Here is a 61038-nt window from a genome sequence, read left to right on the forward strand (position 1 = left end):
TTGCGGCAAACGATATTGCTCGGTGGTCAGCTGCACGTCAAATCGAGGTATTTTATCTTTCTTCAACTTCGCACTGAAATTGAACTAACTGCAGCGGTTTAATCTTTCTTCAGTAGAAAAAGACTGCTCAACTCCTTGCTCGACATGACCTCACACGCGCCATGCCAACATGGTGGTCACCGGTGGAGGAAGGGATAAACAGCGTATGATTTCTAGGGCTTGGTTTGCAGCGAAATATTCTTTAATGTTCTTCTACAACCCACGTTTCTGTCTAAACAAGCACATTAGACCACCTTCTTCTATAATTTCCGCTGAAAACCACAAGCTGTGACTGTCTGTGTCACAGACAGCCCCTTTAAATATTTATTCTCCGCGGGGAAACTCATACCCACTACTTGCCAAATATTTGGGCAGCGTTAATCTCTTCCGTCTTCCTCGGAGAAAGGTATATAACAGCTACATCTTGCCGGTACATGGCTACGGAGCAGTGACCTGGAGACTTACAAAGAGGGTTCAGCTTAAATTGAGGACGACACAGCGAGCAATGGAAAAAAAATGGTAGGTGTAACCTTACGAGACAAGAAGAGGACAGAGTGGATGAGGAAGCAAACTGGGGTTAAGGATATCACAGTTAAAATGAAGAAGAGGAAACGGACATTGCCCGGGCATGTAGCGCGCAGACAGGATAACAGCTGGTCATCAAGGGTAACTAACTGGATTCCCAGGGAAGGCAAGTGGGTTAGGGGGAGTCAGAAAGTTAGATGGCCAGATGAGATTAAGAAGTTTGTTGGTATAAAATTGCAGCAGCAAGCACAGGACCAAGTTGCCTGGCGGAACATGAGAGAGGCCTTTGTCCTGCAGTGGCCGTAGTGAGGCTGCTGCTGTTGCTGCTGCTGCTGCTGCTGCTGCTGCTGCTGCTGATGATGATGATAAGTCTTTTCCGTCAAGATCTCTTCATAGAAGCAGTTAGTGTAGGTAGCTCCAAAGATTTAGCAGGATAAGTTGAGTATAGCCCTAGCTAGCAGTCATTACATAGTACCTGCGATTTTGATTGGCATTATGCTCGGTAGTTGATACGCGTCTTTTGTAAAGAAGGACAGCTTGCGCTCATACGACAGTTTACCTTGGTTCTTGCAATGCAAAAGCTTGGTTTAGCAAGTATCATTTTTTTCTAGTGAACGTTGTGGAGTGGGTCAGTGCTTGCTTAAAAAGCTATCTCATCGGGCATGGTAACCTATATATGTCTGCAAAAGTTTCGGAAAATTATTTATACTTATGTAATTAATAATTATTCATGCGTAACTCTACATATTAACTTGAAGGTGCGTAGGATTCCCATTATGCCAAATGAGTATTAGGTGCGGCGTTCAACGTACACGGCACTGCCAGAATCTTAGTATAAGTACGAAGCCGAGCTATGCACACTTAGCGAGAAGCATAGAGTAAACTGGCCATTGTTGCGATCAAAACTAGAAACTGTATTTATGAATAATTCATTTTACACGAGTGTACTTACATGTCTAGAACAAAGTGGGGTGGCTAGTTGGAGCTGCTAATATATGCAGCGGAGACGTGGCGAAACCACCGAGCATACAAAATGAGATGGGGTCAAGCACACTATCTCCCCTCCCCTTCCCGCCTTTGTAACTGACGCCTGAGCTAATATTTTGCGGCATGAATACCATGAGTCAAACTTCTTAACTATAGTAGACTAAAAAATAATGATTCTCTTACAGATAATTTGAACTCGTAGTAACTCTTTCGTCAGCCAAACGTTACTGCATATCGGCCTCATGGATGCCCGGTAAATGTAGCATCTTTTAGAACCTCAACACTTGACGGTTTTAGTCTTTGACAATGGGGACCCACACCAGAGTGTGAAAGACAATGCCGCTCCGTTCATCGGTGGCCACCATGCTCCGAGTAATGCACAAGTGGAACAACCGTCTTCCGCAAGAACTCCGGACAAGAATGGAGAACCATCCTCGGGCTGCTTGTTTTCGAGAAGGCCGACCGAGCTTCGCCGAGCAACTGAAACCACAGTGCACGGCCGGCGCTGCCAGCAGCCTTGCTTATCGTTCAGGTCCGCAGCGGTAAGGCAACTTCTCGAGCGGTCGCTCGCGTTGGCGATGATTATCCCCTGACCAAGACTGCTGGCCTCTGCTGCTCCCTCGAGCATCGTTCTCTCTTTTTTTCCGCACGCCCAAGTCGGAGCAATGTTTTTTTCTCACCTACCTCCTTCCCCCTCACACCTGGACCCAGCGTTTTCTGCAAGGAACAGCGACGCGCGATGCTTACCCAGCGCTAGCTGGGCACTCCCGGGGTGCACCCAATATAAGAGGACCAGGGACGGCTTCCAGGACAGGCCAGTCGGGCTCCAGTCTTCACCAGGTCCACGTACGCACCGACCTCAGGGGAGTTTGTGCGCCGACGGACTCACCACCATGAGGGTTCTCGCAGCCCTCGGTCTGCTCGTCGCAGCTGTCGGTGAGTGTTGGCAGGGAGTCAGGACTACGAGCTCCGCGGCGCAGGGGATATTCAAGGACTTACCGACGGAACCGCGGGATTGCGTTTGCCTCTCGGCCGAGTGCGGATAGTAGCATAGTCATTGGGCTGATGATGGAAGCTTTCGCAACGGCATTAAGCCAGCTCTGTCCATTTTGTGCGAGGTCTAGAGAGAAGCGGATACACCGAAGGCTATGGCAGGGGGACTTAGCAGATATGTAAATTAAGGCAGATGCATCACTGCACTAAAGTTTTTTAAGATAATGGTTCCAAGAGCAGCAGCACCCGCCTAGTTAAGGTGCACATTAGGAATGATCCCGCTCCGTAACTGGTGATTTATATACGTACATGGTAACTCCTAAAGATTTCAGTGATTCTAACCACTGCGTAAGAAAAAAGATGATTAACAGAGCCCGCTATATCCAGTAACGTCGTCAAACGGCCCCTTCTCAGGCAGCTGTAAGAACTTTTCTAGACATACAACGAAAGCGCTTTTTGAAATTCGAACGAAACAAGAGTGTCTGAATGTAACGCGGCTTTTGAATAGGCTTCGTTCTAGAAGTTACGGGCAGAAAAATTTGCTTGTTTTTGTGAGAGCTGATGCTTCTTTATTAGCTCATGTTATAAAGTGAACACATGTAATTACGACGTTCATAACTGTCTGATTGAGGGACTTGGAACAGAGCATCGGATATTTTATAGCACTTGATTAGTCAACACGTCATCATTAATTTTGATTGGCAATGCGAGCTAATACTCTTTCCACAGTACAATTAACCAAGAGTTGGTAAGTGGGAGGGGGGCGGACACGTTCGAGCAGCGTAGAGTAGCAAGAAACTTGAAGACGCTGAATCAGCGAGGATAGGCGTCCACTCAGACAAGATAAAGAGCTCAGAAAGTCAGCAACTTCGAGTTTCTGTGCGAGCTTGACCACGTGAGCTGCGCATCATATTTCGCTGACAAATACACGTTGTACGAAGTGTATGACTCGTTTATTTCGCTCATCTCAGATCCCGAAGAAAGAATAGTCTATCACATCCAACAGGACTATTACTGACCTAATTAATCAGGAAGCCGTAGCGCCACACTATAACGGATGTTCTCATACGTTCTCAGACACCATGCGGCTGTCAGACTTCTGAATTACTCAAAAGCATTGATACAAAGTGCCTGCCATAACTAAAGTTAAAAATTAAGGTATCCTTACGCACAGTGAATGAAGTGGGGATTACTATATAACACTTCATAGGCAAAAAATAGTCTACTTACTAGGCTCCCGAAGCACGGAGTGGCTGATTTAACAGATAGATTTATGTTTGTAGGTGATGTAATGTGAGAAAAAGGCGCACAGAAGCATGATAAATTAATGCAATAAGGGACGAAAGAGAAAAAATAAAGTAATTTGCAACGGAAGACTCAGCAAAACGGATAGATTACGAGGTTTACATCTACGAACAAAATTGGCTCTACTGACTAGAAACCAAAGTAACTGGAGATCACTGAGAGCTAGACTACTTCGTCTCTTGCAACTTGAACTTATAACGGTGACAATAGTCGAATGCACTTGAGCGGTCTGCTGACGTACCTGGAAGTTATGGGATCCAACCAAACGGAAGAGATGTGGCAAAAATTCCCAAGTTTTTCAGACCAGTGTAAAGAGACATTCACTGTGAGACTGTTTAGATGAGACTCCATACTGTGACGTTTCTTTACTTACATGACGCTGCGATTTGGCAGTGCTAACTATTTTATATAGGATATGAGCCAGGGAAAACACACTCCATTAACGCAGGTCGTGCACAATGACTGGTTCGCGCGCTGCCGATTATGCAGACACGATAGATAAAGTTGGGGTGGACAAAAAATGATACAATAAAAAACAAAGGTATGTGTTATATGAAAACAGCAACATTGCAATCTGACGCTGTTCATATGTATATGCTTTCGATGCACAAAAACATCACTGGCACTAACGCCGTGTTTTCACATTGGTTTTCTTTGTTTGCAGCTGCTTTGGACGTGCCCTACTCCGTGCCCAAGCTCGGTAAGTATGTGTTACATCACGATCGGTATAAGGTATAACTGGGGCGATGCATTTCCACGACGTACGAAAGGTATCCTCTGCAATAGCATACACATATAGGCAGAACTGAAACGTTCAAGACGTTTGTGTAAAGCAGGAGAGAGGGTAGGCAAGCTAAGTGGTGTAGATTCGTTGTAAATGAGTTGATTGGTTCTACACTGTACGTTTTAATCTTTGTTTGTGCTTTCAAACAGTTTTAATGAAGCTTGAATGAAGCGTTAAGCAAGACGAGTTGCACATGGACGCTAAGCGACGATCAAGGTTAATAAGATAGTGACTGAGATACAGATCATCTAAAGAAACGAGTGGCGTCAAGTGGCGCTTATCTAGAGTGGTGTCGTCAAGTTGCGTAATATGTATTCAGCTTTAGACTGCTTGACGCGTGATACGAGCCTGAACATACTAATTGCATGGCTTGTTTACTAGTGTCCCTAATACACACGCACATCGAATACACTGCAAATATTTATTATGGCGTGCTACTGAAAAAAAATACCTTTTAAGGCACAAATGACAGACTTAAACACATGAACAATGAACAATGCTTTGTTTTCATTGTACATAATTGGCTAACATCACCGTGATATTTGAGCATACAAAAGCAACCAGAGGGCCCTTGCGGCTTGTATAATCGATAATCTGGCAAAGTAGTCATTGTCATTCTTTAAGGAGAATTAAACTTTGCTCTACATCAACATGAAAATCAAAGGCTGCACCTGGTTCCTCGTGCCACGCAGTGATAATAAGCAAACCGTTTTCCCATTAAGCCAGTCTATGTCAGCTTGATTTGAAGTAACAATACAAGTATGACTGAGCGTGTTTGAATGGCAAAAGTGGTTATTCAGGAGTACTGCGCGAATTTCTCGGCAGTGTTCGAGCCGAGGCAGGAGTACCTGTACAAGTACCGCACTACTGTTGCCCTGAGCGTCCCGCAAAAGGCGACGCACGCTACGGGTGAGGAAGTCTATGGATACCTGAAGGTTGTTGTCACCGCCGCTGACCCCGTCGCCAAGACGGCCAGGCTGTTCGTGCAGGTGAGTAGATGAGAAGCACAACTCTACGAAACTAAGAGCAAGTCTATATTTCTCTAGAATTAGTGAATTACCCTTTCGCAAGACCACCAGAAACGTGACCCCCATCACGAGATGACAGTTAATTAGTTCATGTCATGACTCAGACGTGCCAAGTGCCATGATATGATCTCGAGGAATGCCATAGTGGGACACTTCAGGTCAAGTTCAACCACATGGGTTTCATTAACGTGTGCGATTATTGTAAACGGCTGTTAATGCTTTGTGCCAGATCGAAACGCGACCGCTGTGACCGTAGGTCGATCCCGAATTCTCGAAATTTTCAGTGCCACACCTAGGAGACTACGCTGTCATGGCGGTAGGGTAACATGCCAAATTAGACGTAATAAAAGGACGGGCAAGCCGTTGAACCATCTAATAAAGTCGTATAAGTAAAAAAAAATCTACTTTTATTAAAAGTAAACACGCCACTTCATTGAAAATGACATAAAGGTTATGGGGACAACAAGAAAGCCAAGATGGCAGGTAAAACTGTAGAAACAGCAAAATAAGGTTATAAGAAGTGCACTGATGCTATAGAAAAAATGCACAGAACCAGTTATTGAACAGATTAAGACTTGTTTACAACAAGAACAAACAAACTTAACTCATATGTCTGTCATGCATATATTTCTTTCACGTAAAAGAACGTGAGCAGGAGGTTAACTCAAGGAAGCTCCGCTGGCGTTGTATTTAACAATTAGTGGGACAATTGTAGAATATTAGATTGCACATTTCAACTCGTCCACGGGGCCAACAAGTGAAGGCTAGCTAAACCACAGCATTCAGCTGCTCAGTCAGTGAAACTGACCGTTCACAGTTTCAACACGCTTGAAAAGTGAGCCGGCAAAAGCTACTACTACGCGAGAGGGCATGGCGTTCTCACAAACGGCGCGTATTCGAATTTGTGCGCTGGCCTACAATACCCTTCTGACCACCCCGCTTTCCCTGATGGCAGCTCCTGAACGTCACCACTTCGGTGTTCGACAAGGAAGTGCACGACCACCTGGCTCCAGTGCCGGGTCTGTACCACACTCCCCTGGAGCAGTACCTGCAGCACTTCGAGAAGCACGTTGTCTTCACGGTGGAACAGCTCAAGGTCAGGCGAAACCTCCCACTCATGTCATAATCAGCCTATTAGACAAATATTAACAGACAAGCAATAGTAGTAATTAGTTTAAAATTGATATATTGTACAGAGTGTAGGAGCCACCATCGTAGTTATTAGTAAACTACTGACAATTACGCGTAAGGAGGAATTAGACAAACATATATTAAAAAATCAGCCTGCAATCAAATTAATTGAGCTGCTGCAAACCTGCCAATACCTTCGAAAATGTAGCTTTTCTAGGTGTTCTATTAGTGACATTGACACAAGCACAATGTGCTTCCATAGGAAGCTTTATAGAAAATATCAGTTCGAGCTCAATATTAGATCTAAAGTGGCAGTGCTATTGCAGATGTTGGGGTGGTCGAAAATTCTAAGGCCACTATCCCATTTATATGGGAGCATGGCCTTGGAACTTTTGACCCCCCCCCCCCCCCCCTGTACCAATGTAGGCATTTAGATGTGCCTTTGTAGCAGCATATACTGCTTGTTATAATAACAATACAATATTCAAGAAAAGATTACCAAGTTTCACCGTGATAACAGTACGGATTGTGCAAAATGAAGCCAAATACGGGAAGTTCAAAACACCAACTGCCCCTGCAGGTTGTCACCATCGAGGCTCCAGTGGAGCTGCCCGAGCCCGTGGTGAACCTGTACCGTGGACTCGCGTCCGTGCTGACCTTCAGCGAGCCGCTCACCCACGCTGTTCCCTTCAGCAAGGTGACGCCCGTCAGCCCCGACGACGAAGTGGTCGTGTACAAGGTGTTCGAGGTGAGTCACGTGGGCCCCATCAATTGAGACATTCTGTGGGCTAGCGTAGATGGTGAGTTTACGTGAAGAAAGCTGGCCCCAGTCATAACGAACACTGTTTTTTTTTTCCAAAATGATGCATTCGACGTCACATCTGGTCTATTAATAAGCGAGTGAACAAAATAACTGCTCTTAATTTACGCACCTAAACTACGCCTGATTGAGTTGTACGCCATAGCGCGAGACTACGGGTTAATGTCAAACTGCGGGTCATTTAACATGCGCCTAATTAAGGCCTAAATCTAAGCACACTGGTGCTGTCGCATTTAGTCCTGATTGAAATGAAACTACCGTGGCTGGGACTCGAACAAGTGCCCTCCAACTCATCAGTGCGACAGCTTGCTTGCTTGGGTACCACAGTGGGCTCAAGGCTAAGATCAAATTTTGTTGAGGAAAATGTGACTTCATTTAGGTAATCGTCCAAATTTTGTTAGAGGTGACTTTTTTAGGTAGTGGTTCGAGCAAATACCTATTTGTGCCATAAAATCAGAAGCCTAAGTCTCAAAGGCTTCACTCGTTTATGACTTCAATTAATTAGTTATTATCATATATGGCCACGAGAAAGAAAACCTTTCCTTGAACAACAGTGATCAGTTATGTAATAGTTTATCGAAGTGTAAGTACTGATAGTTTCTTTCAGTAATTTGCACGAATTCTATTACTTCACTTTTAATCGATGACTCACTTAGTGTGTACTCAATCATATACATAACTTGGCTTAACCTGCTCCATCCCCTTCATACACATTTTTGTTTTTATTGTAGTTTTCGGACAATTCACCCTGGTGCATGATATATATTTTTCGTAGGACGAAAATAAAAATAAATAAATAAAAGTACCCCAGCCTGAACCACAAGTATAACGAGAGGGTGGTCTTGAACATAAAGTGTTGCTCAGTATACTACTGCTACTAGCAAAGTGGGGCTCCAGATAATGAGGCAGTCAGGGGTGGTGCCAGAAAGTTTTCTGCCGGGTGGAGCCCACGACAAGTGAGTTCTTTCAGAGGGCCAAAGAGACTGGGAACATGTGCGCTGTGTTTTGAATGTGATTGCTCTTAGGGGGGGGGGTAGCAAAAGAGGGCCGCCGAAATTTCTGGGGAGAGGGGGGGGGGTGGAGTTCCGCCGGCGCTGCCCCTGAAAGCAGTGTACAACAAGAATGCCGTCTGAGTGTCCTATACTTTTTCCCATTCGCAGGAAGACCTTGTGGGCAACTGCGAGACGACCTACCACGTCCTCTCCGACGTGCACGATCTGACCGTGCTGAACCTCACCAAGACCAAGAACTACCACAAGTGCCTGGGTCTCACGTCCGTGTTCCACTACGCTGACTACGAGTACCAGGGATGCCCGCAGACGTGCCAGGTCCACAAGCCCGTCACCGTGTTCGAGGGTCTCGAGCCCGAGTTCACCAAGTACAACGACCACTACGGAGCCGGATGCGTGAAGGAGTACTCCCAGGTGAGTTTCATTGTGGACGTACGACGCGAACGCTATATAGCGGGGTGCTCCAATATTCGCCGTAGGCAGCTAAATAAACATCTAAGTGGACGGCGGCCATCTTAAGTCCTATTCTACTTTTCACGAAGCACGCAAAATACACAGCTTCGAGATGATGGCACAGGTGAGTAAAACGATGCAGGCTACATTGCCGTCCAATCAAGATGGCGGCTCAGCGAAATCCTGCGATAGTTCGAATCACCCCGGTATTGTAAGTTGGCCGCTTATTGTGGGTCACATTCAACTATTCGTGGATTTGAACGCGACAGAATTAAAAAAATAACAGCAACTTCTGCTTTTGTTAGCATTCTTTTCTCGACGTGAGGTGGCGTCACGTTGTCTAGACGTCATCCAGAAACCTTAAATTTCTCGGACAACATGGGCTTGGTGCTGTCTTCTAAGCTGTCAACACAGATTGTCTACTATGCTATTCAGAATCGGAACACAGGCTAGGTTGAACCGAGATGGTACTGCTGTTTCTATATAGGTACGCTATATAGGTTGCGATGCCATGAGAAACGCAATGGAGTAGTCGCGCCTTTTCCTCCGCCATGTTTTCGATAAACATTGCGGAGGTCATAACAAACCGTACATGCTCTACCTACGAGATGAACAATTGCGCGTGACACGGTCTCTCACTCTTGTGCTCTGCAGAAGAACGACGTTGGAGACAGCTTCTTGACCGTCAGGTACAACGTCAGCGTTCAGGGAGAGTACGGCCTCCTGGAGACCGCCAAGGCCGTCGACAAGAAGGTGCTCGTCAGCGGAAAGCAGCAGCTTGTTGCCACCTCCGTGTGAGTGCAGTGAAAAAATTACAAGCATGGTTATTTATAGTGTGTGCAGTTGACGAGTGCAAATAGTCTCGATTTCCGCAAAATAAATTGCCTAAACTAACAGCTGCTTAGGCATATGCTTCATTGTCCACACTCTCCTAAATGCGCTGGACGTTGCAAAGTTACTGCTTGAATAAAATGGACACCGCACCATAGTGGTGCAACCTCTCGTCAAACAATTGTTGAAGCCAACAATCAGGCCGGATTGAAGTGAAAACGCCACCTCAGTGTTTCAGTTTCATCCATGTCTCTCCATTGTCTTGTTCAATAGCTTTAGCGAGTTCAACCGACGAGCCCCTTCTTGGGGTCTCCTTCATATAAATGCACGAAGACATTGTTGGAGTAGAATCACAACAACAAAGAGAAACACTGGCGTCAAAGAAATCTAAAGGAAAGAAAATGTCGGCCTGAGCACAATGCACGCAGAAAATAACAGATCAATGCAGCCCAGCCCCTGACACAGTAACAACCAGTCATCAAACAACTTATACTCAACTCAACATCCCATCGAACATAGAAAGGACTTAAATCCTTGTATGCTAGACAGCCGGTTATGCTATGTATTCGGCTGAACACTGCTTAAGAGCCCTTGTGAACGCACTGCAGGGTAGGTCCTCGACACTTGAACGTTTACAAAATGCGGTGTACCTGCTTACCAGGCTGCGTAGGCAGACTGTGTTTAACAGACAGTGTTGATCCGCGCTCCTTCTAACCTTCTTTAAAACGAACAAGGAACTGAAAGAAATAATCTCTTCAATGAGTGAGCCTTTTTATTGGTATATCATGATGTCTATTTTTCACATGCTATTTGGGGTATCTGTGCTTCTCTAATATTCTTTCATAGAAGTAGTAGCGACGTAATGAAGATATTGGTTAAGACCAGCGCTACGTCGATCTCCCTTTTCCCGTGTTCCGCTTTTTCGTTAAATACGTTAGTGACAGCTCTCACCAAAGCTCATCGCAGTGCAGTTTAACGAAACCCGTGAAAACATAGTGAGACGTCACATATATAAAACTGAAAACAGGGGAATAGATTCAGCGACTGTCCTGCGTCACTTGTCTGTGCTCAGTTTTTTTGCGCTCGACTCACTATGCATTTTTGGAAGACTGCCCACCTCAAATGCTCCGCACTGGAGTTTCAACGGATTTCGGTGGGACGGGCGTGAGTCGGGGCTTCATCATGCGGTGTCTCAGACTAGATGCATGTAGCGGGGTCAAAATTTGACCCCCAAACTCTTTATTCTGCAATTAATGCTTACCTATTTATATATAATAGCTTATACCAGCGCACCCAGTCGACCACGTTTGTTGTTTTTGTTCACTTGTGAAAACACGCTGGACGTTTCTTTTTTTCGCTTCTATCGCGCATGAACAGCCTGGCCTTGGAGCTTCTGTACAAGAAGTCGGCCCTCAGAGTCGACGTGCAGACCACCGTGCCCGTGAAGAGCTACAGCAACCTGACCTACGCCTACCCCGACCAGGAGTACGTGGTCCACGGACCCGCCCTGGAACTCGAGCATCTCAGTCTGTGGGGTCCCATTGACCGCAAGGAGGCGATGGTGGCCGCCCGCTCTCTGGTCTCCAGGTTGGCCGAGCTCGTCGCTCTCGACGACCTCGAGGTCAAGGACGACTACGCCGACCTTATCGTGCAGCTGCTGACCGTGGTCAACGCCCTGCCCCAGGAAGACCTCGAGCTCCTCCTGAAAACCGTGACGCCCCTCGAGAAGGTCCACGTCGTCAGTGAGAAGGAATACATCGAGAGGTGAGCTCGTGTGCTGTTGTTGCTGGTGTCGACCCTCATGAAACGAAAGTCTCCGAATGTGGGGGCGCGATATGCACGCGGAAAATGAGAACTGCTTTTTCGATGATAAAGAAACTAATAAGAAAGGAAAAATTCTTGATCATGCCACGTTGCTGGAGTCAACGCTTCGAAAATGTCTTGTCTTCTTGAAGGTACCGTGAAAACAGTGCGTAGAAGACAGGACCGCTTGTCGAAGCATCGGCTACAGCGAAAACTCGTTTTAAAGAATTTTTAACCCCTTCAATTCACCACGTTTTTTCAGACATTAAGTTAACTACGTGTAATTCATTCTAAATGTGCTGACATATTATATTCCTCTGATGGAGTAACAACACATTGTTCACGAGTTTAAATGACTTTGCCCTTTATTCTACTCTACTATAGCGAAAATAGAATGTCACACCGGGAACGGCATTATTATTGCACCTCACGACACGTAAACGGGTGGCTCCACATTGGATAAATATGATGAGTCCGCACTACATTGGGGAAGTTCCAGCGTGTAAATAAAGTAATGATTAAGAAGTCTCCTAAATATTAGCCACTGACAAAAACAACACATAACGGGAATGTTCGTCTTTTCGAAAAAGCAAAAACAAACGTAACAAAGCGATAGTTACTACAAAGGCGTGAATAAACAGAACGTGCGAAACTGTGGCACTCATCCTGTCGCTACTGCTATGCGTCATTTGTTAGTTTGGCAAGCTCACTCGTAATAAAGCTATTATGAGTGTTTAGTTAATGTCTGCTAAAATGAAACATCATCTATGCTCTTAGTAAACGCGAATTTAATATGACTTTTATTTAGCTAGACATTGTGACATTTTTCTTCAATTCTGCAATTCGAGAGAGTCAATATCTGACAGATGCAAGATGAAATAAAAAGCGGCCATTGAAACCAATGGCTAGTTTACTGCTAGTTCACGAATACTTAACGTATGAAATGAAGACACAAGCAGTTGATAACAGTACCTCCGTTGCTTGAAACAAGCCTTGATCAGTGGTCATGTGCTGGTGACATCATTCTTCTTTTTAACTCGTTCTTCGGTCTCCAGGAAGCTCCTCCTCGATGCCCTGAGCCTTGGAGGCACCGATGCCACTGCCAAGACCGTCCTGAAGCTGGTCAAGGAGGAGAAGCTTACCCTCGTGGAAGCCGTGCACGTTCTCAGCGCTCTCCAGACCTCCCTGGTCAAGCCATCCACTGAAGTCTTGGACGAGCTGCTGGTGAGTAGTCTTTGCTTACATGAGCTAACTTTGCAGCGTTTCTCATTTCTATGAAAACGTGCTGCATCACTGTCCAAACGCTTACAGACGATGCTAATTAGGTTCAAGAAGCGTTAAATTGTTCAGCCAAAGGATTCTTGCTCGCGAATTGTGAAAGCGGGACTGTTTAAAAGATCGGTGACATCCACTTGGCGCATTAATTACAAAAAGAGTTATTTTCAGACCTCGGGCATCCGTGAAGAACGTCATAAAAAGCTTTTGCTTCGTGGCAAGGATGCGTTCTGCGTTTTGTTGGGGAATTACATACTAGGGGTACTTTATCCGCTAGTTAGTTTGCTACTTCCACGCAAGTGTATCAATACAACAGCAAGCAAAAAATAAGAATTACAATATTTGGGTTAATTGTAGGATAAGCTTCACCATCCGCTACAGAAATAAAAATAATACATTTAATGATATAACAAATCAATGGTGGAATTTGAGAAACCACTGCATAGCACATGAGTTATGAACCGATAGTGGGCTATGATAGGCCCTGCGCTGGCGCTGCCTTATAAAATATCATAATTGTTGCAGATATTTGCGTAAGTGGAAAGGGTGAGGAATGTATGTGCACGTCCACAACCGTACGGGAGCGTACCTGCACTCACCTGTTACATACATGAGCACACAAACATTATTTGAACGGTAACGTGATAGCCCTGCTTTCCTCAGCTCTTTCGGATGTAGAAAGCAAACATGGTAAAAAGTGTGGGACAGGCTACAAACCCCTTCATTCTTGACCATTTCGGAGTTTCTAAAATTACGATAGGTGCTTCTCTCCGTCACACAAATAACAACAAACCAACAATACGCTAAATGACAGGCCGTTTCCTGAACACGAGGTACGGGAAGAATGCTGCGCTTCTGCGTCCGCATTTAGGAGTTAGGCGTTCTTTCGAAACTCACACGGTCACCTTCGCGCCTTTTCTCTCTGCAGGACATCTGTGTCGGTGGCAAGTTCGTTGAGAAGCGCCTGCTGTTCTCCAGCTCCTGCCTGGCTCTTGCGAAGGCCGTCAGGAAGCACTGCACCCACCACGACCTCTCGCTGCCGACCACCGTGCAGCTCGGCAAGAAGGCCATGATGAGGAACGTCATGAAGATCCGTTCCAAGCACACCTACTCCAGCGAGGAGCTCGACGATGACGTCACTACCGAGCCCAAGGAGCTGCCCCAGTACGAGACCACTGTGTCCTGCTCTCTGCAAGACTACGCGAAGTACGTTAAGGTAAGGATGTCACTTCGTCACTTTGATGTTAAGGGCGGTGATCTGGGGTTTTCTGAGTAGCGACTGGACTTAGAATTTGGGCACGCTTTGATCGGCTATACCTTAAGAGCCAGCGGACCGGCACCGATTGAGACTCTTGATCAGCTCCGATCAAGGATGTAGGCAGAAATTTTTTTCTGGTGGTCGGAGGGTGGAGAGGGCACGTTTTGATTACGGGGAAGGTAACCTCCTTAAAATGACCATTTTTCGCTCTACGGCCATCGTTAACTCTGTATGTCAAGGGGGAAAATTATTGTGGGGGTCGGGGGCCAGGAGCCCGGCGTGCTACGACCTGGCTCGACATTACCTCCGATTACTACGCAGAAGACGCTGGAATGAACAGTTAATTCACCCTACCTTTACGAAACACCGCAACAGGTCAGAGTGATGTGATCAATCTGGCAAATATTCATTGTTATGCGCCTGGGTAAAATACCGAGATGAGGGGAGAGTATCTGAGAAAACATAGCTGGCGGATGGATTGAGCCTGCGGCGTCGCCTTTACGGCGTGACGACATTTTAAAGCGGTAGTTTCGTTGACCTTGATGGCTAATTGGTTCCTTAGTTTTATGAAGACTTACGTAAATTCTTCGTTGCTTCGGCCACACATCAATACAGTTGTAACAGCTATAAAGTTTTTAACCACTATGACCAATTACAGTGCGGCGGCTGAGTGGCTCATTTCTATTTCCTACTCCACTCACTCCTAGTAATAATATTTCTTCGGATGTCAAGTTTTAAAAGTTCGACAAAGTATCAGAGACACCGCAATGGAGGGGTTAAGAAATGTCTAACAATATTTTTTTCAACTTGGAACAAAATTTGGGTACACGGGCCCCTACCATTTAGTCTTCACTGAAATGCGACTGCCACGTCCACAATAACCGCCATGGCCATAATTGACCCTAACCACTATGGTTCTTTATTTTAACTATTCATGTCTAACGAGAAAAGAATAGTATGAAAAACTTTGCCAAAAACGCAGCGACAATTTCGCATTGAGAGGTTGGCAGGATCATCGACAAGCATTTTACCACTGCTGTTGCGCTGGGGGCCACCGCTTCACACATTACCGCTTCGCGACATCCGCAGGCCATCGCCGACAAGCTGGAGCAGTCCAAGGAGTTTCACGAGGTGACCGTCCTGCTGCACACCCTGGGCAAGCTGGAGCACCCGCTCGCCCTCAAGGCTCTCGTTCCCTTCGTGCTCGGCAAGCACCCGCTCTGCAAGTTGACTCTGGGCTCCGAGGACGAGTCCGAGGCCTGCCAGTACCTGCGTCTCGTCACCCTCCATTCCCTCAAGCACGCCGCCGTCACCCAGGCCGTTCTTGTAAGTCGTTCGGCTGCCTCCCGATCCTATTGCGCGTACATTGCGAAGAATGTGACGTGAGCATATATAGAATACCATTCGCCAGTTTCCCTAACCAGATTGCCCAATTTTAAGCCTTATTAGTCAGATTTTCTCGGAACGTCCTCAAAGGTATGTTCTCGTACAAAGTAAACTAACTTTATTCTGTTGTCAAGAGCTCACTCTTACGTTTACATAAAATATGGTGGGTTTTTTTATTATCATAATCGTCTATATGACTCCTCCGTCTGCAAGGCAACGACCTTTCGCCTTTGTCTATAATTAGATCGAAATGTACAGAGACCGTCGGGAATCCCCAGGCCACGCTGCCACAGGAACTCATGAGAGAGCAGCCTGGGCACGTTTCATGGCCCTGTACTCGCTGAGGCTAAATTACCCCGGCAAACTTCGTAACCTCGTCTGTGCAGCTAACTTTCGGCCTTTCCTTGGTGCATTTGCCTTTGCTTGTCATTCACTCTATCACTCTAAATGACCAGCGGTCATAGTTGATGTTCTTCCCATTAACATTTCTCCTTTATTTCGACAGATACTTCATTAGTGAGGCTTTTTTAGCTGAACTACGCTAGTTTATTGTTGTCCGTCAACTTTGCACCTATCACTTTTCTTTCCATGGCTCGCTGAGTCGTCTTCAATTTAAGTTCAATTTCAGCAGCACCACTCCTCGATAAACTATTCGCACTGCAAATTATGAGGTCACGAAAACACTAGGAAGTTTCCGAATTTCGTCAAAGAAATAGAATCAAGGGCACTGAGCATGCGCATAACCCAAACCGTGTTTGGGTTTTGGGTTGGGTACGCTATCTTTCAAATTTGGCGGGAGCCCCAAAGCCCGGCCCAAAAGCTTTGCGTCAGACAAACGCGATGACATCCACTCGAAGTGACATGACCAAGAACTGGGAGAGTGTCCAAAGCGCCGCAGGCCCTATTCAAAAACTCTTCGCTCCTGCTCGACCCAAAGCGTGCATACGCAAAATGCTTTGGGGCCCCCAAATCTTGGGGTCCCTATTCAAAAACTCCTTACTGTTTCTTCATACGGTGCGTGCATAAGTCCGGAGTCTCTGGTAATGGGCAAACGTTCTCGGTGGTTCTAGAACGTGCCGTAACCATTGGCTGACCCGGCCCCTATTTCTACACAGGTGCAGCCCGTGCTCCAGGCCGTGTACTTCGACAAGGACGAGGACTACGAGCTCCGTTCCGTCGCCCTGTCACTGCTGCTGCTGACTCAGCCCACCGAGCCCGTGCTGGCCCGCGTCGTGCTTGAACTGCCACGCGAGAAGAGCCTTCACGTCGCCTCCTACACCTACCACACCCTGCTGGCCTTCTCCAACCACACCCTGCCGTGCTACAAGGCCACGTAAGTACAGCATCACAGCACTAAGGGACCAATAGTTTAATTTGTGGAGTACGATAGCTTAGGCGCTTTTAGTTGTGCAAAGGAAGATCGCCTATGAGAATCGCCGGCAGGTTGGCAAGATTTTAAATACTCAGGCCTGATAGACTGGCAACTGTAGTGGCCAGCCTCTTAAGCGAGAAACGACGATGCGTGTCGAGTCAGCCATTCTTTAAAGTAGACGACCCTGTATTGCACCTTCGCCCTTGTCTATCTTATAATCAGCGTGTTAGCCTGCTCACGAAACCTGGTGACAAACCCCGCTTTGGGAAACGGGAGACTTATAACTGCCGAAATTTTATTTACAAAAACAGGTTAGGTTGGCTTACTTCGGGAATGTCATTAGAATACAAGCCATAGTGGGGCAATCGGGCTTATTTTGATATCCTTGTGTTCCTTAGTGTACAGCCCAATCTGAGCACACGGTTCATACATTTCACACCAATCAAAATGTGGCCGCCGTGACCGGGAGTCGATTCCACACCCTCAAGCTTAGCAGCGCGGTACCTCAAGAATAGGAGAATGAGAATGAGAATTAACAAGACAAGAAAAAAGAGGAACAGTATACAGCAACACTTTTGTTGCTTTTGATTTTGTGCTTGCATTGCGAGCTTCTAACAGAAAAGAAATATCCCGTATGCCCCATACGCCGTGGACACATAATCTTGCGTGGATATATCTAAGTAAATTCGAAAACGTCGCGTTTACAGGGAAATCAATCATCTGTGTAAAATTATGGCACGGGGCTTATGCGACTACTCAGCAAAAGTAAAAGCAGCTGTCGGTACGCAGAAGGAAGCTAAGCGGAGCTACTAAGCTTAGCAAACTCGTTTTAAATTGTGATATACAGATTATCATAGTAGCCACACGTCGTTCCTCGTGTTTATAATAAACCATATGCGAATATAATAAATCATATATTTTGTTTTGTCAGTATTTCAATATTTTGAAAACTTGTCATAAGTGCAATGCTAAGTAACCTCGGCAACAAGCTTATTTGTGTGTAGTTTGGAAGGTTGTTTTACTTCCTGACAGGCAGTAGAATCGGGAACAGCTACTCCAAACCCTTGAAACAACTACCACGTTGTAATGCAGACACACACTATCATTTTGGGTTCAGCATACCACGACAAAACTTTGTGCGCTAATGTCGCTTGATAGCGAGAGACACAAGCTTGCCTTTTAGTGTGGACTTAAAAGTCTTCAAAACGGTGCGAATGGACGCTCTCACTGAGTACTCCTTTTGCTTAGACTTCATGATCTGAAACGCCTGGTTCTTGCCCGAGCAACCGTACCGGTGGCCTTGAGGTTAATGTCGTTAATACGAATTCGGGAGGTTTGAAATAACAGCGCAGTATCAAAGAATGTGACAGAATAAAAAGAAAATTTAGGGTTTTTCGACGCTTAATCAAGAGCATTGATTTTAGGAACGTCTTCACTAAAACAGCAAAGCATTACTCCCGGTGTCGACACTGGGGGCCCGAAGAAATGAAAAAAAAGCATTTACTTTCGGCATATACAATATTTGCAAACGATGATGCGGAAACAAATTTAGGCTAGTAAACGCAACCGGGCAATGTCGGCGCCAGTACGCAAAAGGAATATGACATGATTTCGAACGAGACCTCACGTTTCATTTAAGCATTAAATGTCTGTAGGTATGACAGCAGTTGTCGTACATTGTAAATATGCTTTCATGCGTCTAATCCACCACACACTGTGCTTCTTTGCCTGCAGCGCTTACCGTCTCAAGAAGCTGCTTCCCGCACTGACCCACCACAAGTATGGCTTCCAGTACTCTTCCTTCCACTACGTCACCGACTACAGTGGTACGTTCTTTTTTCTTTCCTTCTCTAACGCTATAACGCCCATTAAGCTAATCGTTATGCGGCAGTAGTGCTTGTTAAAAAATTCGAAACCTAACCCAGTCTGCAAACTACATAATTCGTGTAGTTATTTTTGTGTTTACAGTATCGCGGTATAGTTTGGAAGTATTAACGCTCTATTCGGCACTGCTGGTTGGTTTGAACTCGGAACAAGTGTGCATTTCGAACACGAGTGCATAGACGTAACTGTAATATAAGGATGCTTTTTTGTTTGTGTGTAGCCTGCTATACTTGCAGTTGGCACTCGCATATCGAGCTCAACTTTACGTGAAAACGGCTATGAACAATTTCGCACGATTTCGCAAGACGGATGTCTACGGATGAATAACTAAAGCGTAGAATTGTTATTACCAAGTTTTCTAGTCCTCTTACATGAGTCGCTTATTTCGGGAGTATAGTGGTACAATGACACTACCCTTCACTTGGTTCGGGATCTCGTACAGTGAGTGAAATGTTTGATTATCGTGCGCAGTGGAGACGTTTTTATGCTTCATCGCCATAAGACAGAATGAAGTTTCGAAAAAAAATGTTTTGGGGGCATTCGGTGTGCGGGCACGTGCTCAACGTCGCATTTTCTGGAACCTAATTGAGTCAAACAGTGAAGATAGTGAGAAAAGATTTCAGCTCACGGACAATAGTTAAAAGTTTGGGTGACAGTATACTTCAACTGTGTAGTGTATTTATTCGTGTTTGCGTATTAAAAATGATAGTAAAACTCTCTCGCGAGCTTTCTCGCAGCACATTGTTGTGCAAAGAACGTATACGTGTTACAAACGGAGGCACGGGGAAGTGGAAACATATTAAAGAAGAATACATGCCAAACGGCGACCGTTGATTGACATTCAACTGCCACAGTCTGTTTCGCCTATGTGAAGTACTCGCGCCACCTTCCTTGCCTCTTCGACGTTCTCTTCATGCTAACCGTTTATCGACATCGAAATGACAGGTAGCGAGTAGCAGCATTATTATTGACCCTAGCATGCAGATTGTGAACGATCAACCTTTTTTTTTTTTGTTTTTGCAGTTGAGTCCGGCGTTGGCCTTCAGGGATACTTCGGTGTCGTCAAGGGCAACAACACCGTCCTGCCCCGTAGCCTCTTCTACGGCCTCGAGTTCACCAAGGGCCCCTACACTTCTCCTCTCCTGGACGTACGTATGCACAATAATGGGTCAACGCGGGAAGTTACAGTAGAACCTTACAGAACAGCAGGTGTTTGACGGGACACACCGGCACTACAGCGACTACGCGACTTCGTTTTGCCGGCATCGAAATGTCGATTGAAGAAGACAAATACAAGCAGCTACCAATCTTGTTCCACTGTCGACGAATGGCGAGCTAGATCGCAGTTACTCAAAGAAAAACAAAAAAGCTAAGCACACTGTAACAAGAAAAGTGGTGCAGGCAGGTTAATGAAGGATGTGCGTTGTCATCGTATCTTGAGGTGGACGTTTTTATACCAACCCACGTCGTTTATTAGTGCGTCATATTAATTTTGCTTTGCTTGATAGCGCAGAAACACAAGCGTGGTTACGGCTAATCACACTCGCAGAAAAATTGAGAGAGAATGCGAGAAATGCAGAGAGGCTCTTCAAAAGTTGTAGCATCCGGATTGCTACACTAGGGCGAGGGTTAAGAGGAAGCAAAAAGAAGAGTGACGATTGCGCTCTTTAGAAACAGTAGTTTACTTGTGCTGATGTGCTGCCATATAGCGTGCGAACGACAGTGAAGACGTCGACAACCGACGGTGTAGCACTGTAAATGTGGGCGTACAATATCGACGTAAGCGTACTGCGCGTATCTAACTGTTTGCGTGTTAGTGAGAACCAATTTAGTTAAGGTGAAGGACGTCGCATCACGCTGCGATCCCATCTGCTCTTCCGTGCCTCGTTCCACAGGTCATGGTTGTGAGCAAGGGTCTCCAGAACGTGCACACGTGGCTGGTGAGTGAGCAGGGACCCGCGTCCCTGCTGGCCAAGGCCTTCGAGAGGGTTCGCCGTGGCCTCCGCGCAAGCCTCGACGACACCTACCAGCCCCTGAACGTGCTGCTGGACATGCTTGACCAGCACGTAAGTCACGTTCAATTACGTACTCCTCGCGAAGTGACGAGGTCACGAGGAAACGACGCGGACGCATGGGGGAGACTTTTTGTTTTTCGGAACTTTCAGTGATGGGCAGGGTGGCTCCTGGTAGCTATACATTGTGCCGAATTGGCTATTTTTCGACCCGTTTAGCCATGGATATTTTATTGACCGCTTTTAACTCATTACAGCACGTTGGTCACCCCTGTTTACTACTTTTTTTTCTTTTTTTCCTCTTGAAACACGTGAGTCCCGCGTGTCGAATATTAAGTGGTGTATATTTTAAAGCTTTCGGCAATCTGACAAAGATGACGCCACTTCATTTGGGCTTCAATGTGATGTGTTACGTTTGCTTTCTTCCGGTTGCCATTGTCCTCAAGGCGCGCTATATGGCGGACCTGAAATATTTTTATAGATATCAAAACATGTGCTGTTGTTATGTTGATAATGCAGATGAGTAGCTATATAACGCAAATAATTTAAAAAGGAAGAGCTATACTTTACAGAAAGTGACCAGTAGATTCTTACTGTGTGGTGGTCTCCTCAGGCAACCACATGATGTCTTTAGAACTAATCTTGCCATTTTTTTGTTTCTTGCGAGAAAAGTTTCTGCAGAAGATTTGGCTATTGTCTCGGTTCCACCAAGAATGAGCTTCTGTGCATGAAAGAGTCAAATTGCCGGTTTTACGTATTCAAAATGGTTTTGTTTATTCATCAATACTAAATACGCGGTTCACAATAGCCCTCCTGTTCTATACCCCTCCTCCTGTTCACAATTCTCCTCCTGGAAAGATACATACCATAGCTACTTTGGCTAAATTTGGCTTGAGTCTTGGCACCTTTTCAATTCCACCCAATGACAACACTGATGGCTGTAGAAACAACCTCGTGTAGATAAATCTAAGCGTCTTGTGCTGAACTTCACAACACCAGAGATTAGCGGAACATATCATGCGTTCCTGAGGGCAGACCAAGAATATCTTCGCAATAAGAACAGAGTGTAAAAAATTATTGATTTTAATAAAGCATATTGAAAACAGGACGAAAAAGAAATCAAGACTACGCTTGTTTAGAGGGCAGAAAAATGAATGTGAAATGAATTCCTTTGTACAAAAAAAAATAAATGGCAGCTTTGTGTTGCGCTGTAGCAATCAAGAATGCTGATGAGGAAGTGGGAACGGGACTCTCTGAGGTAGAAATTAGGAATGTTTAGCGACAGTCAATTCCAAATGAACTAAATGACATTCCGATTAACCTCTGCATGAACTTCAATTCACTGGAAAGTGGGGCAAGTCAGTTGCCAAGCATTAGTCGCCTGTATGTTCAAGTATTAGCTTTGCCAGCAAAACATTACTTGCATCGCCGTTCAAAATTTTAAACTATGACGCGAATGTTTGTAGAGTTGCAGGTAAACGCAATTAATTCACTTTAGGGGAGACAGTGGTCCGGAAAAAATGATGGATTACAGCAAGCTCAACCCGAGTTTGTAGATACGTACCACTATACTTAGACATAGCGACAGTATGACGGCGTGGCGATCAACGAAGTCATATAAATGTCGAAACGAAGCACATTATTGAGGGATATACTTCAACTGTGTGCAGACTTGCTTTTGTGCGCGTTGTCCCGGGATTTACTCTTCTCACCGCCTACCTCATCTCGCAGTTCGACTTCGACACCAAGAGCGTCGTTGAGGAGCCCAAGCTTGTGCTTGACACCAAGTTCCTCGGAACCGACCTGTTCTTGCCCCTCGACAAGTACTTCGTCAAGGAGCTGCTGACCAAGGGTAAGTAAGAGTCCCGCAGGAGAGCTCGCTTCTCGACATACTGTAATAATACCTTCTGTAAGCTCCGTTTTTATCTTGCCATAATCGAGAACTAATGCGGTGTCCCGATTTCATGACCTTCTCAGGGACGTGGAAGATACACTTTCTAACGTACATGCACTGAAAAGATGCTAATGTATTGCTCTGGCGTATGTCATACGAAGCCAATGCTTCCAGTGTGATATTTGTTAAGGCTAATGGTGCTCTACCGTGAGTAGTGGTTGGAAATAAATTAACAATAAAAAACAAACAAATTGAAGCCATACCACTACTCGAAACATGGAATCTAGTGAAGCTAGCTGCCGCAGCTGCATGGACTGCGACAGCCACTTTACGTTGCCGGGCCCATGCGTGCATTTTGTGTACGTTTGGCACTACTTCCATTCCGCCACGTCTTCGTAGGATTCAATGACAGGCGTCCATTTCGCAGCGAGTCCAACGGGAAACTGCTGCTGAGGGTACTAGAGTAATTTCTACGTCACAAGACAAAGGGACACGACAACTGGTGGGAAGTGTCACCACCGGATATCGCGACAATCATGAAAAAGACATCGGCGTTGGCGAAGGGGCGGCGAGCAAAGGGCGACGGAGGGCCAAAAATATTTGTACTACGCGTATTTCGGGTATGGACGCGATTCGCAAAAACCTAGCCATAAGCTGATTCACTTGAATACAGTGGAAAACACGCGTTGGTTGTTTCACTCTGTGCGACTGAAGTATTCAAGCGGACCTTTGAACGCCACAACGTGTGAATACATTTCGAGTATTCACCTGCGAAGGTTGTAATAACTTGATAGTGACGTAATCAATTTCACGCGTCCCGCAGGAGCTGACTGGGTCAAGGAGAAGTGGGTGCACCCCGTGAGTGCCCGCTACGTCCAGCTGCGCGTGCCCTTCACCTACCGCAAGCTTCTCCCGACTGTCACGGGCTACCCTGTCGCCCTGACCACTCGCTACCCGACCGTCGTGTCCCTCTCCCTCAAGGACCTCAAGCTCCGCTACCAGCCCAACGTGAAGAGCCTGGTGCCTTCCGTCTTCGCCGTGTCTGCCCTGGTTCAGCCTACGTGAGTGTTTTGTTGACATTTAGGAGAAAGGTCCTTGGTTGCCATGTTTATAAGTAACCTTATAAACACGGGCTGGGAGAAAGAGCTTTAGGCTATCGGATAGAATTTTTTTACTATTAATCTGGCATTCCGTTGTAAGTGAGCAAAATTCACGAAGTACTAAGAACGAGGAGAACAGGGCGAATATGTCCATGAACTTGAACTGTTTATTTTCGCAGAAGCACATTAAATACACAAGTTAAATAATGACGGCGAAGAAGTATGTTAAAACTGGATACGCGCAAAAGCAAGTCACTTCATGTCCTCGTTTTATCAGCCCTACGGATTCTTCTTGCCATTCGGTCAACGCTAGTACCTTAGAATGCCGTACCAAACTGCATAAGTCGAAGCTCCACTGAGTATACCTACAGAGAGTAAGCGACAAGCCACTGTCGGTTTTAGCAACTTTCTAGCACAGAAGCTCTTCCTTTTCGTCGATCTTGTTCGCTCGATTTCCCGTTCTGCGATTGCTTAGTCCTCCTACCATTAATGGACCCCGCTCCTGCCGTCCACAGCGTGTACACCACCGCCGTGACGTCTGCCCTGACGGTGACTCCGTTCACCAAGCTGGTTGCCGCTGTCCGTGTGATCGAGAAGACCCGCTTCACGCACCCCCACGACCTGGCCCTGCAGTTCTCCAGCGTCAATCACACCCTGGCCCTGACCTTCAGGCCACGTTTCACCAAGCTGTTCACGCACGAGACCAAGACCATGACGTACACGACCCCGGCGTTCTTCTTCACCGCCACCCAGCGCTCGGTGCTGGCCACCATGAGCGTGTTGGCCACCCAGTCCAAGCCCTTCGAATACAGGAAGGTTCTTGGTGCCAAGTACCTCGGTGTCGGCGTCGAAGTGACCGGCCTCACCTCTGAGCCCAGGAAGACGCCGCTGCTCCTGCTCGCCAAGCGCAAGGCCCTCGTCAAGTCCTTCCTCGACGTCGTCCTCAACCCGTGGGCCGTGTCCAGGAAGTGGGAGGCTCGCCTCGTCCGCAGCGAGAAGAACCCCGTCGACGAGGTAAGGAACCGGGAAGTTGAAAATACGCTCGTTGCGCTTCCTTTGCGATATCTTTTTTTTTGCTCTCTCTCTCGAGTGGGTTGCTCCAAAGATCAGATAGATTCGAACGGTGACATCGCTTTCTGCGAGAATGCTACTGAAACTAGAATGCACTAACATAATTGATTTTAAAAACAGCAGTTCCAATTCAAGCAGCAATGAGAAACTTGGTGAATATGTGGTGTGCTTTTTTTCAAAATGTGGAAAGTAATATACAAAGCTGTAACATGAAGGGAATGAAAAGAATTCAGATAAAAAAATTCAGGAAAGAAGTGGGTGGTGAGAAGAAACAACAGGATAGGTTGAAATACTTCACGACACAAAAACGTCAAGGAGTAGTGCTAAGGAGAAAGTAATATAAACAGTCTCTGAAACCTCATGCGAGAACTGTAGTGCGTTCCTGATGCTTGACCAAACATATTTCACCTTAATGAAACTTTTATTTCATATGCCATTCTTCCTAAAACACAGCCACGGAAGAAGTCGAATGTCCTTTCTGAGCACTGAATAACTTCATTGAAAATGTTTAGTGCTGTTTATTGCAGTTTGACCGCAATCATTTAGTGAACGCATTTTCTATTCCCTTTTGAAGCGAAATAAAGCACACAATATTCGATGCATCGTGTTCATGTGAAATAGCTGGCAATTGAACGAACACCTTCATTACTTTAAATAAATTTATATACTGCTACTTTGTGGCTATATACCATCTTTCTTTTTCTCTCTCACGCAACCGCAGTACAAGGTCGTCCTTCGCCTGACCACCACGATGAACGGCACGGACCCCGCCGACTACGTCGAGGAAGCCAAGCCCCTCTACCGCACCCGCGCACACTACCCGACAGTCCGTCAGACCTACCCCGAAGACCTGAAGACCCCCGTGTACGAGGAGCTCTTCGAGAAGGCCACCGGATTCCTGCCGCCAGTGCTGGAGCACCACGAGGTCCTGAACAAGGTCGTCGAGGCCTCCAAGCTCACCTCCTACCCCAAGGCCGACAACGTGAAGCCCCTGCTCCAGAACGTGACCAACACCACGTACGCCTACGGAGTCGAGTTTGTCGTCACCGCCCTCGGACCCGAGGAGCCCAAGGCCGTGTACGGTCACTTCGTGTATGGAACCAGCTTCGACAAGACCCTCAAGCTGTACCAGCTGTACGTCAACAAGGTTGACAGCGAGTACGAGGTGCGACCATGCCTTTGCACGATATTTTGTATCCTTAGAAACCAAACGCACAAACGAGAACTTCACGCCTCATTCACGAAAAAAACTAACGCTAGGCGCGAACCATGCTTTCTCTAATACGCCACTAATTTCAATGACTAATTAAGCTAGTTTATCTACGCAGAGCAAGTTGAGAGTGGGAGCAGTGATCCTATGATATTTAAAAGTAAACTACATGCCTTCAAAGCTGCATACTGCGTTTTTCAGTCCACAGCGGTTGTTTGTGACCCGGCCGTGTCACTAAACTAAGCAGTGATTGAAGAAAGACCTTGTTTACATGGTACATCTTAACGGCACAAAGAGATGGTTGGGATTGCGTGGCAGTATGCGTGCGACCATATGTTAAAAGTAATTTATAATATAAGCAGCGCTGACGAGCACCAAAGGGGATTTTACAGGAAGACAGCCAAAAATTTGTAAAGCTTTTCTTTCTTTCTGGAACTGTCAGGAACATTTTGCCCTAAAAAATAGTGCACTATTTATTACGCTTAAGCCATACAAAGTAGTGCATATAGATAAAGGTTACTTTCTCCCTTACTTACGGGTGCCACTTCAACCTCAGCCACGATTAAGTGAGATTACAAAAAAAAAAACACGTGTTTGTGGTACAAGCTACACAGCTTTGGAAATTCTATAAGCATGAAAAAAAAAAGACAGTTATTGATAGGTTTTTGCATTTACGCCTTCTTCGTACGCAGACTGTGGTGAGCTCCGCCCTCTTGAAGTCGGCCAAGCCTAGCCCCTTCACGACCTATGCCACCAGGAAGGACTCCCACTACCTCTACACCACCAGCACCGCCGAGGTGCACACCCCGCACTACGGACCCCTCAAGTACAGCTTGGAGGTACGACAGCGAATATGACGGGCTAAACAAGAGTTCACTAAGTTTCCTTAACCGTGAAGCAGCCTGAGTAGCTTTGTTGGGGCATAGAGCTGCCGTATGTTGTAGAATTTGGCACTTCTTTGACAATTTGCAACATATGTTAGTCCGGGGCAAATGCGTCAAGGGATTTAGCGAAGAAATGTAAATGCGTTTCTTGTCGAACACGGGTTGAAACATTTCGCAGTTCAATTTGTAACCCGCTTGTTTTTTTCACGCGGTGCTGTAGAAGTGATGTATAACGCTCTTACCGCTTGGGCATCTCAATGGATCCCTGCAAAACATAACGGAAGCCCGAAAAGGCAGCAGCAAAAATAGGGGATAGATCTTGCGAAATCATATTTAGGTAACAAATGGCGTAAGTATGGGATCAGATAATCTCCGAATGTCGCAGTTAGGTTGAGTGAGTACTTGTATCAACCAAGGTAACACTGTCTAAACTGAAATTCATTATTCGCAACGACGAAAACAGATGCCTTGCATCATTAGGTGCAACCGAAATTGCTAATGCAATTCTAAGCTTGCTTCGTAAGCAAGGAAGTAACCCCACGTCGCCGAATAGTATGGGCTGTTTCGTTACCAGCACTGGAGATACGACGTGCAATTTTCGAAGGTGCAGTTCCCGTTTCACTCACGCTAGATTACAACACACAATCGACAGAGCGACATATAGTAGATATAAATGTGTTTCATTTTATCTTACAGCTGGAAGCCACCCCCAGTGTCGAGCAGCTCGAGAAGACTCCCCTCATGATTGTTGTAAGTATGACATACTCTAACACACTCACACTTTTTTCTAGAAACTTGGCAGCTTTTATGATAAGTCTACCGGGGTCACAACCAAGATCGTATGACTCACACCGGGCTATTATTATTGTGCGTTTTTCATTCCTAAAACGTGTTCGCTCATTATCGCTGCTGAGGTGGCGTTCTTTGAACGCTGGCGTTGGAGCCGACCGGTAGGTCGATGAACGGTTAAATTCACGGAGCCCGAGTGATTGGCATCCGCGAGCGATGCGTGGTAGTCACAGCACGTCACTTCAGAGAGTGGACCACTAAAGCGTTCGTTCGTCATCGCTACACTACATGCTCTCTAGTTATGACGCGCATTGCACTGGAGCTGCAGTTTCAGAAGACGCTATGATTTCAATGAAACAACTGAACAGTGAGAAAAATTACCCGGCATTGGTCAACCTTATTGTACGTGCACGACTGACATGCTTACCGTTCTGGTTATTCTCAGTGCTCATGAATATTCCAGCTCTAACATTCTGTGAACGGTACAGCTGTCGACAGATTGCAGACGGCAACGAAGAAGTACTACTATTCATCTTTGAACTGTAGCGTTAGCTAACACTCTTTGGTTCATCAGCAATTCTAAAATCCATGTGTGGTGGCGATAACGCCGATGCCCAGAAGTATATGCACAAGGAACAGGTGGAGCTTTACACGCTGTGTGAAGATTTATTAGAAGGTAGTTCTCTGTGTGTCGGGGGCAAAATTGGCATGGGGGGGGGGAGATATTCATGTTGGGCAAAATACAAAACTTAAAAAAAAAGGTTGCTAGAAAGGACACTTGGTTGTCGGGTTGGTACGACATACATAGAATTTCAAACAGAGGAGAATGTGAGAGATTAGCTAAATAAGGACACAGAAAGTGTTGAAAGTGAAAAAAGTGTCACTGCTTAGCAGAACTGCAGGCTTTTAAAAGAAAGAACCAGAAGCAGTGGTGTGACTAGCTTAATTATTGCCGATTGTCTGGCGCAGGATGGTGCCATCAAGAAGATAGAGCCAAGACGTCAGATCAAGAGCAGCCTGTGGAGGCGCAGCGAGTACGAGGACGATAGTTACTACTCCAAACGTAGGTCGAGCAAGCACCCCAAGTACGAAGACGAGGACCTGCCATACAGCACGTACAGCGCGTACAGCGTTCCCGTGACCGAGTTGCCCTGGTATTACCGCCAGTGCAAGGAGGATGTCGAGAGCGGCAAGGAGCTGGTCAGCTCCGCCTGCAAGAAGGTCCACTGGCACGAGCACACACTCGACAAGTTCGTCCTCAAGGTCACCCTGCCCACCGTGGTGAGGAAGCTTCTCTCGTTCAGCTCACAATCACTCTCGATCCAGGTTCACTCTTATGTCACTTCTGTTTGCGTGGAGGTCACTTCATTGCAAAGCGGTAGCCGTAAGATGCTCCGCAGAAGGAAGAGACTGCATTAATATATTCATTTCTGTAAGTAAAATTACAATGCACGTCCGTTCTGTAAAGGTCCCAGCTTTTGAGTGAAACACGTTTGCAAACATTTCTCACTTGCAGTTTACGCGAAAAAAAAAAACTAGGGGTACAGCTGAAAAATGTAGATATTCAAGAAATTCTTTTCGTAGGAGGTCTATGTCAACTTAGGTTCTACGCAATAATATTGCTTCAACATTTCACACCTCTTGTGAGCCAATAGCGACGCAGAAGTCGCTTTTGTAGATTTCTTTCAGCGCCGGTTGATTGCATGCCATACAAGATATACAATGCAGCACTGGCACCGCCATGCAGCTGAGCCTAAAGCCACTTAGAATGACTTGCCACAATCCTTGTATCAATCAATCAATCAATCAATCAATCAATCAATCAATCAATCAATCAATCAATCAATCAATCAATGAATCACTCAACCAACCAATGAAAATATTGAACGTCAGGTGACTAGGTAGAACTGGGGCAGCTTCCGTTTCGATTTCCGCACTGATGTGCTGATGTTAACGAACAAAGTGAGGAATATTAATCTAATGTGAATTCGAGAGGGCCAGAGACTAACAGTACAAATTCAAAGTAATATCACAAATCGCAAGGCAGCAACAATTCGAGAGGCTGGCTAGTCACAGCTCGTCGAGGGAATATGGATGATCGACTTCGAATAAATATTTCAGGCTCGAACAATGGTGTCATACTGAGTAACACGGCATAGTTACAACTTTCAGAACCCTCCCGACTTCCGCTACATATTTTAAGACGACCTAACGCACGTTCCTTCTGGTTGCCCTTGCAGTACCCTAGCCTCGCGCTGAACGTCACCCACAAGCTCTTCCAGACCGCCAAGGTTCTGTTGTATGACAAGTCCACCACCGAGTACGTTGAGAGCCCTGTCGTCACCGAGGGTCAGTTCCTCGTCGAGGCCGTTCTGGAGGACCTCTACAGCGGAGTGACCACGGCCAACGTGACTGTGCACACGCCCCACTTCGAGAAGGTCACCTTCAACCGCCTGCCTTGGTGGAGGGCCCTGAGACCCACCGTCGCCTACGACATGACCACCCAGGCTGTTGGCCTCGCCAGGAAGGGATACCCCTTCCGTAAGTGCTTCGCACCACCTTCAGCGATCCCGCTGCTGCAGTTTAACGATACTCCGCGTGCTTGGTCATTTGATCACTGAGCTACCGGCGCTCCACCGCGGTGGCCTATGGCTAAGGTACTCGGCTGCTGACCCGCAGGTCACGGGATTCAATCCCGGCTGCGGCGGCTGCATTTTCGATAGAGGCGAAGATGCTGTAGGCCCGTGTGCTCAGATTCGGGTGCTTGTTAAAAAAACCCATGTGGTCGAAATTTCTAAAGCCTTCTACTATACAGTGTCTCTCAAAATCATATGGTAATTTTGGGACGTTAAATCCCACATATTAATCAGTCAATTTGAGCTACTAGCGTGCACCTTCTTGCATAAGCGAGCACAGTAGGGGAGGCACACCGATAGCTTAGATATTATTTATGTTTATGGACGGTGATACCGCGACGGTGGTATATTGCTTATGGCGCACAGGTGGTGACCCGCAGGTCGTGGGTTTGATCGCAACCGGCACCCTCGAATTTCTGATGGAGAAAAATACTAGAGGACCATGAGCTTTGCAGTGTTAGTGCCGGTTAAAAACACCATAGGGTTGAAATTTCCGGAAACCTCCTCTACCACATGCCTCACAGCCATGTCACGGTTTTAACGGGTAAAACATCTGTCATTGTGGTTATATTACAATTACAGGCGATATCTAAATGTAAATAATTCGTTTGTAGACACCCTGGTGGAGCTCCCTGTCGAGGAACTAGATATGTGAAGAAAATGTAAAAAAAAAAGTTGGTTAAATGTAAACACCAAGATGTGAGCATGTATCCGCAAATTTTCCCCACATGACTTCTCAAATCAATAAGCACGCTCATACCCAGTTCCAACACATACAGTTCTCACTACACGGAAGAATGCTGTGGCAAAAGGGAATGGTAAGCCCTGGAATTCAACCTAGTTTTTTTTCCATTCATCTGCAGCCACCTGTATGGTGAGCCCTTACTATCTGAAGACCTTCGACAACGTCACCTTCCCTCTGGAGACTCTGAAGAAAGAGTCTACGCACGTTCTGCTTCGCCACGCCGTCGATGAGCCCGAATTCTACGTCCTCTACGAACAGAGGAGCGAAGATGCTACGGTAAGGGACCGCTGACTAATGGTTCAATGATTAGGGTATATAATGACTGAATGAAACGGTCCATGACTAAAAAAGAACCTACATGATACGGACCTGATTGTTTCATATAGACAATTGAAACAAAAACAACTCTTTGAAAGTCAAAAGCAGTCCTCTTGAAACAATCAAAAGTAAAACAACCGTAATTTGCATTTACATCAGTTACTTCGTGCGGTAAATGGTAAGACAAGGAATCTTAAGCATGGGAATTAATGCCCAAAAACAGGATTCCTAAATTGAACAAATAGTGTGGCATTGTCTTTATAAAAGAAAACATGCATGTGAAGCAACACAAGAAATCAGTATTGTTAAATAACCAGGCGTCTCAATTATTTGTTAAGTACCATTAAAGTGCAATGCTTATGTAAACGTCCGACCAACGTTCATCAGTGTCCTAGCACCTCACGAATGACATCGTCGACTTGCAGACTCTGCAGGTCGTGCTGAAGAACCAGACCCTGGTGAAGCTGACGCCTCCCAAGGACCAGACCACCTACGAGGTGGAGGTCAACGGCACCCTGCTCACCGTGGACCCGCTTAAGTCGCACGTGCTCCAATACTACTACAACTTCAGCTCGCAAGTGCTGCTGTACGTCACCGCCCACCCGGAGGTTGCTCCGACCCTGTGGCTCAAGGTCCGTGACTCCGGTCTCGTCCTGGCCTACAACGGAAGCAGCGTGCTCGTCTCGGTGAGTGCACTTATAAACTTTTTCTTTGGGCAGCGGAGTGGAGTGTCTCCAGGTTTTTTACCTTCAACCGTACATAGAGAAATGTCGTGAAGATCGTCAAATCGGCTTAATCAGGTGGGCATATGTGCACTTTCCCAAGAAGCCAGGTCTCTGCACGCCTTCTGAACTTGGAAGCCTTTGTTCTAGCGATCCCGGTTCTCCTAAATCACCCCGCGAAGCTCCGCTCCCTATCAAACCGGCAGCGGAAAACACGGGAAAATGACAAAATGCGGAGTATATTAGCGAATGACCCTGCAACCCACCACTCGGGCGTGAATTCAAAGCTTAGAGTGCAGTTGTCTCGTAAAACTACTGCTTCAGTTTCAACTGAAAATTGGAGAGGGGCAACTGCAGGATACATTACGCAGTCGTGTGCAAATTCAGAAAACGTGAATGTGAACATGGTTCAGTTGAATTTCTTTTTTACAACCCTGCATATTTAACTTAAGCGCCTCGAAACATTACTGTAGTGCACACGGCAAGGTGACACTCACGTTCAGTATTTCTGAAGGCTCTCTTGCCTTTTAAACGATTTGGTTTTGTTAGCACTGCATATACATGACAAAGGATGTCGCGATGTCTACTGAAGCCTCCAGTATACTACTGGCAGTAAAATCGAATCGTCGTAGCGCATTATTATTCATATTACTCTTAGAGCCTGCAGGTCCTGCTTGAGAATGGGAATGGTTACATAACATTTTGCCATATTTAAAAGATACAGTCAGCAGGAATGTTGATGTTGTTGTAGACTTAATCAAATGTGGCCGTGACAATTTTGTCGGAATGTTTAAAAAGTAACTCTTAGTCGTATGTGAATATTTCCTCGATCGACTCTATAGTGTGTACGTATATCCGTGCTGCCTTTGTGACTTGACTGATCACGTCAAAGGGGCCCTGCAAAACTTTTTCAGCATGCTCAGAAAACGCTTCCGATTGGTAGTAGAGGCCCCCGAGAACACTCTAAGATAGTATTTCGTGCATGCAGCACGCGGCCTAAAATTCAAAATAAATTAACAAGGTCAGCTAAAACTTGTTTTCTCTTCGCTCTATGAATAACAGAAAAAACTAAAAAAATAACTCGTAGAAGACCTTCTATTAGCCAATGGCTGATTTAAACATGGCGCGCTTGATCGTCGTTACAAGGATCGCCGCGGGAGGCCGCGACTTGACCACGCGTGCACTCACGATCACCCCGGAAAAGCGGCGTATTCGAAGGATAAAAAAAAAAAGGCTCATTATTACGAGGCGCTCACGATTTATTTTCTTTGCTTGCCCATGCAATCCCTCCCTGCTTAGCTTCCAGAGCTTTCGTTGGGACGACAGCAATGACAATGGGATTGCAGCCTGTGAGAAGTCGTTCCGCTCGTACTGAAAGGATTCTTAAAATGTTTGCGGTGTTGAACTCGTGAGGCAGTAAGCTCTTTCAGTGAATCAGTTCCATGGTTACTCGAAAAAAAGTTTTTCAGGGTCCCATTAAGTTCTTCTAGTTCCTCGCATTCAAGTTTAGGGCGTGTGCTGATTATCTCAGCGTACTTGACTTGTTTTGTCTCACACTGCCCTGGTTTTTCTGATTCCTCCCGACATAGGTGATGCTTCCCAAGTACACGGGTACCCTGCTGGGTCTCTGTGGTGACAACAACAGGGAGTCGCAGTACGAGTACGTCACCCCTGAGCAGTGCGTCGTCACCGAGGTCGAGGACTTCCTGAACGCCTACTCCTTCGAGGCCGAGAAGGTCGTCAAGGGTGAGGTTTACTGCCCACCCGGCGTCACCCTCAAGGTTGGAGTTCCCGTCTACAACAAGACCAAGATCACCAAGAGCAAGATCACCAAGATCAGCAAGGTCCGCGGATACAAGGCATCCAAGGTCGACTCAGACTTGTACGGTAAGTGAGCGACCTGTAAAACAATTCATGCCGACAGGAGTGGTGGTCACAAGGTTTACGAACTTCGTCTGCATGGACGTGTTGGTGAAGCATTATTCTTGCGAAGGCGTATACTGAGAATGCAATTTGAAAATGCTCGTTGTCGAACGTACTTGGGCACAACAAGCCTTCTTCACGTACATGCTTTTCAAGTAGCCTACTTAATGCGCTGCAAACAAGGCAGAGTGGGACTCGAAGCATACGCCCGCTGTTACTAGGCATTGCAAGTTTGCGAAATATTAAAGCTGGAATTCAAAGCTACTGAATAATTGAAGATGCCTTCATTACTGTTTGAAATGAAACATTCGTTAACACTGTCTTTGTTTGCAGCCAGATATTGGCTAATAAGACACCTTATAAAATTTAGCGTAACTTAGTTATAAGGTTCACAAGCTTTTGATAATGCAGGCGTAAGCGAAAAAAAACCCCTCCTATTTAGGTATTTAAACGAAGGTATACCTCAACAAGAGCCTTTAAATGCATTCAGCAACAGGTGATTGTTTTGTCCCTACAACGTCGCGTGCATCTGTTTTTCTTCTTCCCGTAACCTTCGATCCCCGCAGATGACGTCGTCAGCAGGATTGCCACCCCCGAGTGTCTCACTGAGCGCCGCAAGGTCATCTACGAGGAAGGCAAGGTGTGCATCAGCCTGGTCAAGACGACCGCCTGCAAGCGCGGCTGCAAGCCCACCACCACCGAGAAGAAGGAACTCGAGTTCGTCTGCCTGAACAAGGAGAACCCGACGCTGAAGAAGATGCTCAAGGACATCCAGAGCAAGCGCGAGCTGCCGCTCTCCCTGGCCGACATCCCGACCATCACCAAGAGCGTCGACGTGCCGGTCGACTGCGTCCCCAAGTAATGGAAGTCGCCAGGCCCACCGCGCGACAGCCCCGTTACTCGCGTTGTAGGAGAATAAAGAATGATTCGTTTTGTTTTTCTTGAAGTACAGCCTCTGACTCCTTCCTGTATTCGGTACGTGTGGGACCTGTGTTTCCTTGCTGGTTGGTACAGTCAACCTCATGCGTACTGGGCTCTCATCACGGGTCGCTCTCGAAACTTGAGATGTTGAACATGAAAACGGATAAGCCACGTGATTAAAGGGAAAAGTCGAAGATGAACAGCGCTTAGTCCATCTCACTCTCATCCAGTTGCTCACGCTGTGTCCAATTTTCTAGGAATATGCAACAATTATCACATTAGCGCTATAGTGCAGTTCGCGCTGAACACGATCGTTTTTAAGGCAGTGGCCGCTATCCACATCATACTACAAGTTGTGGTGCTCTTTGGGCACACATGGCGCCTTTAAAAGCCGCCCGCCATTTTCTGATGTTGCAACGTGGGCTGTTTGCAACTTGCTCAACGCGCAGTACTAAACCTCCTACAACTCATTTTCCGAGTTACTCTGGAAAACAGCTTACTCTGCAAGGACGAGCTGCTGCGGTAGATTTGGCCTGACACCCAGAGCAAGTCCTGACGATGGGCACAGTGACGTCACTCCAACAGTCTAACCACCTTTTAAGTTTACCATGTCGTTTTTTTTTCGGTTCGTTCTTTCTGAGAATGGAATAATGATCTTCGCCAGTGGCAGTACTCTACAGTGGGTCTCAATGTTTGGCAGCATGGTGACAGCACACGCTTATCTCCTTTTTGTGGCTGCTTCCTGGTATTCAAGACATGGTAGGCCAGGTCTTCGGTTTTATACCCTTTCACCTCAACCTCATAACTCTCTCGGCGCCCAGTAAAACTTCTTCTAGGAAGAGAAAGGTGCATCTATGCCACCGCGTGAATGTTAAACGGGGTTTAAGGATATCATAGTTGAAATCAAGAAGATTAAACGGACATAGGCCGGGCATGTAGTGCGTAGACAGGGTAACCGCTTGTCATTAGCGGTAACTAACTGGATTCCCAGAGAAGGTAAACGAGTTAGGGGAATACAGAAGGTTACGTGGGCAGATGAGATTAAGAAGTTTGTGGGTATAAATTGGCAGCAGCAAGCACAGGACCAACTTAACTGGCGGAACATGGGAGAGGCCTTTGTCCTGCAGTGGACGTAGTCAGGCGGAGGATAATGATGATGATGCGATTGCATGTCTGTTACCTCCTACTTCACTTTTCTTGGGTGGGTGGAAGTTGTGCAAGAAGGCTTTGGGCTGGGGTGGCTCTCACACCGGCTTACATGCCAATACGGTACTGGTCGCGTTGGCCCCTTGTTGCTGCGTGCCTATACTGTTCTACACCAATGATAATGTAAAACAGCATGGACGCGCAAAAGTTTACAACCGGAACGATGCCTTCTCTCACTGCAAGGCGGCTCTCGCTACAGCGTCACGAAAAGCAATGGCTGCCAACGAAGTCCCCAGAATATGGCTTGATTTATTCGTGCACACACACACACACACACACACACACACACACACACACACACACACACACACACACACACACACACACACACACACACACACACACACACACACACACACACACACACGCACACACACACACACACACACGCACACACACACACACACGCACGCACGCACATGCACACACACAAACAAGCAAGCAAGCAAACAAACAAACAAGTGCCTGCGCCTTATTATGCCTTGAGGGTAAGTCTATCGAAATAATAGGGAGGCTATGCTATAAAACCGAATCCACTAGACACCCATGGATGGTAGAAAAGGGGGCTTCGAACATCCTTGCGCGCATTTATGCAGTGCACCATTTCACCAATTTTTCATTATGTGCGCCTTGCTGCCAGATTTCCGAATTATTGAAATAATTAGTAAAAACAAGTTGGAACACGTCAAGTGACGTCGACAGGTAGGAGCGACCAACGAAAAAGAAGCTTTTTTGTCTGCCGCGTGCCACACTCTTCCATCTGCACGAGCGGATCCGTGCTCTCAGGCTTTTTGACTGTACCGGTCCCATATTCCCGAACGCGTTACAGTTGGTAGAGGAACACTCGTAACCGGTAAGTCAAGTTTACGCGCATCGGAATTCCAGAGCGAGGAAGGAGGCGCCATGCGTCCGCTCTTTTACAACGCGAACAAACCGTTCGCCATGTTGTACGGCTCGGAAGCCGCCTATCGTGCTGGTAGGCGAAGTCGGCGTGATTGGCCGGACGATGATCGGGAAAGCCGTCAGCGACTCCACGAGGAAATGGAGGCACCGTCCTGGGACGATGAGGCTTTCTCCCGTCGCAGTCGAGCCCGGCCAGTCGACCCCGTGCGGAGAACATCACTGTCGAACGAAGCAGCCCAGAGTGAGTACCAGGAAGGCGAGCAGACCACGTCATCGGCCAGTTCGGCTTCCGCCTGTCATCATTGCACCAAACACAGTGACGTTTCTGTTGAGCACATCCAAGATACTTTCTTTTATGTTTTGCACGGCGAGCGGTTGCTTACGCCAGGATAAATGTGTACCTATTCAATAGGCGGTGGATGTACCATTTGGTTTTAGATTGGTTCAGTTTTACGGTGAAAGCTGTTATGAGATGAAAACAACGGCAGTACTTGTCCGCCACCGCCGCGGTGTACGTAACCAATACAGCTATAAATTAAATACGAAAAAGAAATAAAATAAAGAAAGATCTAGGATTGAATGGGATTCGAACCTGCGTCCTCTTTGCGGGAGCCCAGTATGCTATACCCTACTTTGATATTTTTCTTTTTGTTCATTTTTTCATTTGTTTGGTATATATTTGCTCAATGCTTGAAGCCCGAACGAATAGTGAATGAGCAAGATTCTAATAATTTTAGCCTCATGCTTTCATGTTTTCTCAACCAGTAGTCTATCAACATCAAAGTGTTAAATCATGTGCCATTCTTCATTTAACGGCATGTATACCACTTGTTCTGCCTATCGCACTGTCCTCTCTTTGCTTTTGAAAGCGAAATCATGTATTTTGTGTTTTTTTCAAATATCTTATTTTCTAGCATTGCAAATGAATAATTATGCTGTTAATAATGCTTTCCTCCCCCGCTTATGTGTTAATAATAATGATAAGGCTGTTATTCATGCTTTTTGTCCTCCCCCCCTTATGTAATACAATACCCTAAAAAGGGCCTTTCAGGGTTAAATGAAATGATGATGGTGATGCAGGTAATACACCATCATCGTAGCTAATTAGAAGAAAAAAAACATAAGCAGAAACATAAGTAGCAACATAAGTAGCAACATAATAAAAAAACTGAACTACGTCGGCGCTAGAAACTCTTTTGCAAACATACACTATACAGGCGTTTTGTCGGGAATAAACCTCGTTAACATGGTAAATACAGAAAAGTAGAAGAATAAAATAACGATGGGGTGTCACGACATTCGAATTCTGTAACCTTGTGCCACATAACACGAATTGCGTAAGGAGTGGGTCGCTGAATTGCTTCCAACCCAGTACAAAGGGCTCAGACGCAGTTTTTCATTGCCGTCAGCCACGATATCTCATTTACCTGATTGTGGGAATCTTGCAAGCGTACTTGTATGTATAGTTGCCCCAGGATAGTACATTCTACGGGTTGTAGAAATGCCACTCTTCTAGCTTTTACTGTGAGTGCGCAGCACTTTCCGCGCAAGCCTGACGTTTTTATTAACCTTAGGGGACCCGTTTCTCGAGGGCAGTAGATTTGGATGAGATTAAATTAATTAATAAAGAAGCCACTAGTACTGAATTGAATTGAATCTTTATTTTTATGTTTGACACTACATGATAGATAGCGGGAGTGACAGCTGCACTGAAACAGCTTGACTAGCTCCCGCTACCTAAAATGAATGGGTCCGATGCATTGGCATACAAATAAGAAAAAGTAAAAGCATAGTATACAGAAAAACGGGTATGTCAATCACAATGATTGCATAATCTAAACGTAAACAGGATACAACGATTCCCACGAAGAGGAAAAAACACCAGAAGCTTAAAAAGCAATGTATACTTGCATTAAAAATGCATAAAAGGGCTAACTGATACAAGTATTCATTCGAAGTGGCTTTTCGCTTTTCTCTTGATGGTGACACGTCACTTTTCACAGTTGGCCATTAACTGAGCACTGGTTAGCACAGTCACATTACACTTTTTAGTGTATGTGTGTTGGTGAGTTTTGGTGTGAAGTGCTGTACCGTCGAGTAGACCCTAGTTTTAGGTCTGTTACCCCAGAAAACAGCCATAGTTTTGTTTTTGTAGTGCGTGCCTTCGCGGTTCACTCGTCACCTAGACAGGGTCAGCCTCAACCTTGGCCCCTTTGCATTTCAAGAGTGGCTACTTAAAAGGAAAAAATCTGATGTACCTTCTTTCACACGCTGCATTTTTTTTTGCAATGTGCAGTGCGTAAGTTGCAGCAATCGATTCACCTGATTTGCAAGTTTTACCGTTTCCTTCATGTATACCGAGAAGCACTGAACTTGGAGCGTGGAAACACCGACGTGGATTAAGGATCTGTAACATCGTTCACAGTCCGAAATGTTACTATTTCTCCCATTGTCATGATTATTTATGGTATTGATAGTGTAATGAGTTCTCGCATTTGTTGCCTACCAAGGAGTACAGGCAAATGGTGTTTCCATAAGCTTCCATAAACCTTTCAGAAAGACCCACTTCACCCCCCATTACCCCCCCCCCCCCTTTTCTGGTACTGGTTTCAAAATGTGCGACTATCCTATATTTGTGTTTGGTAATATAGTGCTTGACACGAGTGTTTATATGCCGAATTAGTTTGAACGCGATAGCATTGAAGCACTGTGATGTGTGGTGCGCGTTCAAAGTACGCGCCTTCGAAAAGTGCGCGTCACGGAAAAAAAAAAAAACAAAAGGAGAAATACCAGAGTGCACGTGCGGTGCTGCTTAAACAAGAATGACGACGTTAAAGAGCGTCAAGCACGAGGATGCGTGGCAGGACGTGAAGTAAACAAAAGGTAAAACATCCAATGGGCAGCGAACACGGAGATTTCAAGGCCCAATGGCTTGACACCACGAAACAGTAGTATCTCCAATGAGAACGAGACAAGTGGGCCAGAGCTGAGGCAGGAGCCTGGGGAGACCAGAGTAAGGGGAATTCGAGGCAGGCAGTGCAAGCGGAAGGTCGTCACCGGACCGGGCGCTGAAGATGGGCCGTTGGGTTCCGGACCCGAGCCTACAGGACTTCCACCGGCCGGGGCCTCCTGCTGTCGGGTTCCCGCTCCAAAGGACCGTGGCCATCCGGTCCTGAACTCCTTTCCAGGGCCTGCGGACTTTGGTTCCGGCAGGCGAGCTACAGCCGTCGGGCTCCGGGCCCGAGCTGTGCGCCCAGCTGCTTGACTAGGTCGACCCTAGTTCCCGGACGCGTCGCCACCAGCCTGCGTTCTCCCGTCTCCGACGTGTCCACGCTCCTCAAGCCGAAACCATCACGATTTGGTAGGGCTTTTCGACGTGTCGCCAGCAGCCAGCGTTCCCTCGTCCTCGTCCAGCCCACGCACTGACGCAGGAGTCACGGCGTTCCGGTTTCTCATCACCGCCGAAAACCAACTTGTGGGTGAGACTGCACCGATACTCTTGCGCTACTCCCATCACTCAGCCCCTTTCGAACGTTAGGTTTAGTTACTGACTTTGAACGTTTTTGTTGGGTGTTTACAGATGTGTTTCGTCATGTCCAGTCAACTGTTTATTAAGTGTTTTGTTTTGTGAGGAATCTTTGCCTTTTTTCTTTTCAATTAAACTTTTTGTGTGTTTCTTGGAAACCGAACGGCTTTGTCCTTATTAACAAAACTCTCTGAGGCTCAGCCCGGGAGAAAAACAAATCAGCAACAAGAACCCGCATCACAAATTGGCGTCCGCGACAGGACAAAGTCGTTTGTTTTTCCAGTAGATTTTTTGACGCGGTTAACACGATGACGAACACGTGGGAGTTAATTGAGTTGGCGGATAAAATGGGACTGACGGGAGCGGAGTTTAGAGTATGGTACGAGGAGCGGATGGAGAGGGAGCGTGAGCAACGGGCTGCAGAACGAAAGGCGGCGAAGGAAAAGCTTGAATTGGTGCTTAGAGCTAAGAAGGAGGAGCTAGAGCGCGTAACGCGTGAAAATAAAGTGTTGCTAGAGCGTCAGACACGCATACTGAAGCAGCAGCTCCAATTAGAGAGGGTGGACTTCGAGCGGCGACTCGAGCTTGCGATGGCGAAAAGGGGGCAGCTGGCGATGCAGAAGGTCGAGCAAGCGGTGAATGTTTGCTCCGATAGCAGCGTTTGCTGGAGGGAAGTCGATTCCTGCAAGGTTGGCCTCGAACCTCGCGACAGCCTTACTTCGGAGCGAGAAGCTCAGATAGAGGAAGGCAGAGAGGTGGACAGCCAAGAAGGCAGGAGTCATGAGGAGTTTGTTGAAGCGACGGAAAGCTTCTCTGGCTGGGAACATATTACTTCCGTTAGCTGCTTGGGGACCTCTGAGAGGCCAAGCACCTATGAAGAAGAGCGCCTGGATATGGGCGACCTAGAAGCTGTGGAAAATGTGGTGGAGCAAAGCTTCGATAGCAGGGAACAAAGAAGTTCCATTCAGAATGAGGTGTGTATCAGAACGTCTCAAAGGCCGAGCACATTTCGGGAAGGGGTAGGGCTACCTCTCAATAGCTCCATGGAAGGAGCGCTAGAACGTCATTGGGAAGATGGCAGCGAATGCCATGAAGGCTCTGATATAGTGGCCACTGATTGTTTTGTACCGACAGAGGTAGCAGCAGGCACCACGTCAATGGTCCTAGACCATACGTATATCTCACTCAGAGAGAGAGGGGATTCTAGTTCACAGGATAGCGTAACTGCTATTTGTCCGAGAAAACACGATGGGAGTGCTGAAGCACTCTTCAAAATAAACAGTATCGAATCGGAGGTGGGCTCGATAGTAGGTATGGAGAATGCCAGACAGGGTCTTGAACCTGAGAACGTGATTGGTTTTGAACCTATAATTAAGTCCACTCAAGATGAGCTGTATAATGACCGAGCACAACGGCATCCCTTCTCAAGAATCCAGGAACCTCACACGCTTGTCGGAGCGTTTGGGCTTGCTGAGGGCACCCCGAGCTTGTGTTCATTAGATGGTGAACTAAAAGAAAGCATTTGTGTGAGAGATTGTGGCATTTGGACATTCGTGTCTCAGTGCGTTTCGTGTCGACGCCGACGGCTCGAGACCGCGCCCTGTTCCTCTGTGACCGGTAAGCGTTCATGTGGCCGGCGGGGGCGCAGACACGCGTTTCAGCGAAAGTGCATAAAAGCATGTTTGCCACAGTTACTTTCGAAACGTGCGAGAAGGGCAGTGCGTCTGGTTTGGGACGCGATAACCTGAGTGTAGGGTTAGAAAACCGGTAGCTCTTTCTGGACTTCGACTTTTAGATGCGGACACAAGTAGCTTTGTCCATAGTCGATTTTGTAGTAAAAAGGTTTATTCCGGGTTTCAGAACTTTTAAATGCACTTGGGTGAATCTAAAGTTTAAGTGTGGACATTTGGACGATGTAGCGAACTGTAGCCCGGTGATGTGTTGAACTGCGTGGTGCAAATATGTGGTTTAATTGTGACGTAGTGCAGAACGCGCACTCATCGGCAGTTTTTTTTTTCTAAAAAAAAAAACTTGAATAAAAGGGGGGCGTATGTGATGTGTGGTGCGCGTTCAAAGTGCGCGCCTTCGAAAAGTGCGCGTCACGGAAAAAAAAAAACAAAAGGAGAAATACCAGAGTGCACGTGCGGTGCTGCTTAAACAAGAATGACGACGTTAAAGAGCGTCAAGCACGAGGATGCGTGGCAGGACGTGAAGTAAACAAAAGGTAAAACATCCAATGGGCAGCGAACACGGAGATTTCAAGGCCCAATGGCTTGACACCACGAAACAGTAGTATCTCCAATGAGAACGAGACAAGTGGGCCAGAGCTGAGGCAGGAGCCTGGGGAGACCAGAGCAAGGGGAATTCGAGGCAGGCAGTGCAAGCGGAAGGTCGTCACCGGACCGGGCGCTGAAGATGGGCCGTTGGGTTCCGGACCCGAGCCTACAGGACTTCCACCGGCCGGGGCCTCCTGCTGTCGGGTTCCCGCTCCAAAGGACCGTGGCCATCCGGTCCTGAACTCCTTTCCAGGGCCTGCGGACTTTGGTTCCGGCAGGCGAGCTACAGCCGTCGGGCTCCGGGCCCGAGCTGTGCGCCCAGCTGCTTGACTAGGTCGACCCTAGTTCCCGGACGCGTCGCCACCAGCCTGCGTTCTCCCGTCTCCGACGTGTCCACGCTCCTCAAGCCGAAACCATCACGATTTGGTAGGGCTTTTCGACGTGTCGCCAGCAGCCAGCGTTCCCTCGTCCTCGTCCAGCCCACGCACTGACGCAGGAGTCACGGCGTTCCGGTTTCTCATCACCGCCGAAAACCAACTTGTGGGTGAGACTGCACCGATACTCTTGCGCTACTCCCATCACTCAGCCCCTTTCGAACGTTAGGTTTAGTTACTGACTTTGAACGTTTTTGTTGGGTGTTTACAGATGTGTTTCGTCATGTCCAGTCAACTGTTTATTAAGTGTTTTGTTTTGTGAGGAATCTTTGCCTTTTTTCTTTTCAATTAAACTTTTTGTGTGTTTCTTGGAAACCGAACGGCTTTGTCCTTATTAACAAAACTCTCTGAGGCTCAGCCCGGGAGAAAAACAAATCAGCAACAAGAACCCTGCATCACAAGCACCCAACGTTCAATCCTCGCGATTGTCAGCACGTTGTTCATGAGGGAGAAACGCCGCTTGTGTAAAAAGTAAAAAAAAAGCGGTTGGAGCTCAAATAGAACCCATGAAATCTCGCAATGGTCAGATGTTCTACTACGGATAAAGTCAGAGCTGAAAATGGTTTTGGAGAGAGAAAAAAATAAAAACGTTGTACAGGATATTCGCACAGTGATGTAATACCGCGATGTCAGAAGCGTAGAATCACCCCAGGTGGCAAGTCACATGAATTTCAGAAAGAGCTGTATGTCTTGAAGCTTGCACAATACATAAAGATGCACCACAGCTCAACGTGAATCCTAATCACATAACCTAATTGGGCATGCTGCGAACGTGCGCGTATAAGCTACGTGTAGTGGATTATTCGTTGCTTCGCCAAATGATAAATTATGACGTAGTAGGCACTTCGCATCAGCAGTTGCAAAATACACCCTGGGTAAATTGTAATGGCCACTGTCCAGTGCAGATATTTTTCTCTCTCTGGTTGTGTCCAATGAGAAAGGCAGCAAACGAACAAGGTGATGCGAACGGGGCCCGATTACGCTGTCGCATTCCTCTCTTGAAAACCAAATTTCTCTTTCAAGTTTTTTTTATTCGTACTCTTCTATCAGTTTATAGAAGTAGCATGATTAACTGGATAATGAACTAATGTTTGTATATTCGCAAATTATAGGTCTTCACAGCTCACTTACCATTTGAGTGAACAAAATATTCGCCACCACTACCGCTTGTTTGTGTTTATTCTTTTGCGTGTACATTGTAAACGCCAGAACACCGCAAGTTGGGTTATGGAACTCTGGCCGTCGTCAATCCTCCATTTATACATCTCTCGCCACGTGTCTCTATGATTCACTGTAATTCTTGATGTTAAACACAGTGAACTGAGAAAGGCGTGCACCGCCAATAACTTTTCTAGTTTCGAATGAACTGACATAATACGGACGTGTCACTTCTTCATTTTTTCTAGCTTTCCCTCCGCCTTCTTTCAAGCGCCTGTTCTCTGCGGGAGGCAGGCATGGGAACGTGCCAGACGGACCCTCGAGCATCCGCCTGTTGGGACTGACGGCACGGGCGGCCCTGCTCGTCGTCGAGGTGGTGGCCACGAACGCCAAGACAAACCGCATCATTCTCGCCTCGCTAGATTCAGTGCCGCCGGATGCAACGCGGCAGGTATTTAGTGCCACCATCGCCGTCATCTGTAACATGTCAGGAAAGGGACGATGACAGCTTGCGATGAAAAAATCCACAAACCGGAACTGTGTGCTCGAGCCAACTTTTGGACAGGTGGACTTTTCTTCGTCAAGGCTCGAGCTCGGGTTGAGTGCTCGTGCTTACGTTGCGACAAGTAGACTTGTCTTCTTCAAGGCTCAAAATGAGGTTGTGGGCTCGACTCTACGTTTTGACGAGTAGACTTTTCTTCTTCAAGGCTCTAGCTGAGGTTTTGTGCCCGAGATCACGCTTCGACGAGTAGACTTGTCTTCTTGATAAACGAGTAGACGTCCATTTCTTCTTGATTTCAGCAATGATATCCTTAAACCCCGTTTGTTCCCTAATCCACTCTGCTCTCTTCTTCTCTTTTAAGGTTACACCTACCATTTTTCTTTCCATCGCTCGTTGCGTCATCCTCAATTACATTCAGTAAATTTTAATTGTTTCTGGCACTACGGACGTTGGCATTTTGTGATAGGGTGAGCGCTTTAAGGTGTACAGCTGTCTCCTCGCTGGCTTGAAAGTGGAGAGCTAGACGTACGGCATCTAGCATCTCTTAGGTTGGAAGCACGATCGGGTATGTTGGAATCCCTCTTGAATTTAAACCACAGGCGAAACTCATCGAGCGGAAGGCTTCAGCCACGGAACACGGACTTCCTGCGACTTTGCTGCCAGGTTTCGCAAGGGACGATGTCGAGAGGCCGGCCGAAGCAGGAGGCAACGGCGCTGAACCAACCGCGATTGCGGACGACGTTGAGGTGTCTAGCAGGGATGCTGACGTCACGGTGAACGAATACGAGGACGTCACTCTTCGCTCAGGAACTCCGCAAACCAGCACTTCCTTTTTGGGCGATGAGAGCAACGCGGGGAGGTCGGTGGAGGGAACTTCGGTACACTTGCAGTCGAATATGGTGAGTGAGTTAGTGAGCGTGTGTGTGTGTGTGTGTGTTAGAGAGAAGAGCCCGTATAGTCTTTTTACTAAAGTTGTTAGATATGTGGTAATGCACACAGCGAGGTATACTATGAGTGAATCATGGGTCGTTGTGTACATACGTAGATTGGGTTAACCTGTCAATTGTGGCTCTTTACTTGAACAACACAGAAGCTAAGGAGAAACGAAGGAGTAATGCCGCTGGAGCTGCAGGCCTTTCACCAGGAATATTTTCATCAGTAAAGTCGAGACCGGTACAAGTACCCGGATAGAAACATGACCTCGAACATTATTCGTCCTTTGACACATTTATTCATTGTCGTTACTGTCACGTGACCAAACTTTGAGTATACGTGCCCAGAGCTCGATGTCGTGCCCCAACCAGAATTGAATGAGAGGAATAGAGAAAGAAATAAGTGCAGCCCCCTTACACACACACACACACACACACACACACATATCTATATATATATATATATATATATATATATATATATATATATATATATATATATATATATATATATATATATATATATAGTCACGTAGATCCTCCGTGAGCGGTCACAACGTGGTTTATTTCGACGTTTCGGCCTAGAGTCTGGCCTTCATCAGGATTGAGGGTACAGTTTGTTGGTGCTCAGCTTTATAAAATCTTGAATCATAGGGTGAGAAAGAGAAACAAGAAAAAAAGCGAAAAAAGAAGAAAAAGAAGAAAAAGAAAGAGAAAAGGAGAATATAAGGTGGACTCCCTCAGGGCGCCCCTTTTCACTCTTCCTTCCCCTTCTGCCTCCATCTCTCCCCTTTCTCTTTTTCACGTTTAGGATGTTTGCGGTCTGTGTATCCTTCCGTTCACTAACGCATCGTTCCCGACCAGACGGTGCCTGCTGGCTCTGGCGGTTTGGTGTGGGGTAAAAAGAGCTTTTTTAGGAAGTTTAAGAAGTTTAAGTCTTTAAGTACTCAGCGCCCCGTCGACATCTCGTCATAGAAATAGGGGCGCTGCGTATTGCCGCAGAGGCTGGCACGTGGGTGCAATGCAATTTCCTTGCCCGCTTCTGGATTACGCGTGCAGTAGGGGCATCCCGACTGTGCACAGGGTTTCTTTTGGGCATGTCACGCATGGCACAATTGATGGGGTAGTAAAGTAAAAACAAAACAGACGACAGCTGTACTTAGGAAGAGTAGTTACACTTGGAATTGTTTTGAGTTGTCCAGTGCCTTTCGCAGCTGCAGTGCCGTGAATTCAGTAACTATTTTCATTATTGTCGTTATTGTTTTCTAATGCTTTAATTGCTGCAAGTGTACTAGGATTCTCATTTATTCCTCTATCGAGGGTGTTAAATTGGTGGATAAGGTATGACTCTCGTTGTTCACGTTCTCGGTTTGATTTAAATCTCGTCTCTAAGAGCATTACTGATAGTTTGTTGAATGCATGGTCGGGAAGATTGAGATATTTTGATAGGGGTAGATTTGGGGCTGATTTCGCATGGGCTCAGTTATGATTGAAGCGAATCCTGAATGGTATTTCTGTTTGTCCGATGTACTGCATACTGCACACGTTGCATTCGACTGGGTATACCACACTAGAGGAATCGCATGTTAGGTTTCCTCGTATGTTAATCGAAAACTTGGATTGTGTGCTGGTTGCTTTGTGTGTTTCTCGCATCGCTTTACATACAAGACATCGACACTTTAAACAAGGTCGGCATGAATTATTAGAGGGTGAGGTATTGATATGAGGGTGGACAAGTGTGTCTTTGAGGTTGCGTGGTCGTCTGTAAACGACGCCAGGAGCGATTGGGAATGCGCGTTTCAGACGTTCACTTTGTTCATGAATGTTGTAATGTCGTTTAGGGATTTTGTTTACATTGGGGAAATTTGTGTTGTAAGTTAAGCAGAGGTTTGTTCGTTGTGGGTATTCTTGCGGTGGTCGCTTCATAAGTAAGTCATTACGCTTCAATTTACTCGCCTTTTGAACAGCGTCATTTTTTACATGTGAGGGGTATTTTTCTTTATCGAGCATAAGTTTTAGCCTCGGTGAGCTCGTGTCAAAATCAGTGTCTCTTGAGCAGATTCGCTTAAACCGGTGAGCCTGGCTGTATATGGAATACTGTTTTTACATTGGCGCGGGTGTTCGCTTAAGTAATGGAGGTATTGTTGTCGATCCGTTCGTTTGAGATATATGGTTGTAGAAAGCTTGTCTTCTTCTATCGTTACGGTAACATCAAGAAAATTTACGGTTGTTTGCGAGTAGGTGTGTGTGAAGTGTATGTTCGGATGTACAGCATTGTAAGTGTCGATAAAGCTGAGAAGTTCATTCTCGCTGTGGGTAAAAATAAGAAAGATGTCGTCTATGCATCTTCTGTATAACAGTGGTTTCAAGGAACTTTGTGAGAGAAGCTCCGATTTTAGCTTTCCCATAAATATGTTGGCATAATTGGGCACCATTTTGGTGCCGTTAGCGGTCCCGCTGATTTGTCGAAAATCATCATGATCATCATCATCAGCAGCAGCATCATCATCATCAGACTGACTACGTCCACTGCAGGACAAAGGCCTCTCCCGTGTTCCGCCAGTTAACCAGGTCCTGTGCTTGTGGCTGCCAATTTATACCCGCAAACTTCTTAATCTCATCTGCCCACCTAACCTTCTGTCTCCCCCTAACCCGCTTCCATTCTCCGGGAATCCAGTTAGTTACCCTTAATGACCAGTGGTTATCCTGTCTACGCGCTACATGCCCGGCCCATGTCCATTTCCTCTTCTTTATTTCAACTATGATATCCTTAACCCCCGTTTGTCCCCTAATTCACTCTGCTCTCTTCTTGTCTCTTGAGGTTACACCTACCACTTTTCTTTCCATTGCTCGCTGTGTCGTCCTCAATTTTTGCTGAACCCTCTTTGTAAGTCTCCAGGTTTCTGCTCCGTAGCTAAGTACCGGCAAGATACAGCTGTTATATACCTTCCTCTTGAGGGATAGTGGCAATCTACCTGTCATAATTTGAGAGTGCTTGCCGAATGTGCTCCACCCCATTCTTATTCTTCTAGTTACTTCAATCTCGTGGTTAGGCTCTGCAGTTATTACCTGCCCAAAGTAGACATAGTCTTTTACAACTTCAAATGCACTATTACCTTTCTCGAAGCGCTGCTCCTTCCCGAGGTTGTTGTACATTACTTTCGTTTTCTGCAGATTAATTTTAAGACCCACCTTTTTGCTCTCCTTGTCTAACTCCGTAATCATGAGTTACAATTCGTCCCCTGAGTTACTCAGTAATGCAATGTCATCGGTGAAGCGCAAGTTACTAAGGTATTATCCATTAACTCTTATCCCTAACTGTTTCCATTCTAGGCTTCTGAAAACCTCCTGTAAGCACGCGGTAAATAGCATTGGGGAGATTGTGTCCCCCTGCCTTACACTCTTCTTGATTGATATTCTGTTGCTTTCTTTATGAAGCACTATGGTAGCAGTTGATATCCTGTAGATTTCTTCCAGAATGTTTATATATACTTCATCTACGCCCTGATTTCGCAGTGTCTGCATGACGGCTGATATTTCTACTTAATCAAACGCCTTCTCGTAGTCTATGAAGGCTATGTATAGTGGTTGGTTATACTCTGAGCATTTCTGTTACCTGATTGATAGTATGAATGTGGTCAATTGTTGATTAGCCTGTTCGAAATTCTGCTTGTTCCTTTGGTTGATTGAATTCTAATGTTTTCTTTACTCTGTTAGCAATTACCTTTGTAAATAGCTTGTATACTACAGAGAGCAAGCTGATCGGCCTGTAATTCTTGAAGTCCTTGTCATCTCCTTTCTTATGTATTAAGATAATGTTAGCGTTCTTCCAAGACTCTGGTACCCTTCCCGTCAGGAGACACCTCGTAAACAGGGTGGCTAGTTTTTCTAACACAATCTGTCCTCCATCTTTCAGCAGGTCTGATGTTACCTGATCCTCACCAGCAGCTTTGCCTCTTTGCATGCTCTCCAAAACTTTTCTGACTTCTTCTATCAGTACTGGTGGGGTGTCATCTGGGTTACTGCTAGTTCTTATAGTATTAAGGTCGTGGTTGTCTCGGCTACTGTACAGATCTCTGTAAAACTCCTCTGATATTTTAACTATCCTATCCATATTGGTAGATATTTTGCCTTCTTTGTCCCTTCGTGCATACATCCGACTTTTGCCTATCCCAAATTTCCTCTTCACTGCTTTGACGCTTCCTCCGTTTTTCAGAGCGTGTTCAATTCTCTTCATGTTATACCTTCTTACATCGCATACCTTACGCCTATTAATCAACTTAGAAAGCTCTGCCAGTTCTATTTTGTCTGTTGTACTTGAGACTTTCATGATTTGACGCTTCTTAATTAGGTTCTTCGTTTCCTGGGAAAGCTTGCCAGTGTCCTGTCTAACTACCCTGCCTCCAACTTCCACTGCACACTCCGTAATGATACTCGTCAGATTATCATTCATTGTATCTACGCTAAGGTTGGTTTCCTCACTAAGAGCCGAGTACATGTTCTGCAGCGACACTCTGAATTCCTGTACTTTCCCTCTCAGTGCTATCTCATTGACTTCTTGCGTATCAGTTTCTGCCGTTCCTTCTTCAAGTCTAGGCGAATTCGAGACCATACCATTCTATGGTCACTGCATCGTACCTTGCCAACCACTTCCACATCCTGCACGATTCTTGGGTGTGCAGTCATTATAAAGTCTATTTCGTTCTCATTTTCGCCATTAGGGCTCCTCCATGTCTACTCGCGGTTTTCTCGTTTTTGGTAGAAGGTATTCAAAATCCGCAAATTATTGCGTTCTGCGAATTCTACTAGTAGCTCTCCCCTGGCGTTTCTAGTGCCGATGACATAATCTCCTACTGCCTGGTCTCCAGCCTGCTTTTTCCCTACCTTTGCATTAAAGTCGCCCATCACTATAGTACACTGTGTTTTTACCTTACTCATTGCCGATTCCACGTCTTCATAGAAGCTTTCAATTGAAGCGTCATCATGGCTGGATGTAGGCGCGTAAGCCTGTACTACCTTCATCTTGTACCTTTTATTCAGTTTATTTACAATACCTACCACCCTTTCATTAATGCTATAGTATTTCTCCATGTTGCCAGCTAGGTTTCTGTAAATTAGGAACCCCACTCCCAGTTCTCTTTTGCCTGCCAAGCCCCGATAGCAAAGGACGTGCCCATTCTCTAGCACAGTAGAGGCCTCATCTGTCCTCCTAAACTCACTGACTCCTATTATATCCCATTTAACACCCTCTAGCTCCTCGAATAGTACAGCTAGACTTCTCTCACTAGATAAGGTTCTAGAGTGAAATGTTGCCAAGTTCACGTTCCAAGGTTGTCGAAAATACTCTTGGTTAAATTCGAATAAATTTAATTCTAGGACCATCCTCGTCAAAGTTGTGATGGCAGAGAAATCTGGGGTGTTATATTGTCTATGGTCTGTGTACATGTTTTGTAATGCAGCTATGCCGTCATCGTGAGCAACATTTGTAAACAATAAAAAGACATCAAGAGTAACCAAGTGCGAGTTTTTCGGCACACACAGACCTGCAATGTCTCGAAGAAAATGTGTGGTGTCTTTTATGTACGACGCGAGGGTGCATGGAATGTGGCTTATTAGCAGCTGTGAGCTCACAGCTGGTAATTTTTTTATCCACTTGTCTTTCTTTTTTCTTCTTATTTACAGTCCATTGGTTCTAATAACTTCGCCTGTACATTCCTTGGCATTACTGTCTGTTATATCTCATATATATATATATATATATATATATATATATATATATATATATATATATATATATATATATATATATATATATATATATATATATACGTAAAGAAGATGTTTTAATTACAAATAGCTGTTCTAAAAGAGGTACGGTATTATACTTAAACTACTTTCCTTTCTTTCTGGTTGCTGTTATGAATATTTGCATCAAATTGTGCGAGTAAGGCGCATTTATACACAGGTGACCAAAACGCGTTTCGCAAAGAGGTATACAACTGAACTTTGGCTTCGATAACTTATTTCTTGATATATATATATATATATATATATATATATATATATATATATTTGCGAAACGCGTTTTGATTGACTGCGTATAAATGCTCAATACTCGCACAATTTGATGCCAATATACTGAACAGCAACCAGAAAGCAAGGAAAGTAGTTTTAGTATAATACCTAGCCTATTTTAGAACAGCTATTTTTATTTAATACGTAAATAGTTATTTATATATTGTATAGTCTCTCATGTCATAATTTTTTGTAAGCCGAATGTAACGACGTGGCCAATTACATGCGTAGTTACCTGCTGGCCACTAGGATAACTCAATAGCGAAACAAATTATTTAAATTTTGAGCGAACACCCTACATACGTCTATTTGAACATAATACTTTCTCCACCATAGTGATATTGTGCGGTATATAGGTTTTTCAATCAAAAGTGACTGAAGTGAGCTTTAGAAAAGAAGGCCTAATTTACCATTAGCACCATTCGTGGTTTCTTCCTCGCCAATAGTGCACAGGAATGGTAGTAGTAAGTCGCGCGTCCAAAAGAGGAAGCTGTGCCGCAAACGGAATTACAGACCAATTGCGATAATATTGCGGCAGGAGACAAAAAAATGTCCCAGTAGTTTTCCGACTTAGCTTCTCTTCTATCTGCATTAGTTGGATGGTCTAGCTGATTGCTGTCCAAGGGCAAATGGACAACTCAAAGCGAGATGTACATTGATGTCGTCATGTGATGCGTCATTGCGAGATGTGCGATTACATCATTATGACGTGACACAAATTGGTCATCCACAATGCCGTGATGACGTTAGTAAATGGTATTATCACTCACTCAGTCGAAGCGAGGACGCGGGGGACCTCCTATCATAGTGCTAAGAGAAGTTGGCTATCCAAAATGACAATGTGACAGAAGAACTTATGTTGCTTCGGAAAAAGATCCTTTATACAAGTTAAAGGTAGACGTTAACTATAACACTCAGTACAAATGCTAGGCAAATCGAGCGACTACAGTGTGTAAGCGACAAGAGCTACAACAGTGAGCACCAAGGTTAAAGAAATCACCAAGCAATAATGGCATACAGGTTATTATATATATTGACCGCGGCTGAATATCTGTCGTGCAGTAGGCTCGAAAAGCGTGCCCCTTTATCTTGCGGCATCGCAGACTAAGCCCAACTGCCAGGCCGTCGTGTATACGTACTGACCCGTTGCACGATGCGAGTTCCACTACCGGCCATCGGTGAACGCCTGTCTGGCCTCCGCGCTGGATTAGATGGTGCAACTGTGTGCTCGGGGCTTCAACAGGTTCACCTCCCGTGCCACCTGCGAGCACAGCTGCGTCTTCGGTTACCGACCCAAAGACGCCTGATTCGACATGCCTCTGTTCTCTGGCTGCGAAAGGTATACACTTGGAGCCCCAGCGAGCACGTCCACGCAGCGCGTAGCGGAGGGCTTTCCGCCCACCTCTCATTGGCTGCTCCCAGTGAGAGAGGGGTGCGAGGTCATTGAGGAGGGGAAGCTTAAGCCCTAAAACGATTCCGGGTAACTTGAAATACTGTTGAAGATCGTATAGGCTATTTATGCCATGGGAGGACGACCAAAATATTTTCCTAACAACTGCAGAAGGATTGCATCACACGCTGTGTCGAATGACGTTTTCGAGCTTTTTCTCAGTGTAATAGCTTGTGCGTAGAAATAACCGACGCAAATTCACCTGCAGTCAATCTGAAAAAAAGAGCAAGCCCTGATACCGCACTGTAGCTTTCCCTGGCGGGAACCATTAAACGGATGCAGTGGTGTAGGTAAGTTTGGGCATTCAACGCTCTGTGCTCATCCTAGAATTGCATATTTTGTTTGTGTGTTTATATAGGCGCCCACATATAAGGCACGACCGTGGTGGCAACCAACATGAACAAGTTTCGATTCCCAGCTTTTACTGGGTCACTAAATTGAGTGACTTCACAAGAAATGAGAACCAATGTATATTGAAATCGTGGTGAGTATACTGCGAAGTCGTGAGTATACTGCCAAGTTGTTTTACCAGCGCCGCAGCTAACGTACATTTACAGTTCGTAACTAGATAATAATAATAGTAATAATAAATTCATGGCTTTATGAAAAGTCACGATATGATGGAGAGGCGCCGTAGGCGAGGGCTCCGGAAGTTTACAGCTTTCGGTGTTCTTTAACATGCACTAACATAGCACAGTACACGGGCCTGAGGCATCTCGCCTCCATCGAAATTTGACCTTCGCGGCCTACATCGAAACAGCGACTTCACAGTCACCAGCCGAGCACCCCTAACCGCTAGTCTACCAGGATAGACCATATGTTATTCTCCCTTTGCTCTTCCCTAATATCACCCTGTTTGTAATGTTCTTCGCATTAGTGCCTAAAGCGGCTGGCATAAGCAGGTCCTTTATAAGAAGCTGGCGTGTTGTTGTCGTTGAAAAGTGCACACTCGGCGCAATGATTTCTCTGACACTGACGCAAGAATGTTGTTCAGACATCCGACAAAACGAGTGCCAACAGATGAAAAACACTGCCGAGGACGACAAAGGGTTGAAAAGTGGTAACAATGACGACGCAATTACTACGTCCGCTTCTTTCGCTCAGGAAGGATGTGAGAGAGAGCTGGTGGTACTTCGAGAGCGACCGCTGTCGCCCGTGGAGAATTCCCGCCGGTGCCTTTCCTTCCAACCGCAGCGCCCTCTTCTCCTCGGCCGCCGAGTGCGCCAGCCGTTGCGAGGCCCACGACTCGGCTCTGTGCGGACGAGTCCCGCGAGCGACTTCCTGCAGCCGCAACGAGCTTCGCTTTCCGTATTTCGCCCACTTCTCGCAACCCGAGGGTCGCGTGCGCTGTCTGCGCACATCGGCCGTGCTTGTTGAGGCAGCGCACCGGTGTTTGGCCGGCGACAACCGCTTCGCATCGCTAGCCGACTGCGCCGAGGCCTGCGCGGCGAAGGCGTCGCGCTCGGACCACCGGGATCAGGGCACGTAGTCCGAGTGATGCTCTGCTTCCAGCTCACGATGGCTGGCGGCATCGGAGGGCGCGCTCAAGTGGGAGCCCAACAGGCAGTGCCGCTGTTCGATCGAGCGGCATCGCTGCCACTATTCGATAGACGTGAAGAGTTTTATTATATGTTTATTTCTTGATACAACATCGTATACTTCAATGCGCTGCTCCTTTGTTTACCATGCTACGTACTGCGAAGAATTAAAATGTCATAAAACGATTTCTGGTTGCCTTTACAGACAAGCCGTATATGGCCAGGGTTTTTTTGTACTTTTTTATTAGAAATCATTTCTTAGAAAACTAAGGACACTTTTTTGCCGTTTATTTCTACGTTTTCCTTTCGAGCCACCTATTTATATGACCTCTTCTGGTCATTTCCATAACTTGACTTATGCCGAAATTTTCATGGAAGGGCATAAACGCATCATGCGACAAAACGAACAGATTATTACTTGACTAGCGCGAGATGCTTCTCGTATACGTCGCGAGACCACTTTCCTCGATCGCGAACGGCGCATACCTGCATACTACGGCCGATGGTTTGCGGATATGAGCCACCCTTATTTCACAGTTTGTATCAGCCAGGGTAGTGTGACAACACTTACGGAACCTTAACGCGACAGCGTGATGGACCACGTGTCGCAGAAAATGTGGTACTGGCGTCGGATATCCTGATGGAAGAAAAACTAAGGAAAGGCGAGGCATTTAGGGAAGATTCTTCCATCTCCATTAACGTGAAACGTTCAGAATGGTCAAATATGCAGTGTTTTGAGAGAGATATTCAATGCAATGAAAAGTGGCACCAGGCCTGAAACCAGGCTTGTAAGGAAGGATATTTCCACTCCAGTAAGCCCGTAGGAAAACTGCGTTAAATCGCAGCTTACCATAAGGTTCATCTTCCCTACAAGGCCACTTACAGTTCTTTAGTTCTTTAGGATATTGTCAAGGGGTCGTGACGTGGCCGAAGACAGGAGACTTCGTGTTGGGATTTAACTGTTTATTTGGGCGAACCTGTGCCCGGTAAACGGAAAGTCCAATTACAGCAGCAGTCTCACACAGATAGCAGTCTCGGACTGATAGCGGCGAACGGAGCGTCGGCCTTCGATCAACAACTGACAAGCGGCGAAGCGCGTCGGCATTTATACTCCCGCCGTCGAATGTTCTAGCGCTACCGCTGGCGGTGGCGTACGTTCCAGAACAATCTGTACCATTCGCACAGTGGGCGTGATCTTATCGAAATGATCTACTACAGTCCGGAACCCTCTCGAAAACTGCAGGTGCGGTTTGCGCTGAGAATCGTGTGGTGTTTTGGGACGATAACAAAAGCTTGGGAAATGGAACGTGGCATTGCCCCCCTCTGAAAAAGGCATCGTCTCGATGCTTTAACTAAAGATGATGGTACAATAATAATGCAAGAAAGTACAATGAATAAATTACAATACAACAATAATACAAAAAAAGCACTGTTTCAGTTTGTTAACGCGCATGAAACGGCTTTAGGCGTGCGACATGGACGACTTCAGGTCGCGATCGGCGTCGTTGAGAGTTCGTGATGCCGTCGGGGACAACCTCGTAATTAAGTGGGCCGAGACGTCGAACCACCCTGTACGGTCCGAAGTACCGTCGCAGAAGCTTTTCACTTAGTCCACGTCGGCGTATCGGCGTCCACACCCAAACACGTTCACCGGGCTGGTATTCCACGAAGCGTCGTCGAAGGTTGTAACGGTGGCTGTCGGTCGTCTGTTGATTCTTGATACGGAGCCGCGCAAGTTGTCGAGCTTCTTCGGCGCGATGAAGGTACTCGCTCACATCGAGGTTTTCTTCGTCGGTGACGTTGGGTAACATGGCATCGAACGTCGTTGTCGGGCTCCTTCCGTAGACGAATTTGTATGGAGATATCTGCGTCGTCTCCTGCACCGCCGTGTTGTATGCGAAGGTCACATACGGAAGAATGGCGTCCCACGTCTTGTGTTCGACATCGACGTACATTGACAGCATGTCGGCGATCGTCTTGTTAAGCCGCTCGGTGAGGCCGTTGGTTTGTGGGTGGTACGCTGTCGTCCGGCGGTGGTTTGTTTGGCTGTATGCCAAGATCGCTTGAGTTAAGTCGGCAGTGAATGCCGTTCCTCTGTCGGTGATAAGGACCTCCGGGGCGCCGTGACGTAGGACGATATTTTCGACGAAGAACTTAGCTACCTCGGATGCACTGCCTTTTGGCAGGGCTTTTGTCTCGGCGTAGCGGGTGAGGTAGTCGGTAGCTACCACGATCCACTTGTTTCCGAAAGCCGACGTCGGGAACGGCCCCAGTAGGTCCATACCAATCTGCTGGAAAGGTCGGCAAGGTGGATCTATTGGCTGCAGAAGTCCCGCTGGCCTTGTCGGCGGTGTCTTGCGTCGCTGACAGTCCCGGCATGTCCTCACATAACGGGCCAGTAGTACCTTTCTTGTATCCTCGCGAGCGTGTGAGAAACACCGAGGTGCCCTGCCGTCGGATCGTCGTGCAGGGCCTGCAGGAGTTCTGGTCGCAGAGCTGAAGGCACCACAAGGAGGTACTTAGCCCGAAGCGGTGAAAAGTTTTTCTTTTGTAGAAGACCGTTTCGTAGAAAAAACGACGCAAGTGCGCACTTGAATACCTTCGGGACTTCGGCGGTCCTGCCTTCGAGGTATTCTATTAGGGCCTTAAGTTCCGGGTCGGCCCGCTGTCGTTCAGCGAAGTCGTCGGTAGTGATCGTTCCCAAGAAGTAGTCGTCATCCGGGTCGTCGGGTAGCGGTTGGTCGACAGGCGCACGAGAGAGACAGTCGGCGTCGGAGTGTTTTTTGCCGGACTTGTAAATGACAGTAATGTCATATTCTTGAAGTCTCAGGCTCCATCGTGCGAGGCGACCTGAAGGGTCCTTCAAAGTAGCTAGCCAACACAAGGCGTGGTGGTCGCTCACAACTTTGAAGGGCCTGCCGTAGAGGTATGGGCGAAATTTCGACGTAGCCCAGATGATGGCGAGGCACTCCTTTTCTGTTGTGGAATAATTTGCTTCTGCTTTGGATAGCGATCGGCTGGCGTAACTAATAACCCTTTCAAGTCCGTGAGCCCTCTGCACAAGAACGGCGCCAAGACCTACGCTGCTTGCATCAGTATGTATTTCTGTCTCGGCGAATTTGTCGAAATGGGCAAGTAACGGAGGCGTCTGGAGGCGATGTTTAAGCTCCTGGAAAGTGTGTTCCTGTGGCGTTTCCCACTTGAACTCCACGTCGGCCTTGGTAAGGTTAGTGAGAGGGTCGGCGATGCGGGTGAAGTTTTTCACGAACCGCCTATAATAGGCGCACAGGCCCAGAAATCGGCGCACGGCTTTCTTGTCAGTGGGCGGCGGGAAGTCGGCGATGGCTGCTGTTTTCCGTGGATCGGGACGAACTCTAGACTTGCTGATAACGTGCCCCAGAAACAAGAGCTCTTCATACGCAAATCTGCACTTTTCTGGCTTCAGTGTGAGTCCGGAAGTCTTGATGGCTTGAAGTACAGCTTCGAGGCGCCGAAGATGCTCGTCGAAACTCGAGGAAAACACGACGACGTCGTCTAAGTACACAAGGCAAGTCTGCCACTTCAATCCTGCCAGTACTGTATTCATAACGCGTTGAAAAGTTGCAGGCGCTGAGCAAAAGCCGAAGGGCATCACCTTAAACTCGAAGAGGCCGTCCGGTGTTATAAACGCCGTCTTCTCTCGGTCTCTTTCGTCGACTTCGATTTGCCAATAGCCAGTCTTGAGGTCCATTGACGAAAAGTACTTGGCGTTATGGAGCCGATCAAGTGCGTCGTCTATTCGTGGGAGAGGATACACGTCCTTTCTTGTGATTTTGTTCAGGCGGCGATAATCGACGCAGAAACGTAGGGTCCCATCCTTTTTCTTCACTAACACCACGGGGGATGCCCATGGGCTCTTGGACGGCTGGATAATGTCATCCCGCAGCATTTGATCAACTTGTCCCTTCATGGCCTCACGTTCTCGCGTCGAAACCCTGTACGGACTCTGACGGAGTAGTCTGGCATTTTCTTCGGTTTTGATGCGCTGTTTCGTGATTGGGGGCTGCCGAATTTTCGATGACGACGAAAAGCAATCTTCGTATTGCAGGAGCAGGGCCTTGAGCTGTTCTTGCTTATCATTCGGAAGTCTGGGATTGACGTCGAAAGCTATGGGAGGGGCTTGGTTCCTCTGAGCAGGTTCCGCAGAATCGGCGAGGGCAAAAGCACTGGTGGCTTCGACAATTTCTTCGATGTATGCGACCGTTGATCCTTTGTTCACATGTTTGTACTCATTGCTGAAATTCGTGAGCATAACCGTTGCTTTGCCTCCCCGTAGCTCTGCAATTCCTCTTGCGACGCAAATATTACGGGTGACCAACAGATGCTGACTGCCTTCAACGACGCCCTTGAAGTCAGGTGATTCAGGAGCGCCGACTGAAATAATGACGCTTGAGCGAGGCGGAATGGTGACTTGTTCTTCCAGCACATTCAAGGCATGGTGTCCAGACGGCGTGCGCGGCGGTAGTGCTTCTTCTGTGGATAACGTTATCGACTTTGTTTTTAGGTTGATGACAGCACCATGGAGGCATAAGAAGTCCATGCCAAGGATGACATCTCTCGAGCAACGCTGTAGGACTATGAAGTCTGTAGGATAAATACGGCCGTTAATGGTGACTCTCACTGTGCAGATTCCTGCAGGCGTTACGAGATGACCTCCGGCTGTGCGGATTTCAAGGCCCTTCCAAGCTGTCCTAACTTTCTTTAACTTCGCGGCGAGTGACCCACTGATGACAGAATAGTCGGCTTCAGTATCGACGAGAGCGGTCACACTGTGGCCGTCGATAAGAACGTCGAGGTCGCTAGTTCGCCGTCTCGCATTACAGTTAGGGCGTGGCGTCGTGTCACGGCTGCGTCGGCTTGTTCCGCTGCTTCCATGTTGCGTCGTCAGGCCACCTTCAGTAAGTGAGCTTTCGCCGTCAGGGCTTTGCCTGGTTGGCGTTGTGTTTGGAAAGCTCCGTCGCGGCGTCGTCGTCGTCGGAGGATCTTCAGTAGTTCGTCGCACAGCAACCGCACCTCCACCGGTTGCTGCCCTATAGTTTCCCGGATACGGGCTAGGAGACCGGCCCCGCGTTGGGCCAGAGTACTGTCGGTGGTGCGGTGACGTGCGGCGGCTGGGCGACGGCGAACGCGAAGGGCTTCGTGGTGTCCACCGAGTTCCTGTCAGGTAGTCGGCGATGTCACGTGGTCGTTCTCCTGGCTGCGGACGTGGTGCATCGACGGCGAAGCCACGCAGTCCCATCTGTCGGTACTGGCAACGGCGGTAAGTGTGCCCGGCCTCGCCGCAGTGGTAGCACAGTGGGCGGTGGTCAGGGGTGCGCCAAATGTCGGTTTTCCTCGGCGCACTGTGCTGGCCCGCTGGTGAACGGTAGGTCGTCGGTGGGGGTGGTGGCGGCGGTGGTGTCTGGCGACGGAAGTGCGACGGGGCGGCGTTTTGGCGTGGACGGGGAGGAGCGTTGTGGCGCACTGCAGCGGCGTAGCTCATAGTTTCTGCCTCGGGCAGCGGTGTATGGGGAATTCGAAGTGATTGCCGAACTTCTTCTCGCACAATGTCGGCGATCCAATCCACTTGAGGTTGCGCCGAAGGCAACAGTTTGCGCAGCTCTTCCCGCACGATCGCTCGGATCGTTTCACGCAGGTTTTCGGAGTCACTGGTTTGAGCAGCAGCGCATTCTGGAGTCATGCGACAATTATACTGTCTGGTGCGCATGTCAAGGGTTTTTTCGATGATGGTCGCCTCGGATACAAATTCTTGGACGGTGTTCGGTGGATTCCTCATTAGTCCCGCGAAGAGCTCCTGTTTGACCCCTCGCATGAGGAAACGAACTTTCTTCTCCTCAGGCATGTCTGGGTCAGCGTGACGAAATAGGCGGGTCATCTCCTCTGTGAAAAT

At 46.8% G+C, this 61038-nt stretch overlaps 1 protein-coding gene across 1 annotated transcript; it reads left to right on the plus strand.

Moving 5' to 3' along the window:
- The first annotated feature begins 2335 nt into the window (after positions 1 to 2335).
- LOC119180762 (uncharacterized) lies at positions 2336 to 35134 on the plus strand. Its single transcript, XM_037431896.2, has 27 exons — positions 2336 to 2487; positions 4514 to 4549; positions 5459 to 5622; positions 6617 to 6757; positions 7373 to 7540; positions 8773 to 9036; positions 9730 to 9869; positions 11284 to 11670; positions 12765 to 12933; positions 13913 to 14200; positions 15332 to 15568; positions 16744 to 16961; positions 18735 to 18826; positions 19908 to 20032; positions 20780 to 20950; positions 22628 to 22748; positions 23614 to 23851; positions 24406 to 24904; positions 25683 to 26126; positions 26864 to 27010; positions 27752 to 27805; positions 28814 to 29125; positions 30085 to 30385; positions 31344 to 31501; positions 31969 to 32229; positions 33855 to 34152; positions 34755 to 35134. Exons 1-27 carry the CDS (start codon positions 2445 to 2447, stop codon positions 35048 to 35050), a joined length of 5772 nt encoding a protein of 1923 aa, XP_037287793.2. The 5' UTR covers positions 2336 to 2444; the 3' UTR covers positions 35051 to 35134.
- Positions 35135 to 61038: the final 25904 nt, after the last annotated feature.

Source organism: Rhipicephalus microplus, chromosome 10, assembly GCF_043290135.1.
Source record: "Rhipicephalus microplus isolate Deutch F79 chromosome 10, USDA_Rmic, whole genome shotgun sequence".
Taxonomy (NCBI): Eukaryota; Metazoa; Arthropoda; class Arachnida; order Ixodida; family Ixodidae; genus Rhipicephalus; species Rhipicephalus microplus.

What these genes read in the sequence shown, in the direction of transcription:
- LOC119180762 (XM_037431896.2), top strand. Translation starts at nt 2,445, where the DNA reads ATGAGGGTTCTCGCAGCCCTCGGTCTGCTCGTCGCAGCTGTCG. An exon ending in CTACGTCACCGACTACAGTG is followed by an intron (nt 18,827 to 19,907) that starts GTACGTTCTTTT and finishes TTGTTTTTGCAG; the next exon opens with TTGAGTCCGGCGTTGGCCTT. An exon ending in GAAGCAGCGTGCTCGTCTCG is followed by an intron (nt 32,230 to 33,854) that starts GTGAGTGCACTT and finishes CTCCCGACATAG; the next exon opens with GTGATGCTTCCCAAGTACAC.